This window comes from Cyprinus carpio, unplaced genomic scaffold (genome assembly GCF_018340385.1).
Source record: "Cyprinus carpio isolate SPL01 unplaced genomic scaffold, ASM1834038v1 S000006762, whole genome shotgun sequence".
NCBI classification, from domain to species: Eukaryota; Metazoa; Chordata; class Actinopteri; order Cypriniformes; family Cyprinidae; genus Cyprinus; species Cyprinus carpio.
In genome coordinates, this window is record NW_024879359.1 from 186483 (window position 1) to 257214 (window position 70732).

Here is a 70732-nt window from a genome sequence, read left to right on the forward strand (position 1 = left end):
TATTTATGTCTATATAAACACATAGCTTTTTTCACGTCATAAGACGTTAATCTAAGTGATTGTTAATTATTTTTGGATTATTGTGATGTGTGTCGCAAGTTGTTTGGACTGACGGCACCCATTCACTGAAGTGTAATCCACTGTTTCAGGAAGTGCGGTAATCTGTTTGGATGAGAAACAAACTCGTTTACATCTTGGATAGCCTGAGAGTGAGTTACATTTTCAGATCCAATTTGATTTTTTTCTTTGTGTTGACTAGTCCTGCATAACTTTTGCTCAGAGAGACCAAAATAGATGTTTTGTCAGCAATAAACAAATGTTTGCTGTTCTATTTTTGGCTACACTATTCTTATGAACTGGGAAATTAATTTGTGCTCCTTCACTTTCCTCAAATAAAATTCACATCTTGCCTCACATTATGTTAATACTCATCATGGTCTCATAAACAATTAGAACAATTGTTCAATTTAAAAGATGTAGAGGACTGGCTTGTCAAACCCTAAACTATAGGTTGCCAAAGGATTGCACTTTATAGCCGTCTGCATCAAAATACATATGCATACATTTAAAACAAGTGCATTTTACAAACTAAACATTTTTTTTACCAGAAATCCCAATTACTATAAAAAAAGAGAAAAACACCAATCCAAAATTTCATCAGTTAAAAAATAAAAAGTCCTTTTCACTGCAATTTTGGCCTCAGTTGTTTTTCTGAAAGTATCTCCTCTAAACATTCCATAAGAACAGGATCCACTTTTGGATCCACTTTATTAGCAAACCAATGGCCATAGTTCAGCAGCCATCTGAGCTCAGCAGCACCATAAATACATACAGCTCGTATACTGACTCCAGTGCATGGTGGATAAAGAGTCCTTTCTAGATATGACCACTTCACCAGGCGGGTTTTACTTATCAGTTCTGAGATCTCAGGATCAGATCTTGGCACTTCCCCTGGTACTCCAGGCACACGAATTAGAGTTGCCCAGAAATGTTCATCAGGTGAGTATGTATCCTCACACCAAGCCAAGAAATCCCTGGCTAGCAAACTCTGGTGAACAAAAGCCACAAATTCTCTTGAAAGTGTGAAGTACGCGCTGCCCACAAACATTTCTATGTTGTGAGGAGGTGGAGATTTTATCTCAGAAGTGCTTACAGGAGACTCATAATACTGTGAATTATTATCTTTTAGTAAATAACTCAAAACACTCCAGCGACCTGTCTTTCCTCCAGGCCACTTGCTCTCCACCATGTTCCCGCCTTTCAGCTTTTTTAGATCCGACACCAGCTCAGCATTTGTCCGCAGTGGAAAGTCCTGACCACACAGGTTGATGACATACTTCCATTTGACCTCAGAATCTAGGAGGTCAGACAGGCAATTAAGATCCGCTTTGAGTCGTGAGAATCCTGCGTACTGCACCCTCTCCAGGTTTGAGGCAATGAAGACGTTGGGGATGCAGCGGGCCAGACCTTTCATTGCCGAAATAAAGTCATCTGAGGACTTCAGATCATAATGCTTGCAGTATATGTTATGCGGCATATAAATGGCCCTTAGCAACCTCTCCACAAGAGCCGCATCCTGGTGAACGACCAAAGAAAAAGCAAGAGGAAATTCACGCTCAAAGTCAGAGCCTTGAGTCGCATTATAGCCCCTTGACTTAACAAAGCAATCACAGTCAGAGGTGGCATTAACAACAGCCTCATCGGTTGGCCCTACGTAGCTTTTTTGCTTGCGAATGATTCTTTTGCCCAGTTCCACTGGTTCCATTTCATATATTTCTGTGCAATTAATGCGATATTGTACCGTCAGCCGCGGCCTGTCAGAATGTCCTGTTTCCTGTCCTCCTTCATTTACTATTGAAAAATGTGATCTGAAGCAACATAGAAGAAGTGCCAGGGTTAAAACAATAAATATCAAATTTCTCAGTTTAAGGCGGAACCAAATATTCTCATTCTGTAGTGAGAAATGAAAGTTCATATTAGTAATGGTAATGTATGACTGTAATGTGTACTGTAATGGATCAATGAATGAATTTGATGGTGAGTACTCCATACAGGAAGGGCAACCATACCTTGCAATGCTTTGAGCCTTAAGATGAAACTTTTTCAGTAGCATTGGCACTATCCTCTGAAGGACACGAGCAGGAGTTTGGTTAGCATCTGTCATAAAAAAAAGTAGACAACATGTTAAAACTTTGGACTAAACTGAAGCTTCAGCAAATATTCAGACATGACTGAAGAATTTCGAATGACTGAAGAATATTATGATATCCAAATTATATGGCATTTACATATACGTTGTTCTAAACTGGCTTTTAGTCTGTGCAAAAACATAGTAACTGTAGGCTATTTATTATTCTTAGAATTTGCATTTTTTTTGTGTGTGTCATCAGATTCCACACCAATATTGAAAACACTGGTTAGGCATAGCCTATATTGTTTTCATCAAAAGGAAGTGAAATTTTTTTTTTTTTTTTTTTTTTCTGCATTAAGAACAAAAAACAAGCGATTAAACAAATCGCAATTTGTTACTGTGAACTATAAGCGTAGATAACACATGTACATCTGCAAGATGTCTGTTAAAGATCGCTTCATCTTGAAAGCATCTGCTGTGTACAAACATCAGAAACAAACGCCTGTAAGATATCAGTTACATTCTAAATCATAAACATCATAAAGACATTTTCTAAATGTCTATTTGACATCTAATAGGAAACGTCCTTTAGATGTATTGCAGATGAGCAAACATAAAAAATTGGTCTTGCAGATTTAAAATACAGATGTCAAATATACGTCTCTGTGATGTACATGTGCTATCAGCAAGAGCCCTAATTTATTATAACGAGTATTTCATGATTTAATGGTAAGGTAAGTCGTTTTTAATGTAGACCTACCACAAATTCTTTCATCATTGTAGACAGAGCCTGTGAGAATCCATGCATTTTTGTTCAAGTCCGGTTTTGTCATTTGAAAGTAGTATAAATCCAGGGTGGGTTAGCTTGATCACGTTGCATAGTCCAGAAATGAAACTTGTCATAGTTCTTCAAACTCCGTATGACTTTCTTTCTTCTGTAATATGAAACTAAAAGTAGATGACAGTCATTATTCAATCCATCGTATATAGCCTAGACAGGGTGAATGTCATTCATTAAAATTCTGCCTTATGTGTTGAAAAAAGAAACTCGTACGGGCTTTGAAACGACACGAGGGTTGTGAACAAGCTCCTTTCTGGGTTAATTCTCACTAAACAAGTGACTCGGTTATGTCTCATGTCTAACTTTAGCAGTTTCATGTGGTTTTAATCACCTCGTTGACGTAAAAATCGATCTGTTCTCCCATGACAACCCCAAACCCCTTGAGGTAAAATAAAAGTGCTTCATAAGAAAGAAACCGCTAACTCTTTGCAAGTATATACATGCACTCTAATTTGGAGTCTTGAGTAACATTTAAAAAATGCAATCGAAAGTCAATTTTGATATCATTTTTAAATGATTAAACTAGCTACTTCTGCTTGACTTTAGTGTAAATGGCTATTTTTTTGCACATTAGTGTAGTATGTCATATAAATGTCTTTACAAAAATTCAAACGTCATTATTGGCGTATTTCCCAGTTTCAAGAGTGTGAACAAAATGGATATATAGCCTGACTTAACTTCACCACTTAGTGAAACTTACCAAGTTATGCCGTTTACATCGACGTCAACCGCGCGAACAGAGGAAGTGAACTCTGGTGATTTTACAACTGTTAAAATGCTAATTCCGCTTCGAAAGATGACAAACTTAACAAAGGAGTGACATAAATCCAAAAAAAGACAGTGCAGCCCAGGGAAAAGTATCCAAGTGGACTAAATCTACTCGGTGTGCTGTCTTCTACTCGGTGGTGCGCTTACTATTTTAAAACACAGCTCTAAATGCAGAAACAAATTCTCCAACGATGACATAGCCTACACTTAGTTCAGAATAGCTCTGCGATATGAAAATATTATTTCTGTAAGGCAACAGCAATTATTTGTTTCCCCCAAAGGTAAGCATTTAGAAGTTTTTTTTTTTATCTGTACGCAATATTCAGCAACCTGGAAAATGTGTGGCCAAGAAAATATCTGGCCTTAAAACTCACCTCTTTCGCAAAAGCTATAGCAAGAATGCAAACTATCAAATGACAACTATTCAACATCTGTTTTGGCTCATGATGGCGTTATAGCATGTAGAACAATAAGTGAAAGAAGAGTTTGAGCAGTTAGTTCATGCCATATGGCATTGTTTCAGGTCCCTCCTACTTACTTTACTTGATTAGCCACATATGGTGGGTGTCTGACGTAAATTGTGGGGGAATACAGGCAACACAAGAATCTTATCTGTATTATTTTGATTGTTCTTGATGTATTCTTTTTTACATCAGATAGCTATGGGAAAATGTTTTTTGGATTTGTTAAACCTGGAGGATGTATTAAACCATAACAATATGTGTTGTGGTTCAAGAGGTGAAACTGATATGAGTAAACACATTAAGAAAAAAAATACTATGAAGGAAGATATTTAAAGGAATAATTAAACCAAAAATAAAAAAAATATTGAAAATTGACCTACCCTCAGGCCATCCAAGACTTGGATAGTTTGCTTCTTCATCAGAACAGATTTGGATAAATTTAGCATTCCAGAAAGTAATATTTTTATTTATTTATTTTTGGCTGAGCTATTTCTGTAATTATGCAATAGTGAAACCCCAAACACCCAACACACAAGAAAACAGTCATCTGTGTTATTGCAGTAAATATTCTAGTTACCAGTAGTGAACAAAATGCTCTTTCATTTTTCAAGGTCTGTGCTTGCAGCCAGCAGAAATGAAAGTTGGGTGCTTGCCATATTTAAAGTGAACTCCTTCCTGCTTATTTCCTTTATTCATTCTGTCACATAAGAGTTACATTTGTATTACAAAAATAATGATTGTGATTGTTCAGTTATTTGATGAATCAGAAAATGTACACATTTTGAATTTTGTGCACGTCTTTCTGCTGCATGATCTTTTTTCCTTTGGAATGTCATCAGTTGCTAGAATCATTGACTGGAGAACTGCCTAAACAGACAAAAACATTTATGTATACTTAATATGAAAACTACACATGTGAATGCAATGCTTTTATCCAAGTCATGTTCATTGCTGTTTTCTGGATTAGAAGAGAACATACATTATATTCCATGTAAATGGGGGTCTTGTAGGCTGTCACAAATTACTGTGTGTGTGTGTGTGTGCTTAAGAGAGAGGGCAAGAGAGAGAGAGGACATGATGGTGTCATAACGGTTTCAGTGTGCTCTCACGCTTAGAATAACCTAATTGACTGAGCTGAGGTTTCAGCCATTTGCTTCTCTGAGAGGTACTTGTCTAGATCAGTGGATATTTTTCTTGCAAACCTCTACATAACTTCATTGACTATCTCCTGTAATATCAAAAACCTCAGTACCAGGGTCAGTTGAGAATTAATGGGTTATAGTGATAATTTCTATTGATCATTTCTTTTTACTGGTGATGGCAAGATGGTATTTGAGTGGGATCAGTATGTTCATAATGTACCAAAAGAGCCATAGTGAACATAAAATCCAACTGGACTTGAAAATTAAATTAACAGCGAATGCTTTATTAACCTACAAAAATTGCTTCAGTGTTAAAAACGTACAGGTGCTGCATTGAATTTAAATTAGTTTTTACAATACTTGATCATTCCTGCTGCTAATGAATTTTGATGTATGGCCATTTGCGCCATCTGGTGGCTAAACAAAAATACTGCCGAGTAAAACGAAATGTCTAAGTTTTAATTAGTATAAAATAAAAACAAAATTAATTTTAATATTGAAAAAAAATATTTTATTATACTATAGTAAATTACAGTATATACTATATATATTTTATATATATATATATATATATATATTATATATATATATATATATATATAATTGTATTACTATCTATCTATCTATCTATCGATCTATCTATCTATCTATCTTCTTTCTATCTATCATACATCAAACAATGAAATAAAAAAATATAAAAAAATTTGAACTAAAAATCATTAGTTGTACCTCATGTCTACTTTTATTCACACGGTTGACAACAGTTATTTTTGATGCATAAACTGACATTGTAGTTTAGAAACAGTTTCACCTTTTGTCTTCTGTGTACCTAGAGCTAATTAAAGAAGACACTGAACAATTAAAACAAAATACCAAAATAAAGCCTTTATTGTAGGAACTGCTGCAAATGGTTACATAGTGCTGGCAGTATAGATTTACTCACAATGGGTATGAGAATAGAACAAAAATACGGAACATATACAAAAAATAAATAAAATATCACTGAATAATTTGGATGCAAATGCAGGCCTAATGTGTTTGCTGGAAATGATGGTTCTTTGGACATGGGCTGATGCATCATCTCGGTGTCACTTCCTCTTTTGGAAATCCCGTATGAGGGCGTCCAGCTGTTAAAGCCATTAAGTTAGTCAAGTTTTCGAGAAATACTCACAATATCATGACTATTTACCTACGAGGCTATTAGCCAAAACAACAAAACAACACCTGTACCCACCACTATTGTCTTCAGAATGTTTCTTCCCTGGGGTCTCAGGAAGATGCATTTCCCTGCGTCACAGAGTTTAATTTCTTCTGAAACCTGATTTTAGAATAAAATAGAAAGCAACATGATGGCTTAGCACATCAAAATAGGCCTTTCCATAAACAAAGGCTAATAAACATGGAAAGATAGTAGCCTACGGTGCTACCACACAAACACAAAACCTCGTCAAAGTTAAGACAAATGATGCTAAAATAATGCAATACACATTATTCAAACAGCACAATCAAAAATAAAGTGGCAGTAAATACATTTATAATGTGTTACAAAAAAATTATATTTCAAATAAATGCTGTTGTTTAAGCGTTTAAAAAAAACGTTTTCAACATTGTTCTGATTAAGAAATGATTTTTAATTTTAAAGTAAATTACATGTATTTTCATTTTAAGTCTGACAAAATTTCTTAAAATCTAATAACCAAACCAACTTACCAACCACATGGTTACAGTTAACCATTTTTTATTTTTTATTTTTTTTAATTATGAAAATTTTTACATTGCGTGCCACATTGCAAAAAGACAGTCCTTTTCTGGCAGTATTGTTCTTTCTGACAGACTTATATTTCTTTAGAAATATTCACAGACCTCTGAAGGATCATAAACATCTATCTCTCTCTTTCCTCCAGGATACCAGCCATGAGACCAGTGCTGAGCGCTGGCAAACTGGGCACTTAGAAACATCAACATCCCCATCACCACAAACAGCCTGCAGATGTGCACCATAACTGAGGGAAGAGAACAGATTGATGAGACAAACGGAGAGTAAGTGAGGGGCCAGTAACAACACTGACACGTTTAACAGTCAGGTCTAGGTTTACCAGCCTAACAATTTCAGGAAAAATGTTTGACTGAAAAGTATGTTGGCAATGATGTTTAAGAGACAATAAAGCACAATGGAGACCGTAATGTAAAAAGAATTCTCTCCTAATTACTGTCAATACATCAATAACAACAAAATCAAAATTTCAAAGACAACCTAAAAGCAAAACTAAACATTATTACCACCTTGTATCTATTGGCACGTCTTTTCCTGAAGGATTTTCTGTAGTAGTTCCTCTACTGTGAAGTCCTGGTCTTGGTAATCCTGATATGGTCTCGTTTCCCTCAAGTGAACGGTTCAGTGAGCTTCTGAGCTCATTCTCCGGAATCTTCCTCCTCCTCTTCCTCACAATTTATATTTCACACCAGATCTCCCCTCCCTGTCTAAACACACACACACACACACTGACCTCCTCAGTCCTCAAACACTTTGCCTGGTCATTTCAGTTCCATTGGGAGGAGAGCATGTGGAAGATGAGCTCAATTCCAATTATCATCTCCAAACACTGTTGACCCCCATGGGACAGTGTCCTTTCTCCAACAAAACACTCATGTAAATGTACACATCATGAGTAACACCCAGACACATTTGGCAACAATATGTCACACGTGCGTAAATTTGACGCTATTCAGATTTTTAGCTTCAAAACAATGGCCAAGCATGTGCCAAAGTGCTAATTAAGGAAATGAGAAGAAAATAGCACTAAATAAGTGATTCTATTTATTTATTTAATCACTATATAATTGTATATCTAGAATTTAACTTAGACAGCAGCTTTATTTAAAAGGAACAGATTAAAATATTTAAAAATTATATATATATATATATATATAGATATATATATATATATATATATATATATATATACATAATTATATTATGTATTATTATGTATGTAGTATTATTATATATATATATAATAATTCATTATTAATTTAAATTTAAAATAAAAACCAGGCAAAGAGAGAAAAGAGAATATACACTAACTCTGATGTTGAAAAGTTAGACTTTTGGTTTTAAAAAATGTTTTTAAAAGTCTTTTATGCTCATCAAGGCTGCATTTAGTTAATTAAAAATACAGTAAAAATTGTAATATTGTGAAATATTATTACAATTCAAAACTCACAAAAATGTATTTTCTACTTATTTTAATATATTTTAAAATGTAACTTATTTGTGTGATGGCAAAGCTGAATTTTCACTAGCCATAACTTCAGTCTTTAGTGTCTCATGATCGTTCATAAATCATTCTAAATGCTGATTTCCTGCTTAAGATTTTTAATTTTTTTAATTACTACTCAATGTTGAAAAATTGTGCTGCTGAATATTTTTGTGGAAATCATGATATTTCAGGATGTTTTATGAACAAAGTTCAAAAGAGCAGAATTTATTTGAAATATTAATGAACAGTTAAGTGTAGGCTTTTTGAAATTCTACATTTTTCTACATTTATTGTGCCACCAGCCATCTAAACTGGAACATTGTCGATATTTATCATACATTTTTCCCCAAACATGGCAACTCCAGTGACCCCAATATCACACATTCTTGATGAGCATGTCCTATTACGAAAGCAAATGTCTAACTCATTTCCTCTAAGCTGTAAAAAGTGGCCAGAGTAACCTCACATCCATCAGTTGTGACCCCCTGACCCACATGAAAGGCAAAGTGGCCCAGAGAGAAAAACCACTGTGCAAAACACTCCAGCCTGACTGTGGTCTTAATTACACAGAAGTCTTCCCTCGGGGTGATCAGAGCAAAGAATGTGACTGACGGTGAACGACTGACTCATCACAGAGTTTCAAGTTCTGATTGAGTTCCTGTCAAATGGTATTTAAACACGCACAGGGGTCTCTAGTGATAATCCTTTCACATCTCAGGTCTGACACCGGGTCTAAAGGGCCAGGAAGGATGGGAGACGAGGGGACGTGACTCTCTCCCTGAATTTCCCCTCAGGGGTCAAGCCTTACCAAGACCAAAGCTGCAAAAACACAGTCAAAACAGTAATATTGTCAAATATTATAACAATTTAAAATAAACTGTTATTTTGGCATTTAAAATGTAAATCATCACTACTATGGCAGCTGAATTTTCAGCATCATTACTCCAATCTTCAGTATCACATGATCCTTCAGAAATCATTCTAATATGCCGATTTGGTGCTCAAGAACTTTTATGATGTTTAAAATGGTTGTGCTGCTTAATATTTTTATTTTGTTTCAGGACTGTTTGATGAATTTGTATATTTGTTTTACTGTCACTTTAGATCAAATTAATACATCCTCACCAAATAAAAGTAAAAAAAATACCTTGAACTTGGTAGAGCACATCTTACATATAAATACATATACATATAATATTTCTAATGTTTTAGAGATACACAAAGTCAAATGACTGCAGATAAAATTTCAAGCACTTTTATTAGGTTTGAACAGTATCTTGTTTAGAAAGGCCATTTGGCATTATATAATTATATATAATTTGCATCATATATATAATTATATATACATATATATTCAAATTTGAGTATCTTAAAACACTAGAAAACAAAAACAAAAAACAGATGTAAATGAAAAAAATTAAGATTTTAAGACAATAATACCGAATTAAAAACAGGGGGGAAAAATCTAATACATTTCAAAATGGTCCCAGTACAGTTTAATATACAAGTATCTTAAAAATAAAAATAAAAAAAGGCGAGAGAAGAGAAAGATAAAAATAAAACAAAAAAGCAAGGCAACAGATAGGAATGAATTATAAATAACCTTACATTATGTACAGAAGGGTGCATAAACAGAAATGAAAAACCAGAAAGGGGAACGTTTTTAGGATTTATGGAATGTAAAACAGGCTGTAGTTTGAAATTTAGAAACAATCCAATCGAAGAGATAGGTTTCAGACAAAATCCTCAATTTTCATGGGATTTTTGGAGAGCAAAATCCTTTACTTTTCAGTCTTGTTCTTTGTTTTGCTTATCCAAGCAGGCCATTTCAATGTCACATTCGACAGAAGAATGAAGTGAGCCACCAGACACGTGGCTTCACTTCTTGACCAGAAGAACTAGATTGCTCTCCATACATTAAGAGCATAGATTTTGAGGGACTTGACCTAAAGTCTGGTGCTTCCTCCAGGATGGTTTTATATGGTATGCAAGCAAAGAAGAAGAACCTTAAAACCTTGAACAAAACAACAAAAACAGCAACCAACCAGTAAGCTATTTGGGTTCCATTCCAGATTATCATACGCCATACAGGCCACAATGTCCCAGTGGATCGGGAGAACATGGGCTACAAACGAGCAGGCGGCAATATGCTTGAAGCTACATGAAGAGGCACTTTCCCACCTCTGAAGAAGGATCCTGCCTCTGAGAGGCTGCTATTGGCACAGTGTCTCAAGTGGAAAGGGTTAGCAAATCACAACAGTCGATTCACACAATATTCAAGCAAATCTGTCAGCATTTCATGGAATATTTTAAGATGAAGCCCACGGGAAGCTGTAATAGAAATCCATAATTCATAATTCGGAACAACATGGATCTGTATAAAAAACAGTTTCCATCGAGAACCCTGTTAATATGGAATGACAGATGGGTGACTGTCAATACATTAACCTACATAAAACATTCCCTGCAAAATAACTTGATTTAGATGTTTTCACTAGTAAAAATGACAATACACGTCCTCATTCATACCATCGACCTGTTCTTGCTGCTTGGAGAAGTTGAAAGTACTCAACGCTAAGGGATGAAAGTGTCATTTATCAATCTAACTGGCTCAGTGGAGCTTTAAAGGGCTCGTTGACTTCGGCACAACGGCTGAAGTCCTTTACATGGGCAGGAACAGATGATCAGGCCATCACGTGTCATTTCTACTAGAACTTTCTGGATCAACTTTGCACCAGTACCTTGCAAGTAGACGGGCCGGTGGGATCATTAACCTTCAAATGAAGGAAAAGTAACTGCCTGTACATTGAAACCTTATTGTCAAGCACAGTTGTTAAGGCCAATTATCAGACATCCGGGCATGTAAACATCACTTCCTTGGTTACAATCGAAAATACAGAAGGTGCTTTTAGAGCGATTTTGAAAAGAAAAGATGTTTGTGAAAAAAAGCATGGAATGAAACTTGAAGCAAACCCTCGTGAGATTCAAAAAGGGAACAAAACATCAAAAGAAAAACTGAATTTCTCTCAGGGTTTCCTCTTTTTGTTTTTGTCTTTTTAATCTCATCTTCCTCTACCATTGTCTAGTTTTGATCAAGGCAGAACAAGCTGGGTCTGGCACACTGTCTAACAAAACTGACTTCACATTTTCAAATCTAAGGGATGCCTAGTCACCCCCCCCCCCCCCCCCCCCCCTGTAAAAAAAAAAAAAAAAAAAAAAAAAAAAAAAGGACTCAATGAGAGTGTCAAAACACTTAAAATTATATCTGTCACTCCAGCAAACAATCGAAAAGCACAGTGAAGGGTTTTCCGCGAATACACGTGTTTACAGTCGCTGAAGCACCACGATTGGTTGATTTTGCCGGGTTGTGTGCTATGTAGCTACAGGCAAGTGGGATTAAGCTGCCATTCAAATAGGTTTCAGTCACGCAACTGCAGAGAAAGAAGGAAGTTCTTGTTGAAACACCCAGTGAAAAGCACCCTCATCTTGCTACCTCTCTTTCACGGCTGTGTCTCTATAGCGCTATTCATATATGCATTTATATACCAGTAAACTATATTAAGGTCACACTAAAAAACGGCTTCTAAAACCAAACAAACAAAAAAACAAAAAATACAAGAGCATATTTACACTGAGAGAAAAAACGGGTAAGGGCCTTATTAACAAGAGCAATATTACAAAATATTCAAGAAGGCATCTCTAATGGTGTTTTCTTTGTTTGTTTTCTTTCCATCTTCTGTGTTTTCATGTTCTCGTGCTTGCCGGCCAAAGGGTTTTTCATTCCCTTTTGCTTTGCGCTGGCAGTCGGTCTCATTTAGCGGTGTTTTTGTGAAAGTGTGGACGTGAGTGCATGACTGGGAAAGTCTGTCTGATTTTCTGCAGGTGGGCGTGGCTTTACTTGAAGTTGGCGTAGTCAGAGAAGGCATCAATGTATTCCTGGACCACTTTGTAGCAGAACTCATACTGCTCCTGTGGGGAAAAGCAAGATGTAATGAGCTGAGACGGACTTGAGATATTTGGATTAAAGTATTTGAAGCAAAAACAAGACATGATGATGATTATTTCCCCAAAAAGAGATACTTAAATGTAAAAAAAACTGTCTAAAAAGTGAAAATAACATACCAACCCACTCCTATTCTTCCTGTCCTAATGAAGTTTTACTAGGACTGCACAATTAATCAAAATAAAAGCAGAATCATTAGATGGCTTAACACGATTAGCAAATCGCAAAGGCTACAGTTGAATTAAATAAATTTATGCACTGTGTGTTTCAGAGTGAAAAGACCAGCTTTAAGGGTTTTATGTGTTTTTTTTGCCAAAATAAAAGTTTGATAAAAGAAGACAGCCATAAATATTAGTATTGTAATTGTACAAATGTACTATAAAATTATATTATCATCAACATCATAAATATATGACTTTTTATTTTACAGTGAATATTACAACTGTAATAGTAAATTACAAGAGTGATATTTCTTATTTAGTATAATTAGTAGTAGTAGTAATACTAATCAAAATAATAATGATTTATATTATAGTCTTTACTCATATTGATATATAACAACAACATTTTGGCCAAATTGTGCAGCCCTATATAAACAAGCACAGCAAACCTGAAACTTTTTTTTTTTTCCACTCACATTTTCAATCTCAATTGCAATTTTTAATCACAGTTTCCCTTAGTCTAGTTTTAAGTCTCTGGCAAAAAACAACAGTTGTTCAAAAACAATTAAACTGCACTTTTGTTAAATTCAGTAGGTCAACATTGCATGGTGAATGATGTGTTTGCTCACCAGTGTCTGCACCATGTGCGGTCTCTGTAGTCTTAGACTCTTCACCGTCTGAAAAACGTCCAGAATGCCCTCCGCCTTCACCCGCTCCAGGACGGTGCTCAGAGCACAGAATGTCCCCGTGCGCCCTGCTCCGGCACTGTTAACACACAAACATCAATTACCCACAGCTCTATGGATTGTAATGAGTCTGTTTCTACCTTCCTTAATTGGCTGACCCTGAAATCCCGCTGGACACAGCAACTCTATCCGTTTCATCATTACCGAGTGCTTTGGAGATGTAATTATGGACAGGTTTTGGTTAAGTCAAACCGAGCACCCATGGATGCCTTCCAGAATTACAAAACCACTAAACCTTACTTAAGCTGCCAAACCAGTGAGACCTATTAAAGTTGGCATTCCTGTCTAACCAAAATGTCCTGTATCCAGACTAGAAGATTTATGGTAAGGTTGAATAACTCTGAGTTATTCTAAATAATCTGAGTAGTATACTGGTGTAACAACCATAAAAGAATTAAATAAATTGTTATTTCCCGATTTGTTTTATGGGATCCCTTTAGAGCACAAGAGACAAGCCAAAGCCTTTTCAAGTTAAATACACACTACTTTTCAAAAGGGTCAGTAAGATTTAAGAAATTATCATAATAAATCAATACTTTTCACTATTCAACAAGGGCACATTGAATTGATCGAAGTGACAGTAAAGACATTGGTGTTTCCATTTCGAATAAATACCATTCTACTGAACTTTAAATATTTAATAATATTACTGTTTTTATTGTATTCATGATCAAATGAATGCAGCCTTGGTAAGCATAAGAGACGTCTTTCAAAAACATTTAAAAATTGTACCAACCACAAAATTTCGAATTGCAATTTATTTAATTTTGGATTGCAATTTGGCAGTCCAACATTAACCCACACAAAGCAGCAAATGAGAGTAAAAATAGGTTTTGCATTTGGAATGTAGATTATGCCTCACAAAAAGCCACCAAATTGAACATGAAGAAATAAAAGAATAAAAAAATAATAATCTTTTGTCATAAGAACAAAATATATTACAATATGAATATATATTAATATACAAATATATTAATAAAAATGAAGTTTCAAGTTTCATGCTCCTGATTGGCTAGAGGAGTAGGTGTGGCTTACCTGCAGTGCACAGTGATTGGGTGGTTTCCAGACTGCTGCTGCTGTTTCTGAACTGCAGCGATGATGTTGATCATACCCTTCACGTCAGATGGGATGCCCACCTCTGGCCAGCCGTGGAAATGAAACTGCTGCTCACAGCACGAGACTTATTTTCCTGCAGAGAGAAAAGTAAAATGAGAATGGGAATTACACAATGGCAAACATTAAAATACAGTGATAAAAGACACATAAAGCTCTTTCAGGAGATCCTCTGAAGTGGACTCACTCTGTTATTGGTGACGAGGAGGTCCCTAACAGTGTAGCTTTCACTTTCCTCCTCCCTCTTCAACTCAATAGACATGTCCCCACAAACCATCACACCATCACTAGACCAATACTGAGCACACTTCTCCTGCAGATAGTGGGGAAGAGACAGATTTTTATTAATTTTTTTGGTCACAACAGGTGGGGTGAAATGTTTTTTTTGTCCTAACAATGTTTCTGTCCCAGATCTTTAACTGTCACTCCCCCCACCTGAGACTCGAACCCGCATTAGGCCACGACTGCCCCTCGGCAAGGGGTAAACAACAAATAGACAACTCTAAAAATAGAGTTAGCAAGATCACAGACGCTACAAACAAAAAGACAGAAAGCATGTGAACTTACCTGTCCTCTCTCTTCCAGCTCGGTCAGCATAACAATTAGAGCAGCTTCTCCACTCCCAGATCATTCTCCAGAAGTCCTCAATAGTGTGCTGCAGCGGCCCCTGGCATGCCATGTACGAGTCCTTTTGCCTATAACCCTGCACACGCACACACACACACAACCACACACCAAGAATGTCTAGTTTATACATTTTGTATAAACATTTGTATAAAAACTGGGCAGCTGTAATCGTGGCTATACACTACCATTCAAAAGTTTTAGGGTCAGTAAGATTATAATGTTTTTTTAAAAAAAAGTCTTATTCTCAGCAAGGCTGCATTTATTTGAACATTATGGTTTATGTAGGTTTTACCAAATTAACACAATATATAATCTGAATAGATCATTCCTGTATACACTGCCCTATAACATGCCCCAAACTTCCAACCCATAGTGCCACAAATAAGCCATAAATAAAATTAGTTAGATGATATCTAAGCATTCAGTCAAACAAAATGCAATTTTTTCCAAAGGTACAGAAGATGCCACTTCTTTCTCCACATAGAAGTAGGTGGTGGTTTAGAATCCTTCCATCTCTAAGTAATACATCTTTTGTAAAATTATAAATGTCTTTGATGTCACTTTTGATCAATTTAATGCATCTTTGCTAAATAAAAGTAATAATTTCTCTTTCCCAAAAAAATACTGACCCCATACTTTTGAACAGCAATGCATATGAAGACTATATTAACGTTTTATTAAACGCAATCATAAACCACACTACTGCATATTTTAGATTTCTAGCACTCTTTGGGCACTCCTAAGTGGATTTATTTGTGCCGGTGGGCACGTACAGTAAGAAGGCACAAAAATTACAACAAAACATGCTTTTGATCGTCAGTATATTTATCTTCCAGATAGCAAAGTGACTTTGGTTTCCATTATAGCAGCACTGGAGAAGTTTTCCTCTGTTTGATTAACTTTTGATTATGTTCTTCAGCCACACAAAAAGAAGAGGAAGTGAAACAAAAACAAAAGCTACCCCACTCTCACTGATCTGTGATGGAGGGGATGAAAACATGAGGTCCCAAAACCAATGAGCTGACTCACTGCCTACTGCTTACTTAGGCAGCTGCCTTCTAAGGCAACATGCTAATCGTCATGCAACAATCTAAATGATTGATCTGAACTTTAGACACTCAGCATCAACTGATTTTAAAATAGTTTGTAATACTGACACTTTTAAGTATAGAATTAATAAATATATTTATAATCATCATTTCATTTTCTTTTCTTTTTTTTCCAGTGAGCTTGTGACTACTTTTTGGAACAGAGCAATGGTCACCGTTCCAGGCTCCTAATCTCAGCATGGACATCCGTATAACTTCATGACAGAAAAATGTGTTTAAACCACTCCCAAAAGAACAGAAAAGCACGTTGTGTGGTCTCTCGACAGAGCGTGGAATACTGTTGCATAACCTCCAGGCTTCACTGAGCGATATCACGGTTAGTTGGGAGTAAATGTTGGCCTGAGGTCAGACGGGTTGTACTCACATCTATAAAAGAGGCGTTGATGTAGTCTGTGTTCTCCTCCCCTCGTACACAGGGATGATCACTCTGTTTAAACTCATCTGGAAGAAACAGGGAAGATTCAGAAAAAAACACAGGAATGCACTTGCTGATATAAAAGTCACTTTAGATAAAAGCAGCTGCCAAATAACTTGTAAAAGGATAAAGTTATAAAGATAAAGTGTAATATAATTATATGCTAGAAAAAGTATAAATCATTCAAAAGTTTGGGGTCAGTTACAGTAAGATTTTTAAAATGCTTTTAAAAAAAGGATTCTATGCTCATCAGTAAAACGTAATATTGTGATTTATATATATATATATATATATATACATAATATATATATATATATATATATATATTTTTTTACAATTTTTCTATTTGAATATTTTAAAATGTATTATTTCTGTGATAGCAAAGATGATAATTCAGCATTATTTCTACAGTTTTCATTGTCTCATGATCTTTCAAAAACTCATTCTAATATGCTGATTTGATGCTCAAAACATTTATTATTAATAGCAATGTTGATAATAACAGTTTTGCTGCTTAATATTTTTGTGGAAACATTTCTTTTTTTATTAGGATTTTTTTGATTACTAAAAATAAAAAGAACAGCATCTATATTGAAACAGGAATATGTTTTATAAATCCTGTAGTTTATGTTTTGGATTATTCAAAATATATTCTCACAATTCACAATCTGATTATTAACCATTGATACACAACTCACATGGAATGATTTGCAAAACACGATTTTCTTCATGTTGGCAGGCAATTCCCTGTTCTCATTTTGTCATTTTGGTTTTTAATGGAGGTAAGTTTCTAAAAGAGAGAAAAAGATAATAATTAAAATAGACACCACAAGAAAAAACAACATGGCCCCCAGAACAAATATAATTTCCAAAAATCCAAAAAGCAAGAAAAAAAAATAAAACTAAATAAAAAAATCTGTTTGTGCTACCTTAAACTCTGCCTCCAGGCCTCCACAGCCAGCTCCGGGTAAAGGAGCATACAGCTTATTCAGGTGAGACTCCAGAGACGTCACTTCTAACTCTGTGTCCCCGTACAGGTAGTGCTCTAGCAAAGCTTGGAATATAAACACATACTGCATCTGTAGGAAGAGAGGGAGGGTGGGAGAGATGAGTATTTTGAGACAAAACAAACACCTAATACAGCTGTATTATGACTTTAATGAGAGGTTTTGTTTAAACTCACATCAGTCTGGACCATCTGACAGCGCTGGGCTCTGATCCGTGTGACAAATCCGAAGACGTCGACCTTTCTCTCCTCGCCCCATCATGTCCAGGCATAGCATCAATCACAATGAAGGTCCCAGTCCTGCCGACACCCGCACTGAGATGAACAGATGAAAATCAGGTTTACTAGAAATCACAAACCTTTACATTTTTTATGTTTTTAAATGTTTTAGCAGTCTCTTATGCTCACCAAGGCTGCATTTATTAGATCAAAAATACAGTAAAACAGTAAAATTCAAAATTACTGTTTCTATTTTAGTATATTTTGAAAATGAAATTTATTTCAGTGATGCAAAAGCTGAATTTTCAGCAGCGTTTACTCTATTATTCAGTGTCAAGTAATCCTTTTAATATGAAGTTAACATTTTTGTAGAAATCTTGATTTTTTTTCCCCCTAGGACTATCTGATGAATAGAAAGTTTAAAAGAACAGCATTTATTTGAAACTAAAATTTTGTAACATTATAAATGTCTTTTGATTAATTTAATGCCACCTTGCTGAATAAAAAGTAAAAACCCCTGAACTTTGAATGGTAGTATAGACCGTGCACACACACAGAAGATGATAAAGCTCTTTACCCTGCAGTGAACCCACTATGGGTCCAGCATACTGTGGATTGCAGTTCTTGACCTTCTTAAGGAACTTTAGCATACCAATGGGAGTGAAAGGAACCCCGAAATCAGGCCAGCTGGTGAAGTGAAACTGTGTGACCAGCCTCTGAGGCTTCTTACCAGACACATCACCCACCTAAACACACAAACACACACAACAGAGTTTGTCATTATTCACGAAACAAAATGTCAACAATACTTCTTGTAATAACAGCCTTCTCTGATTTTAGTTTTTTTTTTAAAAACTGGAACTAATTAAAGAAAAACCCAAAACCCCCCATTATCAATAATTAAGACTATTGGTATATTTTAACACAAGAGGGCGCTAGCACTTCTTTTATTTTGGCCAAATGAGTACATTTACAGTATAAATCCAGTTCCAATATAATTCAAAATGCCAAAAAACAAGCATATAATCAACCTGTCAAATATATTGGTCAACCACTAATGATTGTAGAGAGACTTCTGCGCTTCTCACCTGCTGAATGCAGAACTTGCGGATGGTATAGTCAACCAGAACCATCATGTCCTCCACTGACACGCGAATATTTCCGTAGGTCCAGCATCCCTGGTCGGGCCAGTACTGAGCACACTTACACTGCGGATATGAAGCATTATCATAATCATCATCACCTCAGTGATCATACCATTTTTATTAATAGCCATCTTCCTCAAAGTTACACTCCGTTATGTGAGAGACCGTGATAAGAGGCGAGGCTGTAAAATCAAAGATCAGCTTACTTGTCCTTTGAAACTAGCCTACCATTTAATAGATTTCTTGCAGCATTTACCTCTTTCCTCTCTTTCAGATTGGTTACCAGGACGATGGGGGCAGTGTGTTCTGTTCCCAATCCACCTCCGATCATCCTCCAGAAGTCATTGACCGTTTCCTCTTTTGGTCCTGCAATGAAAAATCTTGAGTTTAGCTTTTTGTTTTTTGGTTAATAAATGCGAAAGTATTTATATATTTATGAAAGTCATTAATTAAAGCCATTTTTACCTTGTGCAGCAATAAATTTGTTTTTCTCCTGGTATCCCTGAAGAAAAAGATTTTTAAGAAACTGTGAAAAAGTGGCAAGGTCCTGTTCATTTGAGTTTTAACTATTCTTATAAGGGATTCTTATTAAGATTTTAAGCATACATGTTCATATTTTTTAAATTTAGATGACCTTTCATCTAACACTCAACTTAAAATTAATCTTTAAAAAAAAACAAAAAACACAAAAAAAAAAACTCAAAATTTCAGTTTTTTATGCTGTATTAGTTGTTATTATTAACTAAACTAAAACTAAAATGATCTAAATAATCTTTAGTAATTTTAAATTAAGCTGCAATAAAATAAAATTACATATTATTATAAAATAAAATAAAACTGAAAAACTGAAACTGAAATAGTTTAAGCGGAAGCAGCAAAATTACTAAAACTCATTAAAAAATAAAATAAAACTGAAAAACTGAATGGATAAAAACAAAATTACATTTTAAAATATTATTAAATACTTTAATAGTTTATTTAGTAATACAAAAAGAAACAATTCAAAAATGTACTTTCAGCATTTAAAAAAATGGGATTTATTTTTAATTAATTGAAACAAAATTGTATCAAATTTTAAAATAAAAATTATCAGCCAGAATTTTAGTAACAGGGGTCTTACATTTATGTAGGAAGCGTTGATGTAGTCTGAGTCAGGAACACCCTCCAGAGAAGTCAGATGCACCCTACAATGATCATCTGAGAAAAGGTGTGAAAAATAAAACAAAAAGGGTATTTTTGTAAAGGGAAATTTGACAGAGTAAACAATGAAAAAGATGATAAGGCTCACAACATTATTGTTACATTTATTACAGCCATTTTCACATAATGAACTCCTTTGTACGCCTTGTAGCTCTGGTAAAAGCATGCTCTGGTTTTGGAGAAAAGTTGTGGGAAAGCCTTACAGGGCAGGATGTTGACATATCTGTTCTTCTCCTTATTCTCCTCCTTCGAGGCAGCATCACATGAGGACTGAATAGGACACACAGGCAACGCCTGCAGAGTAAAGAAACAGTCAATCCTACAAGTTCATGAGCCGAGAGCATGACGAGGAGATACACACCAACACCACAAATGTATCTGCCTAAATATGCTCCCTTTGGGAAATGTTTATGTAGTTTAGATGGCATATTTTTTTTGGTCATTCTAAAGATGGTGAAATTTTGAGTCAGGACTCTGATCTGTCCATTCATGATTTAGAGCACTATGTTTATGTGTTTGTTTGTGGACCTACGTTGAATTCTTCCCGGAAGAGTTTATTGTCATCGGCCATTCGACGGTTCATTTCCTCCTCCAGCTTGTCAACAGGAAATATACATGTTAAAGGAGAGCGAGCCAAAAGCGGCACACTCGAAAGCTCTATTAAATAGTGTAAGGAAAGGAAGTGTAAGGAACAGGGAAGAAACAGAGTGAATAAAAAGAAAAATGAACAAATAAAAATAAAAAAATATATACGCTAAAGACAAACTTTCACACAGCTTTTTTTTTGTAAATTAAATATTTTCAGAATGACTTGTAATTTGTTCTTTATCCATGTTGTGTTCAGGATGGCCAGTAGGGGGCAACACAGTTCCAATCAAAGTAAAAAGCTAAAAAGCTCTCATGTTTTTTACAGAGCATGAAATCAACATTAAAAGCTGACACTAGTATTGCATTCAACAATGTCTTTTTCAATTTGAACTTCAATATATTCGCTACTTTTAAAGACAAAAATTCCCAAGAACGGTTACAGAAAGACATACACTATCTCTTAATTCCTACCTGTGTCGTCAGCTCTGCCATTGGTCAGGCGGAAGGAATTGGAGTGGCTCCCTGCCTGCTTGTACTTCTTAAACCTGCCACAATGGAGCGGAACAAAAAGCCAATCATTACCATGGTAACTGGACGATTCAGCCTCGTGGCTCCCTGCTGCAGTTGTAGGGTTTCCTGATGAATGGAGCTTTCTGAACTCTCATCTGTTCTATTACGACTGTGCATGTGTATGCTGGTTCTTCTATGCTTTGCTTGTAACTTATAACTTTGTCTTTATGTAGTTTTATAAGCTGGAATCTATGCAGTGAGCACTTTTTGTACCGAACGAACAGCTGAAAGTTTCTGAAAACTGGGACTCACCTGAGCATATACAGGACAATGATGATGAAGACAATGACCAGCAGAGAGGACAGGGCAACCATCACCGCCATGATCGCAGTGTCATCTGAGTTTGAGGACAAAATGAGCTGTTAAACTGCAGTTACAAATATAGAACAACGTTTAAAAAAAAAAAAAAAAATGAAATATTGATACTAAAGAATCCTTTATAAAATTCATGATTTCCACAAAAAAAAATTAAAGGCAGCACAACTTTTATTTAACACTGATAAAACAAATGTTTCTTGAGCAAAATCAGCATATTAGAATGATTTTCTGTGTCGCTAAAGCCTGGAGTAATGAATGCTGAAAATTCAGCTTTGCCATCACAGGAATTAATTCTATTTTAAAGTATTTTGAATTATAATAATATTTCATAATATTACAGCTTTTACTATATTTTTGAACAAATAAATGCAATCTTGTTGAGCATAAGAGACTTCTTTCAAAAACATTAAAATAACCCCTAACTCATCTATTATTTTTGTTTCCTTCTTTATTTTATATCTTAAAATGTAAGCGTGTGACATCATTGACTGTATATCAGTTTTAAACTGACCATGGGTCTAATATATTTGCAGCAGTCACTTAAAAAATTCCTAACAATTGTGTAATTGATGGCTACTAGTAAACTTAAAAAAAAAAAAAAATCATTCTGCATGAAAATGTTTGTGAAAAGGAAACTCACCTTGCCCATCATCATCTTCATTACAGGAGAAAAACAGAAAGACACAACAGCAATAGAAAGTGTAAGCAGCTCTTTACCAAATAGTTGGAAAGACTAGGATAAAAGAACGGATCAATCTGTTTCGAAATGGTACCTGGAGGCTTGCTGATGTCAGCTGTGGTGGCATCTGTAGGGGCCGATGGAGTGTCCGTCTCAGGCTCTGATGTGGACTGAGTGGGTGTCGGGTCAGGTGTAGCCAAAACTGTAGTCTTGACAGTGTGTGAGGGACGGGGGCGATGGGGTTGGGGGGAGTTGAGTCGGGGTGGTTGGGGCCGGGGGTTGGGGGGTGGGAGGGACGGAGGCAGGTGTTGCCGATCGGTAGGGACGAGCACAGGTGGAGGGGTGACAACAGGAGGGGCTGTGGTGAGCCTCTGGGGTCACCACGCCCACAGAGTCATTGAGTCCCTTTGTTACCCCTGTTACTTACAAGTTCAGGGAGACGGTGGAGCCTCAGATGGGGTGGATGATGGGGGTGCCTGGGTGACTATAGCGGGTGATGTTGGGAGAAGTGGGTGTGTGTTTGGTAGACAGGACTGGACCTGAGAGAGACACATTTTAAAGCTTTCCATCCAAGATCCTAAAAATAAAAATCACGGTTTCCACGAAAATATCAAGCAGCACAACTTTTCAACATTGACAATAATAAGAAATGTCTCTTGAGCAGCAAATCAGCACATGAAAAATGATTTCTGAAGGATCATGTGACAGAAGACTGCTGAAAATTCGGGTGAATACTGGTAAAGTGGGACAATTTTATACTATATTAAAACAGAAAACAGTTCTTTTTAAATTGTAAAAATATACCTGTTTTTTTTTTTTTTTTTTTTACTGTATTTATGATTAAATAAGAGACTTCTTTCAAACTTTTAAAAGGTATTTTATGTTTAAAGGAAGTTTGGGATCTCAACGCTAACAGGTGAACGTTGAGTATCTCACAAAACTAAATTAGGTGTGTGAGGAAATGGCATTTCCTCCAGGCAGTTCCTGGGTAATTTTCTGGGCCTCAAAATATTTCACATTTTTAGTGGGAGAAGATGGATTGCAACGGTACACCTTCACGTACTTTAAAGTAGGCTTGCCTTTAACCTACTGTGTAGGAACATTCCAGGTTAAATACAACTTAATCTCATTTTAATAAGCTGACATAAGTTACTGAAAATTTAAATCACAAGCCAAGACCAATGTGGAATAAAAGTGACTCACCAAAAAACTCACCACCAAAAAATAACTAGGGAATAATTAAATCTTTTTTCTTTAATGGAGGCAAAGCGACTGTATTAACCAAGGCTTTTGGGTTCCATGAAAGTGCCTTACCTGAAGGGTCATGGAGTGTCTGGGCCCCATGCTGAGGGGCCACAAAGGCTACGTGGGATAGCAGGAGCAGGGACACACACCCATACTGCCCTGAAACAAAACATGACCCAAAATCAATCTATGACATGTTTCGGTCTTCACTCTTATAATTTCACAGCACTATTTAATTATAAAGTGTGTAAGATTATTTTTGTGCATCCAACTACATGGTTTTAAACTCAGTTTATTGTTCATTGACTGGCATATAAGTAGCCATTCATGGGTTTATCTCCCCCAATGTAAATAGAGCCTCCCAGAACAAAACATTTAGCGCTCTGCCAAACATCTAGCGATCCATCTCTTTCCAAGTCAACCTATAGCGAGAGTTTGGGGTGTACTGTAGCTACTGTAGCAGGCACAGACTGATCGTTTCACTTCATAAGACCTCAATATATCATCAGGAGCCACAGTATTCTTTTTTTTTTTTGGACTCAAGTGACAGTAGCCAATGACCTGCATTTTATGAATCACTAAGAACCATTTCACAACATACATTTTCATTTTTGGGTGAACTGTCCCTTTAAATATTTAACAGCGCTACCAAAATCCAACTTTTTTTTTTTTAGAAAGGATTGTCCCCACAGGAACTTCTGCACTTGTCAAGGATCAAATTAAGAGACTTACCTGGAGAAACGAAACCTGCATCACTCACTCATCCGCACAATGATCTCCTGTAGATGAAAGAAAGAATAGGAGAATTTATTGTTAAAACTCAGCAACATTAACTTTTAAATCTATAACACCCTACATTAATGATGTTGTCCACATAGGATAGGAATGTCAAAAATGATTTTTTTTTTTTATATTTAAACTAATTGTAACACTTCAGTATAGGGAGTTAGGGACCAATTCTCCCTATTAACTAGTTGCTTATTAGCATGCCTATACTAACTGTTTATTAGTATTTATAAAGCTGCATGACCATATTCTACATCCCTAAACATACCCAATACCTAAACTTAACAACTACCTTACTAACTATTAATAAGCAGCAAATTAGGAGTTTATTTGCTTATTTATAATGTCAAAAATGATACTGAATCTTTAGTATTCTGACAACCCTACTGTCATCCATTCATAAATTAGCGCATTATAGGCCATTCATAATTGTGTGCACAACCTCTAAATTGAGACAGAAAATGAGTCATTGCTTTCACACTAACACATCAAGCAGAGATGTGACGCTCATGTGCTCAGTGTGATACATTCTGATTAGAATGGGTATTAAATTCATGAAAACAAGCACTCTGCAAGAGATTAGACAGAGCAATTTGGAAAATATATACAAGGGAATATCCTCTCTTTTACAGCTCTACACATGATTCAGACATACACAGCCACGTATCAAGACAAGAGCAACAGACAACGTCCAAGTGTCTTTATCATCCAGCAGATTGTCTTGCGGATTTGGTCCCAGGGATTAAGCTCTTAGTTGTGAGATGGTTTGATGTGAGGCGTGAAAATATACACATCACAGCATCTGAAGCCAAGTTCCAGAGGGTAGCAGGTTGACCGCTAACCCGTGCTGTAATCTCAACGGTGTCTCACTAACTAAACCGTGATAATCCTCGTGCCAATCTTGAAGGGTCAGATCCTGAAATAATCCAGTCTGTCTGGCACTCATCAAGCTAGAGCATCTGTGCCACTGCTGCTCTTCAAACCGGCCGATCAGCTTCCAATCGCTTCTTAGCAACGAACCCCCATCATGCAAACATCAGCAGACCATTCCCAATAACCGGCCAAGAGCTTTCAGTGGATCATCAAGAGCTGCTTACACGAGAATTTCAATAATTACACCACAATTCGAAAAATGAAATTGCAATGACTTATATAAAGAAAACCTTTCATATGGGAATAGCTCATCCAAAATATGAAAACTGTGTTATTTGTTCACCCTCTCATGTTGTACCCAAAACTCTGAAAGGGCTCAACAATAAGAGTTTTGTCTGTGGGCCCAGTGGGTCAGTAGTTCAGATTTATGCTTACCCTGCCAACATCGTCACTGGCCCTAGCACAAATAAATTATTCATTATATTTTTATAATAAATATTTTCAATTATCATTATATTTTTATCTTATCATATTATGGTATGTGTCTGGAAACATTTATAATTAAGTCATTAATATATTTATATGCTTTTCATTAACAACAAAGTTTCACTTTACAAGAAATTACATATTAAAAATTATAGTAATTATAATAGAGGAGTTTGCATTTTTTTTTGCAACTAGTGTAACTCCCTAAAAGTCATGATTTTTACACAATAAGCTTCCGGGGTTTGTTTTTCCCATCTAAATAGCATCTATATAATGCTATGTTTCTATTTGTTTATCTGTTTTGCCACGGGATTTACATCCCCCGCGGTAACTAGGGTTTACACAAGCTCCAGTCTGGATCCAGAACACCTGAGAAGAGATGATGCCCAACCCCTCAGAGGACCCAGATGATGCTAACACCAGAGACAACATACAGAACTACCACATTTTGCTATAAGTTTGATTGCATAATTGCTGTTAATAGTGTTAATCGGCTGTTTGTTTACGTCTTTTATTGTGATTTTTTCTGAACATTTCTGCCGTATACACATAAACTGACAGTCACCCACTGATAAGCTACTACTAAATATTGTAGAAACTTAATTTTCTGTAAAGTTGCTTTGCAATGATTTGTATCGTAAAAAGCGCTATACAAAATACCTTGAATTGAAATTTTCTAGGGCACAAGCCATCAAAAACAACCAACATAATCCACAATCACAACCAATTTTTCCACAGCACAATCAAATTAAAAAAAACCAACACAATTTAAAATAACTGATTTCTGTGTGATGCCGAATTTCAAACCATGTATGATCCTTACCATGATATTTTTCCTACTCATTTGTGGTGCTTGCTAAACTATTAGTATCATTGTTACTTGGGGTTAGGGATTTGAACAAATGGCAAAAAAAGTCCATAAACTTTGACTACCGCCAGTCATATGTTTGGGATTAGTACGATTTTTTAATGTTTCGAAGAAAGTCTCAGTAAAGTCAAATTGTGAAATGTTATTACAATTTAAAATAACTGATTTCTATTTAATACATTTAAATGCAATTTATTCTCTGATGGCAAATCTGAATTTTCAGCAGCCATTACTCCAGTTCTGAGAAATGTCACATGAAAAATCATTCTAATATGCAGATTTAGTGCTCTTTAATCATTTCTCATTATCAAAATTGAAAATAGTTCAATTTCTTTTCAGAATTCTATGAGCAACTGAATGTTCAAACTTAAAATGAAATACTTTTGTAACATTGTAATTTACATAATAAACAGTAAAAAACCATACTAATCTGAAACCTTTTAATGGTAGTCTATGTTTAAGGAGGAACCTGAGGCCGTAAGAAATAACCTAGCAACCACTGAACAGTCTTCGTTCATTTCAGTTCATCATGAGCTATGAATGTCTACATGTAAATCTGTGTTCCTCGACATGTCAGGGATTTTTCCCTGTGTCTTCGTTCATTTCAGTTCATCATGAGCTATGAATGTCTACATGTAAATCTGTGTTCCTCGACTCCTCCCGCGATAATTCGGATGGAAATCCGCAGTTAGGTAATGCAAACAGCTGACCATTTCCATACAAAGAAGTTACACTCACAGTCACATCCATCTCTGACAATTTAATCAAATCAGCCTCGCCACAAGCGCCCATTCACAGGCCCGTTATTCTACTGCCAACCACATGAATTCTAGAAGCTCGTTGTCAAATAGAATTTGTTTAAAGGCTGAGCATGCACATGGCTGAGCATTCTTCAGGTGGAGGGCAAATCTGAAACGATTTGAGCCGTTTTTTGGCTGAGCCCGCAGAAATCCTTCAGATGAGAGGGACAGATGGTCACGTCTCTCTTCTACCGCTCCATACATTCATGGTCGGTCTCTATCTGTTCCCATCGCCCTTTCTGGAGTTGGCAGGAAAGCCGTAAACCCAAGAGAGCACATTGCTTCCTTCCTTCCTTCACAGCCTGTCTGATTGCCTGCCAGATCCATCATTCAACCCAAAAGCCGCCACACCCTCACCTAACTAACACATCACGGAAAGCACAAAGAGGTTTTGGGAAAAGTGCCAGGCTGTTGCATAATTTTACTCTTTGTTGAATCAGTCAAATATGCATATGCAAACTGCCCCGTTTACCTGTTTTAAGACCGAGGAGTCAGGCCTGGCTATTATATTAGCGAGTTGCGAGGAAATGGCGTACCTCTAATACATGACACCCATAATAGGGGGTTTTCCTCTGAGATCTGACATCATTTATTTTTAAGTTCCACAATTGGCCTGTCTCCAGCTCCACCAAGAGGCTTATTCCTAAAGGACGAGCCTGCAGAAGTCTTACGTTCTCCAGGCAAATCAAAACACAGACTTGGGCGTGTGCAGAATATCTGCATCCTACAGGGAGAGTTACATCTCAATTGCATTCGATTTCGCACCTCAGAAGGTTTTCATAACATGAAAATGCACTACAGCAGAGGTTGCACGTTCCTCTCTTGCACAAACTGTTCCTGTTAACTGTTGCAACAGATTTGAGTCCAGATAAAGTTTTAATGATGATCTTTACAGTTCTTGTTGTTAAAGGAACAGTTCACACAAAAATGTAAATGGTAATCATTCTCATAGCATAATGATGTGTCTTGCATGAGGAACGGAGCAGACTCAGAACAGTCACACTGGTTTGGAACGACACTGCTTTAAAAATAAAAGCTCAATAGCTGTGATTCATGCATATGTCATGTTTTCACAAGAAGCAACTCACACTCCCATTGAAAACTTTGGGAAGACGTTTTTAACGTTTAGTGTGATATTACTTTTCTAAACAATAAGGATTCTAAAAACCATGCCATAAAGTCGAATGAATGAGGGACCAGAGGTACATCTTGAGACAAGAAAAAACACTTCTGATTCTTCTACTTGGAAGAAACTGATGACTGTGATTAATTGTTCAGTCTTAAACACATAAACACATAGCAGAGGAGTCATGCTTTTATAAACGGCTCACTTCTTCTCTCTTTATCTGTCTAGCTCTCAAGCCTGAGAAAATAAACCAGCCATTTTCCACTTTTCTACTACAGTACCGTACAGCAAAACTATCTCAATAAACAGTACAGCTATTAAATGAACTACAAACGTGTTAGGTATAGTGAACAGGTGTATTGTACTTTCTGTATGTCTTCAGAAACCACAGTTTTTAGAAAATAAAGAGATTGCAAAACAAAGTCAAAACACACTTTATACACTGTAATGATTTTTTGAAGTTGAAAATACTGGAGTATGTTTTCTCAAGAATCTCAGTCTTTCTACTTGTGAAATTATTTATTTTATTTTTTTTCAGTGTACACTGCAGTTGAGTCCGGGTCAGGGAAACTGGTCCTGCATCAATGCAATGGAGGCCCTTTCTGTAGCCAGAGAACATTTCCTAAGGAGAGATAATGGGTATCTGTCTGTCCCCATTCAGAGTTTATTAATACGCTGTTCTGCACCCTGGAGGAGCGTGCAGTGTGACAGGAATAATCTCAATGGCCCTCTTCATCTCCCTGAAACTGGGACAGCCCAGCGGACACGCAGGATGACACTGCATCTGCCGCCATCACAAGAAGAACCCTGATGGTGTTTCACAACACACACAACCTACCATTCCTGCAAAACTTTCCATGCACGGCTTCCCAGCAACTCATTCAGAAGAGGGATTGAATGATTACTCAAGTTCCCTGATTACAAAATAGCTAAGGGAGGTTTTTCATTCTCTAGTAAATTCACACCAAAAAAAGCTGATCTCATGAAACACAAAACCAACAAACACAAAGATGGCATTGGACATTATGAAAGTAAATAAGTTTGATGATAAACAAAAGCTTTTCATTTAAATGTAGACAACCTTTCAAAAGTTTATGGTTACATGATGTTATTGTTTTTAACTTATTTTGATCAAATAAATGCAGTCTTTGTGAGCAAAAGAGACTTCTTTCAAAAACATAAAAAAATCTTTCTGATCCCAAAATTGTGAACAGAAGTGTACAGTTTCTGTATCACTGAAGATTTTATTAGCAGTCAGAATTAATCCAGTTCCGTTTACCAACAAAGCCATTAGCAGTGATTTTAATTTAGACATGCAAAATAGAAAAGGCAGGCTTAAATAAAAAAAAAATCAGAAAAAAAAACAAACAGGAATGTTGGTTAACCTGAGAGTCACAAACAATGGCTAGAGATAGACATCTTTAACCACTCCCACAGTATGACTTGAGAAATGATGTGCAAAGTACTGAAATCACAGTAAGCGAATAACTTTAACCCATCTAGGGGAAACGGGGTGGTGTATTGCTGGCAGTCTTATGTCAGGGTTTCCCAGAGAATGCTCTGGTCTAGCCACATCACACACAGAGGGCAGGAAGTGGCAAAGATGAGGTCAGTATTTTAGCACACAGTCAGACTGAGCCACACAGTGGGACATCCGAAAGAGCTCTTTCTCACAACTCTGTGAGAACACAGAATCTGAGGGGAAAAAAACATATGCGAAAACAACAACAACATAAAAAATCTGTCATGATTTACTCCCCCTTGTGTCACTTCAAACCTGTATGACATTCTTTCTTAAACAAAAGGTACAATATCCTGGCTCAGTTTTCAGCAATTAAAGTGAATGAGAACAAGGGCTGTCAAGCTTCAAAAAGGACACAAAATCACCATATAAGTATATTTAAAGTCTTCTGAAGCCTGAAACAACAGTTTTTTTTTTTTGTGACAAACAGAAGTCATTCATTGCTATTCTTCACTTCCAGTGATCTGTTAAATTTTCTGTCTGATTTTGTAAATTCTTTTTTTTTTCAGAGAAGCTTCGTAAAACAGATCATCTGATTTAAACTCATTCATTTCATTCTTCAAAAATTCCAAAAACTTTTTGTTACACAAAAGAAAGTCAGTCATACATGCTTAAAATGTCATGATGGTAAGTTATTTTTTTTTTTAGTTTTTGGGTGAACTGTCCCTTTTGGGAAGATAAACCTCATTGACTCCATTACTCAAAGCAACAGAATTCACTTCATATCAAGTCATCAAAACCCCGATGAGCCTCAGTGAGATGACTCCCAGGATCCTTTTGCTAATATAAACTGGCATGCATTCTGCCTTGACCCTTGCGCTTACTAAAGGTTAGGAGGAAAAACAACGCCCAAGACGCCACCCTCTCCTCTGATCCAATGGCTTATCCTCTCTGTCATCTGTAATTGGCTAAATTGCTTCTGAGGACAGGAATTCAGAAGTCTCACTACAAAAAGTCAATAAAACAAAAAAATTACTAGAAACTGGATCAGAAGTTCATCCTGTCAAAAAGAGCCTTCGGGCCCGTTAAGAGTACGTTATTATGCTACAAACAAATTTAACATCATTTGCAATGCTAATAATAAATCTAAAAAAACTAAATAGCAAAAATTTTAAACAAAAAAAAATAAGAAAAACATCACATTACAACAAATAATCATCACATCAGATCATCATAAAATATTCATAAAAATTACACAATAAATCCACAAAATCATCACAACAATTGCTCCCCAATTCATCCTCTGCTGCAGTGAGTGAATGGGTGCCGTCAGAGTCCAAAATCACCACAATAATTCACAAGTAATCCACACAACTCCAACCCATCAATTAACATGTGAAGTGAAAAGCTAAATTTCTCCAAATCTGTTATGATGAGGAAACAAACTCATCTACATCTTGGATGACCTGATGGTGAGTAAATCTTTAACAAATTTTCCTTTTTGAGCAAACTATTCCTTTAAGACTCTGTGACCGGATTATTACACAACAGAAAATCTTTGCAATCAGTGCAATCAAAATTTAACGCACGTGCATTCATGTCTATTTTGCCTTACTTGACAGTGCATGTCTGATGGACATACCATGATTGGAAATGATAATGACACCACACACAGAGTACATACCAAAAATGGGCATGTTCATACTACTACTACAAAATAATCTCTCTGGAATTAACACAACATGTCTATTTTTCTGGCTTTGATTTTTAAAAGCCCTGAGAAATGCACTTTGTTGGAACTGTGTCAGAATGTACTCAAAATATTACCCGATGCCTGTGATAATTACACTACAAAAACCCACACAGATATTGCAGATGCTGTCATGCCATCTCACTAATCACTTAGACGGTTGGATCATCGCAAAAGTTAAGCTGCGGGAGAACTACAGGGCGTCATCACTAGTTGCTCCGGTTGCCAAAGGTGCAGGTCTATTTCATAACCTCATTGCTTGCAAGGAGAAGTAATAACAGGTCCAAACAGGACGAGTCAATAGAGAAACCCAAGCAGGGTGAGACTAGACCGATGACATCATCGATGATGGCGATGCTGAATAGTTAAGAATGCAGAGAACAAAATGTACAAAATATATTTTCCTGATATGGAGCAAATTGAGAACATTGCAGGATTTCAGATGGGCTTTTTTACATCTGCATGCATGTCCAAGCACTGCATACTACACATTATGGATACATATTTCTGTAGAGCTGCTTCACAGCTAAATTTCAAGCTGTTTCTGTAAAATTGAAACGGATTAATTCTGCTGTATTAACACTGTTATTTTTTTTTCTTTCTGTTTATAAAGCTGCTGCTACAAAGCACTATATAAATAAATGTGACTTGACTTGACTTGACTTTGGTGTCAACATTAATGCATCAATATTCATCTTTTAATTCAACCATGTACAATTCATTCTCCATGGTTCAACAATAACCAACGAATACCCCTTATGTATAATAAAATCTGAGATGCACTGCATCAGCTAACCAAACGTTCTTTTTCACACCTTTAAAAATGCAATATAGAGAATCTGTTTATATAGACATACAATTCCTTAATTTAACTGACATATGTGACCAATCATACAAGGGACATATCCAGTGAAAGAGACTAAAGCTAGTGTGGTGAGTGACTAGATTTTTAATCCAGTATTCTCTAGACATGCTAGCACTGCAGTGGCAGGCAAACTAAGACTGAGTGGAAGCAAAACTCAGATTCATAAAGCAGAAAGCGGGCAAATTAGCACGGCAACTTTTACCTAAGTGCAGACGATGGATAGCACACTTGACTAGACGTCTGAGCGACTTAATTCCTGTGTTTGTGTCCACATCCACAAAAGCTCCCTATCTACCAGCTCCCTCGCATACCCCCTTCACACTCACACACACACACACACACACACACACACACAGACTACCCTTTAAAAACATGTAGCAACAAGGCACCGATCAATATGTTGACTTTCAGCACCCACAGCGCGTGACGCGAACGCACTGGACTCCCATTGTCTTCCCATCCGTTATTGTTACAATGTTTAGAATGTTTTCCAGACTGGGTTGATTAATATTGCTACAACGTATCCAGACAGAAAGAATATGCATACCTACAGTGTATCTAGTTTGGAACCATTAATAGTTACAGTTTATCCAGTCAGAAATCATTCAAATTGTTACAATACAAACAGTCAGTTACTCATTCTTAACATTTCAATGCATCCAGTTAGACAGCATTGACATAGCTTACCAGTCTGGAACCAATAATAGTTGCAATTTATCCAATCAGAAAACATTCATATTATTACTAGTAAGAAATTATTCACGTTGCTACAATATATCTTGTCTGAGACTATTATATTATTAGAATATTGCAACAATATGTCCACTCCAGAACCATTCAAAAAGCTACAATATATCCACTCAGAAATTAATCATTTTGCTACAATGTATCCAGTCTTTTTAATAATATTAGAATACATCAAAACAATGTATCCAGTCTGGAACAATTAATAGTTACAATTTATGCAGCCAGAAATATATACAGTCAGAATTTATTTCACAAACTATTTAAATTGCTACAATGTTCCAGTTTGAGAAAATAAACATTATTAGAATGTATCCAATAAAAACTATTAAAATTTAAACAATGTACTGCAGCCAGAAATAATTTATATTCCTACAGTATATCCACTCTGTGAACACTGATATTGCCAGGTGTCCAGAAATTCTTGATATATCCCGTCAGAAATAAATATTGATACAGTATCCAGTCTAGAACCATTCGATATTGTTACCATTGGCCGAGTCCAAAATCATTTATCCTGCTACATTGTATCCAGTTATAGTTTTTTTTCAGTCACACATCACTTATATTTTAACAACGTATGCAGTCTGGGACCACTGACACTGACTCGGTGTATCAAGTGAAGTATCTTTCATAATGTCTCATTGTGTCCAGTCAGAAATCACGCCTGCGTTCTGGCGCACAATCTGCCTGACTTCCACTAAAAGCTATGCGTGTCTCTCTTCCTCTCCCCTCCCTTTTCTCGGCAGACCCCCCAACCCCTCATTTTCCCTCCTTGCCTCCCAGCTAGTTCGGCAAATGTTCGCGTTGCTTCAAACATTATTGGATGCGCTCCCAGGACACCCTTGCGCGGTGCGTAAACGTTACATAAACCTGCGCCTGGGTCTCGGTTGTGCCACAAAGGGCTTTGCTTTCTTTGGCTAGACGAGCCACTAACGTGACAAAACCTGAGTGAAAAGACATAGGTATCAGACAAACTGAGGCGATGAACAGAAGTTTGCACTGTTAATATACTCAGAGGAGCAGCGATGTAACTCACCTTGACAGCCCTGTCCCGCGCTACGGAGCCTGATGTTCCAGATAAAGTGCGATTGTTTTCCACCTTCCCCGGCCCCTGTCTCCACACCCCAGGAACCAAGAGTGTGTTCGGGGTGGGGGGCCTGGGTGATAGGAATGATCTCGGACAGACAGCCAATTTTGGAGTGGGGCAAAGCAACAAGGGCGCTTACTTGTATCCAAAATGCATGTCTCGGGATGTCTTAAAGGTGTGCGCTAGCTTTCCTAAAAGCCTATATTCCTGCCTTCTCCGCGACACGGGGAATCAGTATCCCACGATTTGTTGGTTGTATCCGGGCGCGTCGCTCGCCTCTTAATCCGCCATGTTGTGCCCCTGCGCCTGGAATGGGAAGCAGCGGATTCCCAGGCCAGGCCCCTCCTCTCCTCTTCCCACGCAGAGACGCCGCGACATCTGGCGGACGGCTTGCTTCCAGGAAAGAGGAATGTACAGTAGGCACTTAAGTGCAATGCGCCACCCTGCGGCCGGTTGCGGTTTTGCGTGTTGCAGAGCAGTCTGAGAGAGGAGCTCTACTGAAGCGTGAATGTAGATCAACTGCAGGGATTTCCTTCAGGTCTTCAGTATTCGGGAATTTGGGGTGAATTTTGAACAGCTGATAAATTGTGTCAAAATGTCAGTCAGTGTCTGTTTCACCTAAAATATTTTTATGTCATTTATCCCATAAAATTTAGTGGATCATTCTTGGAAAAAAGAAACTAATCTTAATCAAGTCTAAGATGTTTTGCTGGTTTAAGTTGCTCTCCCAACTTAAATATAATACAGTTCTATCATAATAATAATGATTTTCTTTTATTTTTTATTCTATAAAATGAACAATGCCATTTGGTAACTAAATGAGTTAACATGAACATGAATATATATATATATATATATATATATATATATATATAAACAATTCCAAAACATTAATTTTAATGTTTAATTTCAACAATTACTAATACAATATTAAAATCAAAAGTTGTATGTTAACATTATTTAATGGACCTAAGCTGTCATAAACAATTTTTATGTCTTTTTATTAACATCATAAATATGTAAAAAAATAAAATAAAAAAAAAAGTATATGCTCAATGTTAATTTTAGTTAATGCATTACCTAAAAATTACCTTTCGATATTACTAATATTTTTTCTGGGTTGGAAACTTTAATGAGTTAATAACAATGAGGACCTTCAGCATTTAATAAAATAAATAGTCTGACTCCAAACAATTTTTTTATTGCATAAAAATTTTATGAATAAGTGATATTCTCATTCTTTTGTTTTTATTATATTCTGGCATAATATTTGTTATTTTTTATATAAAATACTTGTACATATTTAAATAATATTTATATTTCAACCATGTAATATTATATAATATTTTATAAATGGTAATGATTAAACAAATAACAGTTGCAAGTAATAAATAGCTGAATAAATACATCTTTTTTTAAGCAGCATCATAAAGCAGTACAGTCTGTTACATCAGTGGTTCTGGACAGAGACAACATATGAATCTTGTGCTCTATTGTACACTGTGTAATAATCTAAAAGTTGGGCCAATAGCAAGGCTTGAAATGTGAAATGTTGGACCAAAAGAGTTGACACTGGACAACAAGTGCTGCAGATTGTGTTTAAAATGATATTTGTGGAGCGCTGAGATTGGTTTAGATGGCCAGATTAGAGATGACAGCCCTGGTGAACTCATCACTTGACGCGTAGCCTCCCAGGTCTGAGGTTCGAACCTACACCAAAAAGAGCAATAAAATATTTTACATTTTATGGTGCAGCTAAAAAAAAAATAACACAAAATCTGTAACTAACAGTTTGTCCTCACACACTTCTTGAACATTCAGCACATTTAGGGTATGATGTTTATTTTGATTTCCAGTTTGTGAATGTTAAACTGAGGATGAAGGTCTTCAAATAATGCAAGCCATCCACATACAACCAGTGACTACAAACTGACACTTTTCAATACTTTAGGTTTTACATACTTATTCTTTGGCACTGAAAAGAAAAAAATTCACATTCCGACAAAACATTGCTCAGTTCATCTAAAGCACCTGTTCCCAAACAAGGTAAGAGTGGAAATATTAACACTGAAGGTGCTGCTGAGCTTAGAAAAATATAAAGACAACATGTCAGATCAGTACCGCAATGACTGAGGTAAGTTTGAAAATGCCTGAGAGGCAGAGAGATATCATTTGTCTTTGATATCAATCAGTCATCATTTCCACAGTTGGTCATCAATGGCACGAAGCAGACTTCCTGCTCAGAACATTTGCATCATCAAATGAATCCAATAATTGCCCATCTGACTTATGACAGGAGCAGATTTGATTAGTTATGTTTACATGAGTAACAATAAAAAGGGCAAAAACATCAAGCATCACTGCTGGCACTTCAGTCTCAATATGCCAAATAGTTTTTGAAAACTTGCTGATAATCAAATTGACTGTGGTCCTGGAATCACAAAGGCAATTTGACAAGGACCAGCCCCAAACTGAGATTATATGGAAACAGGAATAAGACTGAGTCAAACAGAAACTAAAGTTAACTATCTAACAAAAACTTACATTTTAACTTAAAACTGGATTGAACAAAGTAGTGCAGTAAAGCAATGTCAGACATACACTACCATTCAAAAGTTTGGGGCGACTTTTTCAAATAATTGATTCTCAGTTTCCACAAAAATAACAAGCAGCACAACATTTTTCAACACTGATAATAAGAAATGTTTCTTAAGCACCAAATCAGCATATTAGAGTGATTTCTAAAGGATCATGACTTGCCATCATTCAAAATAGAAAAGTAATGTTTAACTGTAATAGTATTTCACAATTTTACTGTATTTTTGATCAAATAAATCCAGCCTTGGTGAGTATAAGAAACTCTTTTTCAAAAATCGTACCGACCCCAAACTTTTAAACAGAAGTGTAATTCAGATTAAAGATGCATACTGTGACAAACAGAAATGAAAATAAATGTACATGGATGCATTAAAAGAAACAAAAAAACAAACAGAAATCAGTAACCAGCCAGAAAAAGGAGAGAAAAAGAAAGCAAGAAATGGGAAAGGGGAAAGAAAATATAATATGACAGGGCTGCTGTAAAATTGTCTTTGAACATATTCAGATCAGAAGTGGCATGTATAGGGTGATCCGTGATAGAGACTGGCAAGCATCTTCAAACAGTCCGATGGCGCAGGTTGGCCACAACCGCACGGACAAAGTCACCAGTGGTGCTGTAACCCCCTAGATCTTGCGTCCTCACCTGGGACACACAGGCAAATACACACAGACAGTCAAGTACACCCAGAAAGGGATGTGACGACAGAGGAAGAAAGGTGAAGAAAGCGAAGGTGAAGACCACATCAGAATTTATGGACAAGCACAAACTTGAAGCCTAGAGTTTGACTGCATGACAGTATTTCCATTAGGAATAATTTTTATTAGAAATGCCAAAGCTGAAGTTAAATGTATACACTGAGGGACACCCGTGTCAGTGAACTGAATGTATGATAATAATTATTAGGAGGCTATGATTGACAAGGGCCAAGTGGAGAGAATTTGGCCAGGACACCGGGGATACACCCCTACTCTTTACGAGAAGTGCCATGGGATTTTTAATGACCACAGAGAGTCAGGACCTCGGTTTAATGTCTCATCCGAAGGATGCTGCTTTTTACAGTATAGTGTCCCCGTCACTATACTGGGGTGCTAGGACCCACACAGCCCACAGGGTGAGCACCCCCTGCTGGTCTCACTAACACCTCTTCCAGCAGCAACCTAGTTTTCCCAGGAGGTCTCCCATCCAGGTACTGACCAGGCTTAACCCTGCTTAACTTCAGTGGGCAACCAGTCTTGGGCTACAGGGTGATATGTCTGTGTCAAAAAACGTGTCAGGATGAAAAAGAAAAAGGCCCTTGTCAGACTATTACATGAGGTCTTTAAATAAGATGACAGTCATAAAATGTACGAAAAGACTATGTCTGATAGTTAGCAGAACTTCAACCCACAAAACTAACCAAAAAGCCCAAGCTGTCCACATAAAACAGAAGGCTTCAACCAAAGCATAATGCAGAAACAAAACCAGAAAACTATTCATTTATTGAAAGTGTTTCAGGGTTAAAGATATAGTGCTGTGTTGTGGTTAGGGTCATTCATCCAAAGCCAATTGCAAAGGGAAACCAACCAATTAGGATGAAACCCAGTGCCACCAGGACTCAGGGCTCTAGAGTGCGACCAATTTGGTCGCACATGCGTCCTAACTTCTCAATGGTGCGACTGAAAAAAATCAGAGGTTGCACTGGTGCGACCAGCCTTTCGAGGAAAAAAAAAAGGTCTCTGTGACTCTGAAAGTCTCCCTGTGGTTCAACAACAGACACTAGAGCCCTGCATTTCAGCCCGAGCCCAACAGACCCTGACTTTTTTACGCCCCTCGAGCCGAGCTTTGGGATAATTTTCACACGCTGGTGGAAACAACACGAGACCGTGCTTCCGCAACTGTCAAGAGCGGCTCGATGGTGTTTAGTGTCCCGCCGCAGCAGCGCAGCTGAACAGTTCTGTGTTCAAATGTACGCAATAGACTCAAGCTTGCCAAGAGCACCGGCAAAAGTAATTACCATAAATGTGACAGGGGAAAAATAGTAAGGAGATATTTGAATTATTTACTAATAAACTAGTATTTTCTGAGTCTGTGTCACAAGGATGAAGTTGCTGATCCTGACTCGCCATCTCATTAGACGCGCCTTTAGAGAGAAGTGCATCTTTACGGATTATGATTATAATGAAAGAGTTTTTGTTTTCAATTTGTTTAATTTCATTAAGTAATCATTTAAAGCTTTCTATAGATATATTTATCATGTCTGCGAGGCATGTTTTTACTGAGTTTTGGTTCATTTTTGTACTCCTGTTAAAGACGAGACGCAGAAAGCGCATCGTGTTTGTTTTCTTTATTTTAAAAAAGCACAATGTTTTGTTGATATTGTGAGGACACACATATAAAAGACCCTTTGCAGTTACGAATGATGTATTATTCTTACCTTTAAGAATTGTACCTAACCCTAATTGAACTTTTATATTTATAGACTTTATTTTGGTCGTTACTTTAAAAAAAAAACCTAAAACTTATATTTAATAAACAAAAAAAATGCTCCAAACGTTTTTTCTAAATTAACTCAAAAAAAAAATTAAACGAAATATAATCACTTTGCTATTACATACAAAACTGAACTATTTTAATAGCGGAGACAGTTGTACAAGCTGTTTAGGGAGTGTTTAGCTGTTCAAATCAGACGCTAGAGCATCGTTTCAATCATACACAGTGGAAAATCTGATAAGAATCAGTGTAGAGGGGCCAAGCCTGGAAGATTTTGATGCTAGAGAGAGTGTGGCCAGCTTGTTAGCCATGGCCAAAGATCAAGAAGGCCAAACTACAGGAGTTGGCCATCCGAGGGGCATGTGACTGCAATGGAGGATAGTCCATAAGTCATTGAGCCATGAGATGTTCAGTTTGAAGCCCTTAAAACACTTAATTTAGATTTTCTTTTTATTTCATTTATCTTGAGATGTTTTAAGTTTACATTTCAGCTCAGTGAAGCACTTTAAGCACCACACTTTTTCAGTAAGTTACCTTTCTTGTAGAATTGTGCTTCAAATAAATAACTTTATGTTGACCAGATTGTTATTTAATCATTTACAAGTGAGGACTATACAGATTTACATGCTTAAACGTCCATCAATAATAAACTTTGCATCTTGAACTCATAGAAAATCATTGAAACACACTTGCACGTACACTCGTGTTCTCTACATGGTATGTAAAGTGCATATAGTTCTAACAGCCACACAATACACCTTTCTCTCCCATTCAGACATGATCACACAAACAAACACGATCATCTCTTACCTTGCCCTGCTTGATGACTTTCTTGACAGCCTCAGACACCATGTTTGAGTGATACTCAAGACTGAAAGAAGAAACCCACTGGCATGAATACAATTACCAAGACTGGTCAAAAGTTTAGAACAATTAACACCATTTTAAATGTCTTTGAAAGTCTTTTATGCTCACTAAAGTTGCTTTTATTTGATCAAAAAGACAGTAATATTGTGAAATATTGCAATTTTAGTTTTCTATTTGAATAGAATTTAAAATTTAAAATAGAGACTGGAATAAGGTATGCAAAAAATTCAGCGTTGTATCACAGGAATAATTTATATTTTAAAACATATGCAAATAGTTATTTTAAACGGCAATGATATTTCAGAATATCACATTTTTTAAATACATACAGCCTTGCTGTGCACAAGAGACATTCAAAAACATTAAAAAATATATTTTTTAAAATCCTAATTATTCCAAACGCAGGACCACAAAACATGTAAATGGCTAATTCAGATGACAAACTGCCTGAATTAAGAGATGAAAACCATGTTGAATGTGAATATGTAATCAACACCGAGATTAAAGGTAAAATTTAAAAGAGTTAAAAAAAAAGATATGATTGTGAAATGGACAACAGAGGGAGACTCACTTGAGGTGTCTCAACATGTTGGATGCAGTGAGGAGCATAGCAGTAGGGTTTGCGATATTCCTGCCGACAGCCTGAGCGAAGGGATGTCTGGCTCCCTGATTGTAAAAACAAGAAGACAGGAATCACTGTGAAGTTGTCATACACACTGCAAAGCAGTTTATTCTGAGTCTGAAACTGTTACAGAAGATGTATAATGAATGAAGGAATAAAAACAAGATTTAGTCACCAACCGTTTCAAACACAGCATATTCTGCACTGTAACTCTCGCCTGGAACTACACCGGCTCCGCCCACCAGCCCTGCTGCCAGGTTATCAATGATGTTGCCGTAGAGATTTGGCATCACTAGCACATCAAACTGATAAGGATTCTGGACTAGCTGTGGGCCACAGAAGAATATAGCAATTATTTCTAAGTTAACTTAATAAGAATATAGCAATTATTTCTATTATAGAAATAATAATTCTCTCTCTCTCTATATATATATATATATATATAGAGGCCATTCTCATTGCTGGACATTCATTAACAATAAAAGACAAGACACTATACCTGCATGCAGCAGTTATCAATGATGATGTTTTCATATTTAATCTTGGGGTAAAGTTCAGCCACTTCCGCACAGCTCTGCAGGAAGAGACCATCACCGAGTTTCCTGCAAAGATAATCCGAGGTGAGCGTGTCTAAGTGTTTAGCTTTAAAACTCCATGTCAGGATAATCCTGCCCCACTTACATAATGTTTGCTTTGTGGACAGCAGTCACTTTGCTGCGGCCTTTCTTGGTGGCATAGTCGAATGCAAATTTTGCGATGCGGCGAGATTTCTCCCTGGTGATGATCTTCAGGCACTCAACCACTCCTGAAACACTCTATAAACACAGAGGTGCTCATAATGCAGATGGACACTACAGTTTAAATGATTTGAGCACAACAAATACCTCATGCTCCAGAGAGCTGTATTCTCCTTCTGTCTGCTCCCGTATGATGACCAGATCCAGGTTATTGTGGCGGGTGCTATATCCAGGCAGGCTGTTCACATGGACCACATTGGCAAACAGGTCCAGCTTTCTTCTGTGCATCATAAAACAAGAAATAATCAATCAAGCAACCAATAAATTAAAAAATAGCAGTACCATGAGCAGTACAAGCATTGTAAGTACCATTACAGCAATGGTAATCTGTTAAAGAAGTACCTCAGTCTCATCTCATATGATGCCAGTTCACCCTTGTACTCCATAGGAGTGTGTATCTTTCCTAAGCACAGAAAGAACTGAATCAACGTTTCTTTTAATTGTCAGTACATCAAAATATAAATAAGCTTGCACTAATTTAACATTTTAAACTAACAGCCAAAATATTATGACATGATCAGCAGTTAGAAATGTCACCCTTGATGGCGACTCTGTTGTTCTTCATGGAGGACAACACCTCTTCCAGTTTCTCCTCACTGGCCATGTTCTGCACCTCACTCAAGTGAAACTCCTCAAACTCCACAGGAACATCAGCTGCCTAGAGGATGAGGTGAAGAAGGCATTAGGAACAAGTGAGATGCAAGTATAAGGCATGAGAGAGGGCTGAGCTGGAACACAGGATCAATGTGGTTAGATGTAACCCTATACACTAAAACCTATTATATCATATTCAGTGTTAAAGTTTACTTGTATCAAAAAAAAAAAAAAAACATGACTGAGAAAGTGCATCAGTACCTTGAAAACCTCTTTGACAGCAGTCATCAGCTCAGGTCCAACTCCATCTCCAGGGACCATGGTGACCTTAAAGGTGCTGTCAGCCCGCGCCGGTGGAGACTCCGAAACATTCTGACTGGAGGTCAAACTCAGAGAGCGAGCACAAAACGGCTGCAACCGGGCACCACTCAGACCCTGAGTGGTCAAAAATGTCACAGGTCAAGTACTGTTATGGGCGGACATCACAGAGATGATCAACAAACAGTAGAGGTTTTTGGCATGGGCGAACTGGGCAGCCACCCGGGGCGGCATTTTTTTCAAGATACATGGGGGCGGGACGAGTACTTAAAAAAAAAAAAAGTTTTCTATTATCTATCATTTCACTGTGTGGGGAATTGGCAAATTGAGATGTAATTTCACCATAATATTGTGCTTTGCAACAAAACTCTTACAAGTTCAGTTATTATTTATTTCTATCAGTTGAGTTAACGTTAGGCCCTGTAATTAGCCAACAGAATTTCTAAATCTGTGTAATTATAATTTAAATTGGACTACTTTTCAAATTGTATTTCATAAACCATCATCTCAGACGTTATGTGAAAACGTCATGGGGTTTCAAATCAAAAAATTATTTTCTGTTACAGAACAGGGCATTGATTTCCTACATGTCCACTGTAGAGGACATCACAACAAGTGAATATGGAAATAAATTAAACATCAATATTCCTATGAAATATTAGATATTATTATTAAAATGTTGCCAATTATTACTCCAATCATTACACTTCTTTTTTCATTAAATGTTGCTCCAAGAACACATTAATATGCAAATTAGATACAGCATATAGATTGTATTGAATGGGAATATTAATTTATGGCCATTTTACCCACATATTGCATAAAGTAAAAATGGTGTATCAATTCATTCCATTATATCTTTCATAACATATTTGAGAAAAAACATATTTTTTTTTTTTAGTAAAAAGTTATTGGTGATAGAAAAAAAAAAATTCACATTGTTTTTGTCTATACATATTATTTCATGTCATTTAATTTTTTAAACAACTGAGTCCTAGTGTCCACTACAGAGAACATAGCATAACATATGAATAAAATATAATTTTTCACAATTTTTTTTTTTTTTTTACCATTTGTTTCTTATTCTCTAAACAATGTGATGACATGGAAAAAAAAACTCTCTGCTGTTGTTACATTTTTTTATATATCTGATTGTATATATTTTTGGCACATTTATGTATACAGATAACTTATACTGTCATATTTTGTGCGGAATAAGTTTCATTGTCTTTTGGCAATGTTGGAGGTGAAGATTGTGCACCTTAAAAAGTGTTTCCTTCTGCAATTGCAATAGTTAAATATGGATGCTCTTTTGTTTTTTTTTTTTTTTTTTCAAATTATAATAAAATATAACTATTTATTGCGAATTTGGGAGGGGGGGTTCTTCATGTCATTAAAACATAAAAACAGAGTATAAATTAACATATTACCATATACCATCAGTTTACCATAGTACCACCGCTGTGTAAATGGATGTAATAGAGGTTCAGGTAAATTGTTTAAGTCTCTACATCCAGACAGTTTCTAAGGGACCTCTCCTGTGAGCTGTCATCATGTTTTTATTATGTATCAAATGTTAAACCCAATGTGTTCCAGTCCAGACTTGTCTTATAAGTTACATCTAAATAACGCGGTTCGTTTCCAAGTTAATTTTTTGTATTTTCCGTGTGATCCAGACAAACAAATGAGGAATATTTCATTGTAAACTGACAATGTCGTTTTTCAAGACTCACCTTGGCCAATGTTACGAGACTCCCCCTCAACGCGGACGCCATCATGGTAACGGGAGGAAAAAGGTCGCTGCGATCTTCCTCCTGAACTAGGAATCGTGAGGTATGCGTTTCTCTACTGACCCCTACTGGATGCAAGCGTTACCGCAGTGCTTCTCGACTCCCACTAGGGGTCCTCGGTAAACTTCCTAAGGTGACCAAACTACGTAATATTAAATAGCATACTATAGGCTAAATAAGACTTTTATTATTATTATTTGTCCCTTCAACAACTCACAGTCAATGGATCTAAACATTTTTATTTTTCCCTTTAAATAAATATGTAAATATTATATATAAACAAAAAAACGATTTTAAACAATAATTAATAAAAACACCAAACACTTTTATTAACAATGTTAGTTTCTTAATAACAAGACAACGATTTTAACTAAGATGGTGTTAAAACACCAAATACGTTTATTAAGAAGTGTAGCAAGCATTTGTATGTTCAGTGAGGACATAAATACTCACAAGTGCAAAGTCATCAACATATGTATACTTCTGCTCTTTGTAATATTGTTTTCTTTTCATAAATGTCAGGACAATCCAATCACAGATAACATTCACCTGAAATGGGCCACAAGTCTGTTATACTAAGCAAAGCTGCATTTATTCGATCAAGAATACAGTAAAAATTGTTAAATATTATTAGAATTTAAAATAAATATTATCTATTTGAATATATTTTACAATGTAATATATTCCTGATGGCGAAGTTGAATTTTCAGCAGTCATTACTCCAGGCTTCAGTGTCACATGACTCTTCAAAAATCATTCTTATATGCAGCATTGTTTAAAATGACACTGAAAAATGCACAGAAAAGTCCTTACACTGTTTTTTCATTAGCTGTTGTTTCCCATGTCAGCTGTAATTTTTACAATAATTGTATTCCAATGTGTAAAAAAAAAAAACACAGGGATGTTAACTCTTAGTGTTAAGACCATTTTAATTCAGCAATGTCTGATAAACATAAATTAAGTCTCTGACATGGACTGCCATGGTCTGAAAATCTTCTTCAGCCTCTTCAACAATATCTTTGAGTCTGAATATTGGGCAGTCAGGATCCGTCTCACAGTGTCAAGGAGCTATTTATATTTGGTAAGATATTTCTTCTGTAAGGACATAAGGAGCATGTTTCATTCAGTTAAAACATCAACAGACAATTCCCTGACTTTTTTTCAGCCATCTAAGTAAAATAAAACAATGCATTCAAAAGCTTACTTGTTGAAATAAAAAATTGGGATAAAAAACAAAAACACAAACAATAACAATAAATTTATCAGCAAAAACAAAAACATTATGAATAAAAAAAAAAAAAAAAAAAAAAAAACATAATTATCAACATTACACAGTTCCAAATCTAAAAGAAAACACACACACACATAAAATTTATATATATATATAAAATTTATGAGACAAAGAGATTAGGATTTTCTTAACATTATTTAAAATTAGAACATTTAAATTAGATTTTTCAAATAATTCAGTAATTAAAATGCTAAATCTCCTAAAAATCAGAAGAAACAGCACCACTGAGTTCTCACCTGACATTATTTAATTCAGCATACAACCGTTAGCAAATTTGTATAGGCAAATTTTGTGGTTTCTGTACTTTTCAAAACAACCTGAAATTTACTCATGTTACGTTTCTTTTGAAATGTTAAATGCTAGTTGACCAGTGTGACCTGTTTTGAATACAAGTTTTAAAAAAACGCAACGCATATGCACTGCAGACGGTGTGTGTGTGTAACAGGTGTAACGCATATAGACCGCATACACACTGCAGACGGAGTGTGTGTGTGTGAAACAATCATCAGAGGAAAAATCATAGCCTATATTAGCGAGGGCCCTTGAATATTGACTAAGTCTGAAAGTTAAAGCTAACTTGTTACACCCAACACTGATTGCTCAAATGACATTATTCAAATCTGTGAATATTAATGCCAAAAGGTTGCACACAGCCATTGAGTAAACAGGTAAACACAATACAAGGTACTGCTTCCAGTGTACAACCGTGAGCAGCAAGCTAGATTAAAGTGATTATTATGTTTTGAATATGGATATTTTTCTTACAAAAACGCTTCGATTCGCTACAGGAGGCCTTTGTTCACCTTCCGGAGCCATGTAAAGGGGTCATATGATGCGATTTCAATTATTCCTTTCTCTTTGGAGTGTTACAAGCTCTTGGTGCATAAAGAAGATCTGTAACGTTGCAAAGACTAAAGTCTCAAATCCAAAGAGATATTCTTTATAAAAGTTAAGAGCCATCCACTTCATACCTAAAACGGCTCGTTCTAACACGCCCCCACATGTCTACGTCACGATGTGGGAAGATACACATAATCCCGCCCTAACCTCCACCCAAATAAAGAATATACAACTTTTATTCTTGCTGTTGCCACCGGTGCCATGTCATGGAGATGCTGTGTTTCTTGTGAAAGCAAAGCTACTTTGTTTGGGCTTCCAAAAGAGGACACGACTAGAAATCAGAGGTTAAATTGTATTTACAACACTGTTCCAGAACAGTCCAACCCAAATATTAAAACGTGTGCAGCGAATTTTGGAGGAGGACAAGGACTGTTTCCTGTGAGAGTAGCCTACAATGCCTGTTTCTATAAAGTGGGGTAATTCCAACTTTGCAAGGACAGTCTGGCACTTCTGACACACAGCCTGTAAGTACGTTTTCATGTAAAGGATTTGCCCCTGATGATTCAAACACGAGTTTTGAGCAGTGTAGAGTAGAGCTTGTTGTTTGTCGTTTCTCCGATCACAAATGCAGACATGGTTTTATGTTTCTGCAGCGCGATACGCAACGCAACGCATAAAAAGACAGTGTAAGTCATTATAATCAGTAATTATGTCCCCACTGGATGCAACAAAAAACATGCATATTTTTGTTACAAATGCAATCTCTTTAGGGCTCTCCCTGCTGAAGAAAAAAAAAAAACAGATAAAACCAGCATAAGCTGGTTTTAGAGCGGTTTTTGCTTCATCACCATGTCTCCTCTCCACCAATAAGCTACCATATTTTGTTACAAATGCAGTCTCTCAAACTCAATTAAATATGTATTTTAAAACAAAAAATTAACCGTGCACAAATTGTGTTTACCCTACAGATTACAAACATGCAACCATTGTATGTTTATTGGTATTTAAAGCAGTCGGTGGGTGTGCTCTGAAACTCCACCTTCTTTGACGTGGTATTTTTCCCCCGGTTCGTTTCTCATTCAACAGAGGTCAGGCAAGAGAGAACAATGTCCGGCCTAGTCACTAGCAACATGAATACACTGGAGTATCGAATAGCTGAGACGGCACAAATATATGCACCTGTACGATCGCTCGCGGAGAGACTAAAGATTCAGAGAAAGCATTAATTCATAGAAAGAAATTGCAATGAAGCTTGGTGTCGACGAGCCGGAGTTATGCAAAAAGCAACGCAGAGAAACAACCGAGACAAGTTTTCCAAAGCCATGAAAAGAATTAAAGGAAAGAGTAAACATATTAGGTAGCAAGTAGGCTACAGGTTTCAAAAGAATGTTACACCATACTGCTGTTGTTGTTCTTTCAATAAGCGAATGTAAAGGGTATACAATAAATGAAATGCCAAATGAACATACAATAATAAACCTTTGTTTTTATCAAAAGTAATTCATGACATCACATAAAATATAAAAAGGTGTAACAATTTATCCAATTTAATATAATGAACACTAATAAAATAAAGTTTTCCACATCATGCTAAAGTTTTACAAACTTGGCTACACTTCATCATTTCATCGTTGTTGTGTTTAGAGGATATGCGCGAGAGTCGCGAGTCATGTTTACTTTAATCTACGGAATGTTCGAAAATAGTATCCCTCAGCCTTTTCGAACTTCTTTTTGCCCCCAAACGAAGAATGAAAACGAACTTCGTTTGAAGTATACCGGGGCCTTAAAGCTTGAGTGAACCGATCCAGCGTTCCCACTTTCTTGCTTCTGATCATAAATTTTTTGACGTGTAGTAGTCAAAAAAACACTCACCTACTTAATCACAGCAACCCTTTCGCTCATTATAATCGCCTGAATGAAAAAGTAGAAACAACAACAAACAAAACATCCTCCATTCTGTCGTTTTATTTTTCCTTCCTGTTCACTCAGTCACGACGCTGCAGAGCAGTTACCGCTGAATGTTTTACTTTCTGAGATTGGAGATCATGTACTACTCATGAACAGATTAAAAGGAATAGTCGACTCTCAAATAACGATTAATAAACTGTTTTTTCTATATTATTTCAAATAATTTAATTTTACAATTACATTAAAATCAGTTAACTATTTGGTATTTGATTACAGCGAGTAACATTTGTTTTAATCACATACTTTTTATTAAGTGACAAAAGAGCACTATACCTCCCATAATGACTCACCTCTGCACATTTTGACTGTGTTTGATTTGGGGTGATGATCGTGTTGGTCAGCACAAAGAATGATCTATCCTCCTTGAACATTTAAAAGCATGTGATTTCAAGCAATACCTAAAAATAGCTATACTTCCTCATAACTGAATAATAATAAAGGCATGAACACTTTTAATTTCCTTAAAGACAGTGTAAACTTATAAATCACATTTACTGCTGTTAGTAAACAGTATGGTCAAATGTTTATTGTGTAGTTTTATAAAATAAAATAAAAAAAAGTGTACAAGACATTTTTCAAACAAATGTCTTATTATTTCAAATTAGAACATTTAAATTAGATTTTTCAAATAATTCAGTAATTAAAATGCTAAATATCCTAAAAATCAGAAGAAACAAACAGCACCAGTGAGTTCTCACTTAACATTATTTAATGCAGCATACAACCATTAGCAAATTTGTATATGCAAATTTTGTGGTTTCTGTACTTTTCAAAAGAACCTGATATTTACTCATGTTACGTTTCTTTTGAAATGTTAAATGCTAGTTGACCAGTGTGACCTGTTTTGAATACAAGTTTTTAAAAAACACAACCCATATGCACTGCAGACGGTGTGTGTGTGAAACAGGTGTAACGCACATGGACCACATACACACTGCAGACGGAGTGTGTGTGAAACAATCATCAGAGGAAAAATCAGCCTATATTAGCGAGGGCCCTTGAATATTGACTATGACAAGTCTGAATGACTTTGAACCTAAAGGTTGAAAACCACTGGTTTAAAATCATTAAAGCTAACTTGTTACACCCAACACTGATTGCTCAAATGACATTGTTCAAATCTGTGAATATTAATGCCAAAGGTTTGCACACAGCGGTTGAGTAAACAGGTAAACACAATACAAGGTACTGCTTCCAGTGTACAACTGTGAGCAAAAGTCAAGACTGCTTAGCTTCATCACTCTGTCTCCTCTCCACCAACAAAAAATATTTTTCTTACAAAAACACATCTATTCGCTACAGGAGGCCTTTGTTTAGAGGGGTTTTTGCTTCATCACTCTGTCTCCTCTCCACCAATAAACTAGCATATTTTGTTACAAATGCAATCTCTCAAACTCAATTAAATATGTATTTTAAAACAAAAAATTAACCGTGCACAAATTGTGTTTATCCTACAGATTACAAACATGGAACCATTGTATGTTTATTGGTATTTAAAGTTTATTTCAACTGTTGTAAAGCAGTCACTTGCCACCACAACTGAAGAATGACTAGCTACTTCCAGCTAAGACCAGCCAACCCGCTTAGGCTGGTTTGGTTTTTTGTTTGTTTTTCAGCAGGGATGGCCCTTCAGGAATTGAGTTTGACACCCCTGGTCTATCCTGTACCTCTTCTTTGTCCAATAGACAGACTACCTGAGGAGGGATGATGTAGTCAGCCGCATCCCAGATACATTCACCCAACTCATTGGTGTTTGTTAGAGCAATGCCTTTCACTTTGTTCGTGACAGAGCTGAGGACGGTATCCGTGTCCTGGTAGCCTTTCTTGAGAACACACACATACCTCCATTCAAATAAGTAAATACAATTTCATTATACTGGAATGTAAATTGTGCTCATTATGTATTTATTATACAGACAACTTACCCGATGACATAGGCTACGACTAAAGGCCCCGATATACTTCAAACGAAATCGAATAATGAACTTATATGACGTCATTTCGAACAAAATCAGGCCGAAACGAAGTTTGTTTTGAGTTTGTTCCGGCAGTTCGAAACAGCTGACCATAGCGAACTTTCTGGGGGAGATCTTTTCGGCTCCTAAACACCTTTGAGTTTCTATTGGTCCGTGGCGGTTACGCAGCCGGTGGGTGTGTTCGGAAACTCCACCTTCTTTGACGTGCTATTTTTTCACCCCCGGTTCGTTTCTCATTTAACAGAGGTCAGGCAAGAGAGAACAGTTTAATATAATAAATGAACACTAATAAAATAAAGTAACAAACTGACTCCAATATTTTTTTCCACATCATACTAAAGTTTTACAGACTATGAGACATTCACACTTCCCATAAAGGACTGATTATGTTTCTTTTGTATTGCAAACATGATACTTGATTCTGAACTGCTGCTAATCATTATTCTTTTGTCTATAATATTCTGACCACTGGTGCCCGTTTCACACCTAGATTGCCTACACTTCATCATTTCATCGTTGATATGCGCGAGAGCCGCGACAGAATACAGTCGCTCAGCCTTTTCGAACTTCTTTTTGCCCCCAAACGAATAACGAAAACCATGATAGTTTTGTTTGAGAAATTGAGTAAATTTTTAGTTATTGTTGCAGTTTTTGCTATCTGTTCCTCTTAATAGAAAACCACAAAGCCCAACAAGTTTTAATTTTAAAGCAGTACTATACAAACATGAAAAAGGTAAAATTAAATACAAATAAATAAGAGAAACAAACAACAACAAAAATAACTCTTGTAAAGAGGGTAAAGACACCACTGAGACTGATGACAAAAGATATTTATTGAGAATATTAGAGAGAGTTAATGTAAATGCTTCTGACTGAATGTACAACTTTTCTCTACAAGAAATTAACAAAACATGCATATGGAGTATTCTGCAGGAAACCATATAATATCTGATTACATTCCATAAACCCAGAGGGAGGAAACATTCCTCCCAGCTCCTTCCCATGTGTGTCAAGTGATTTTCTAAAACAATGCTGTATTGAGTGTCTGTGTGTTATTGCCTAGGTCACAGTGAATACAGCAATTCAGAATTTGAGAGCAAACACAGCTGGAAACATGCTATTTCACAGTTTGCTTTTTTATGAGGTCAAGTTAACACAGAAACATTAATTATTACATTCATTCTCTGAAATATGACAAAGGCTATATGTCATATTCAATTTAAGCTGATTTCATTCTTAGTGACAAAATGTAAAGTGTTTTAGAAAATTATAAAGTATTTTTTTTTTTTCATTAATAAATGGCTGTTTTAACCAACAACATCTACCAGTTTGTTTACGAGAGGAAATATCTCACAATTTTGGGTTTTAAGTGCTCCATCTTTTTGGGGTCCATGGTTTTCATTGCATCCTGGGCATAGAGGATTTCCTGGTGGGCCTCATCAAACAGCTCAACACCAATTTCGTCTCTGACTCGGTCCTTCCATGCCTTGAGCTTGGGTCTGTTCTCAAACACATCCATACCAGCACCTACAGGCTGGGAAAAAAAAGACCTTATCAAGTATAAATCAAGTGTCAGATATGATCTGCCTTAAATTCTCAGGTTATAATATTGCTTTATCTGAAACTGAATAATCTGCATTCATACCTGCATGATTTCCACAATAGCAACCAGGTCAGCCAATGAAATCTGATCACCAACAATGAACGGTCTGTCTTGCAGAAACTTCTCCTCAAAAAGGTTCAGTGATTCATTAAGATCCTCTACTGCATTGTCTATCTTTTCCTTAGGGATCTCAACTCCTACAGCTTTTGGAATCAAGAGCTACAGCAATACATGAAAACTATTTAAGTACATTTATAAATAATTACACTAAAAAAAGGTAGCAGTTAACTGTGTAGCAATTCTAAAGACTAGGCAGGCTTCAGTCCCAAGGTCACAAAGCAAGAGGAGTGAACCATCAGCTTGGGAGTTGCTGAAATCTAAATGCTGTTCTGTTCACCACAGTAACTTTGAATGAAAATTTATAAACTTCCCTCACCTTGAACCAGAGCATCTTGGATCCATGTATCCGTATGGCAGAGTGTTGCCATGAGAGATATTCATTAACTCTAGAACGCTTCTGCAAGTCAGCAGGGTACCAGTGTTCCGGAGTGTGGAACTTCTCAGCCAGGTAGAGCATAATCGCAACACTACAGGAAATAACAGTTTCACAAGAGGCACAAAACAAACAACAGGTTTCTCTGAAACTCGACTCTTACATTCACATTTATCTAGAACAGTGGGTTTTCAACCGGCTTCAGCGAATTTCCAAGGGGCCTCAATATGACTTCAAATGATTTAAACGCAAAAAATAAGCTAAACCACCTTAAAAAAAAAAGTTTTTAAATAAACAACAAAAATCTAATAATTATTTTATTTTTTATTATTTTAGTTACTTTTTTTGTTGTTGTTGTGGACAGTTGAGTGCCTTGGAGTAACGTTAAAAGGAAAATATTTTTAAAACTACTTTGAATTCATTCGAAAACAAGGAATAACTTGCTATCCATAGACCACATACCTTTCAGCCAAGCAAAAGTCTCCATCTTTGATTGCTGGTGCTTTTCTTAGCAGGTTGATTTTCCCATACTCTTCACTATATTGATAACCTGAGGGACAGATGTCATATTTACTTTTTGGAAAAATGTAAAAACTCAAAAGACGTGTAGAAACGACATAACTGTCTGACAGATTAGCGTGACACAGCATTAAATCCTGTAGTTAATACCTGAAGCCACACCTGTGTATATAAAAAAAGATTACATGCTGTAATCTAACCACAACTTCTTCACGCATAACAAAAAGTTAGCAAAAAAAAAAAAAAAAAAAAAAAAAGGCTGCATTTCATTATAAAACGAAGAACTTCCAATATAAAGTCAGTAAACTTGTCCTTCCTGTGAAGAAGTTGTAATTACACTTTAAAAAAACAACAGCAGTTTTACACGATACTGTACCTTCAAAAAGAGAAATCTTCTTGTAATCGAACTGGATGTCGTTTTTCTTGGCAAACATGTAAACAGAGCGACATGGCTGCGAAAACAAATCCAAGTAAATTTCCAAAGACATTTTCTGACAAGTATCTTGACTTCGCTACCCCTGTTTGCCTCACACACACGTCCTGAAGAGTGAAGCTGCGGGCTCTTTGATCGCCCCCTGGTGGCTGGCTGCGGAACAGGTCATAAACCCCGCCCTCTCCATGTAAACGAACGGAAACGGTTTTAATAATGAGGAGACATATATATTTGCAACAACTGGTGGAGTGCTGAATGCTGCACGCACGCGTAGCGTTGTCAAGGTGACTTTGGTCAGTCATTCCCTTCACCAAGGGAGTTCCAAACGCTTATACGAGACAGTAATTCCCTACACCCTTCAAAGAACACACTTCAAGGGCTCTGCCATTCGAAGGGAGTAGGGCCTAGGGATGCTCACTTCCGGTTGGAATTCGCCTTCTGGCTCCAAACGAATCTCTACTGCGCAGACGTCATTAACTCAAGATGGCAGCCGCCGTACTTTATTTTTATTTTTTTATTAATGCCAAGGTACCAACGATAAAAGTACAGAGAATATCAACAGTGCGTACAAAGAGGTGACACTGCACGCAAAGCACCATTTATACACGTATGTAACAATAAATAAATAATACAAAAGGAAAGCTTTAACAAAACAAATTAAAACAATTAAATAAATTAACTGTTTTAAAAGCCTTAAGATTTTTGGAAGATAAAATAGTTTGGATATAATGTTGAAACAAAACTAAAAAACAGATTTTCTCATATATACAATGTATTGATTAGTCAACGTTATATTGTTAACGATGTGTCTTTTGTTCAAAAAACCAGATTGTGTCTCATCTATAACAGAACCCAATACAGCTGTTAGTCTTTTAGCAAACATAACCTACATAACATAAGTCATGGCCTAGTGGTTAGAGAGTTTGACTCCTAACCCTAAGGTTGTGGGTACGAGTCTCGGGCCGGCAATACCACGACTGAGGTCCCCTTGAGCAAGGCACCGAACCCCCAACTGCTCCCCTGGCGCTGCAGCATAAATGGGTGTGTGTTCAAGGTGTGTGTGTGTGCGCACTTTGGATGGGTTAAATGCAAATACTTGGCCATATGTCACTTCACTCACTTCCCTTCACACTAATAGCTAAAATTTTGTAATCCTTGTTAAGCAGAGAAATAGGGCACCAATTGTCAATTAAAAGTAAATCTTTTTTAGGTTTCAGAATTAATTAAGCCTTGAGTGAAAGTCGGGGGAGAGCATCTTTCTGTATACTTTCTTCAAAAACTTTAAGTAAAAAAGAAGACAATTCTTTAGAGAACTGTTTATAAAACTCTGCGGTAAGCCCATCTGTGCTGGGAGATTTATTATTTTTAAGTTCTAAAACTGAGTTACTAACTTCAGATAAAGTAATTTCACCATCACACAGATTTCTGTAATCTCTTGAGATAGTCTTACAATCTTTAACAGACTCCAGAAAAGTACGGGCTGCCTCTTCAGATATTTTTGTTTTCATATAGATTACTGTAAAATTTAGCACAATCATCTCTTCAAAGTCATATTTTAATTTGAAGAACTGCAATCAAAGCATAGTTTTTTCTCTAAAACTAAGATATTGACGATACCCCTACATAAGCTTAAATTGTATACTAATAAACTACTTTTATGACTAAAAACTTGCTTGGCAGTAAAATTGTCTACACAGAAAAAATTGTGTAGGATTTTCAGAATTGATAAATTTCACAAATAATTACAAAGTACCATCAAGTAACACTGAATTGAATGGAAATTTTAAGTAGAAATACTGAAATTGTATTATCTTGTAAAACATAATCCAGTAAATTTTGAAGAATCAGTTTTTAAAGTATACACTAATGAATTGTATATACAATTACAATATTTTACATGTTTATTTATGTGCAAAAAAAGTGTTCTTCTTGAGCCATGAAACAGATCTAAACTGTTTATCTACTGCACCCGGAAGCAAATGCTACCCACATCATCCCAAAACCCCTGAAAGAATTACACAGATGTTTTATTCAGGGGCAATTTTTAATTGTTTTTCCATTTTAATTTTAGCACTTTTCTGAATCAATGTACTTGACAAACACAGTTGATGATAAACAGAATTAGTGAGAAAAGACATTTTGTTTGTGTGCAGTTATGCTCTGTGCTATACAAACAACATCTCAAAAAAAAAAAAACCACTAATAAAACATTATTAATAATATATTTTCATGGTCTGATTTGACCCGTATATGTGGTTGACACATAAACTGATTGATTGAAGATGGTACTTTCTAAGGAAAAGTGACAAACACTGAGCTAACATAATACATAATTCAATTCATACAATTAACTCCCTTACAAGTTTATCAAATTATTTTCCTTATTGTCTAAAAATAGACACAGCCAACCCACCATATGATCTGCTATCAAAATGCTAAATGCATTTGATATTTATTTTAGTAAAGTGATTATTTTCAAATCACAGGCTACTATTTAAGAAAATTAGGAAATATTCTTAATCCTATAAGAACAATTGGTCCTATCACCCAGGAACAATGCATGTCCAGCTAGTTGAATCCCAAACAGGAATCACATAAGAAGAATTCACTTAAAAAAAAGAAAAGAATGTGAAGTCTCATAAGAAGCTCATCACAGTTCCTTTTTTTCCAATCTGATGTGGCTCCAGAGGGTAGAACAGTATCAAAATACTGCAACAGAAGACAGAAGTGAAAGAAAATCAGGACATTATATTTTAACACAAAATTTGGCTTCATCATAGGTCTCATTTAAGCAAACTAGACCATTAATGAGGCAATGTCCCTATGAAAAATGAATGCTTATTTGCTATAATGGCAGGTGGGATTTAGGTGGGCCAAATATCGTGGACGGTAAGTAACAAGTGTGTTTCAACCCTGTGTAGTTTTTATTAATTTACCGGTCATCGCTAAGCCCAAGCTCTCCTTTCAGAAACTGGAAGATTTTGGCGCTGTGCTCCTTATTTTTCTCCGCAGTGTCAGTCACTCCAATGGCAGACAAGGACATCAACAAACACGGGGAGCAAGACCCCGCGATCATCATCGGCAGGTCAGTCTTCACCACCAGATTCATCCTCTGAAGACATGAACCATTACATCAACGTTACATGACGGCGGAACTTTAAGATCTATCATCTAACTTAACGTGGAGAGAGAACCATTGCATTGCTAATGCTACAATACTCACGTCTTCCGGTTTCCCCAAAGCTGCAGCCAAGGTTGTACATAGTTTTTTCAGTAAGTCTTCTGGAAACTTGCTTGCAGGTAAATTGGTTTCTACATTTATAAACGGCATCGTTTCACGCTTACTGCTGCTGACTAATGGACTAGTGTGAGAATGACCCGTTGTGGCTCTGCTTCCTTGTGATAAACCGCTCTCTCTGATTGGTTGAAAGACAGAGACGCCTGTTCACCGAGCTCTGTGATTGGTCAGCGTCCTGAATTCCTTTCACGCCTCTTGAGCGGTCGGCAATAACCCCTCAACTGTCACCGTTCCACCTGTGGGACGCTTGGTGCTCTTTTTTGTTGTCCTTTTTCTCAATAAAATCTTTTAGTAATCATCATAAATTACATATCATTTGAAAGCTTAGAAGCCCAAGATTCATCCTGTGTAAACCATGGAAATGGTACTTTAAAATCTTATGGCGGTCTCCTCCCCCTTAGTGGGCAGTGTCAAGTGTCATATTACAAAATGCATTACGGTCTTTTAGAATCAAAACTTTTTATAATCTTGGCAACAAACATATCATTGGAAAGGTCTGAGTATTTTGAGATAGAAGTAAAATTGACAGAGAAATCTAGAGAAAAATTCATTAAACAAAATTCAAAGGAGTTTTGATGGCTCCCAGTGGCTGTTTGTGGTATGACGCCCTAAATAAAAACCTCAATTTTTTTCACATCAACTTCAAAAAATTTAAAACAAAACATATATACACAAAACTCTTATATATATATATTTTTACCAACCAAATATAGAAAAAAACCTTATATAAAAAATTAATAATAATAAATAAAATAAAATTAATATAGCACATTTTATTTACAGTACATTTAAACTTCTATAATTTTTGATACTTTAATTTCTTGAAAAAAATCCACTTTTGCCAAAATCTGCTTATTTTCTTCTTTAAAAAGAGACCAACCTTAGGTATATATTCCAAAGTGTTCATAAATTAATGCCTATTTTTAAAAAATGGGGGGTGACAGTTAAAGGGTTTAACAGGTTTAATTAATGATTGTTTATCAAAATTAATGTTACTATAATAGCAATTTTAGAATAATATTTCTATGCTGCATATTAAATCAAAACCTGTGTTCTTTCTTGTTTGTGTAAAGTAAAAAAAAAAATATATGAGACCTGCTATGCAAATTTAGTTTGGAAAGAGTGTGATATAGCTAGTTATTTGTTTTGTAACTCTATTAGATACTTGTAAATCATAAACAAGACTTTATCAAAATGGACACACTGTTCCACATGCACATAAAACAGTGTAATGTGCCTATAAGATACATGACAACAGAGCAGGATGATGACATATGAATGACACAAATAACAAAGAAAAAAGACAAATAGCAGCTCTTTAATTGTACAACTTAATTTTCATTTATCAGACATTCCAATGTGTATTTAACAGCTATAAACATAAGTAATTCACATTAACCGCTGGAAATATTGAGAATCTGAACCAACAGTTTATTTGTCTACATTTAGTGTTTAGATCTTCCACGTTCTCCATTACACCAGAGATGTTACACCTAAAGGGACAAAATATCAGAAGGTCATTCCAAGAACAGGTTTTATTAGTAATAGTACATAATGCATGTGTATCTCCCACTTCATTCTTGAGTATTTCTTCTAAAACTATTTTTTTGGCAATTTAAAGGGATTTGAAACAAAATTACTCTTCAATTTGTAATTTCTTTGTGTAGTCTGTGAGATTCACATAACCGGTTACATGTTAGTACAGTCCTAGATGAGGATCATTTCTAATGTCTGTGTTGACGGGAGGCTTACCATGTGAGAGTTTGCACTGCTTAAGAGCTTCATTGAAGCCTTCGCACAAGCTCAGATCAGCCTGAGTCGTTGCACAGTCCAGAAACTGCCTCACCTCAAAGAGACATGGGCCAGACTGAGAGGGAGGAAGTCGTGAGGGCTCCTGCAAGCCATTAATAAACAGATAAATACAAAATTCTTCATGAATAAAAAAGTACATAAAAATGAATCTTATCACCACCATATATATGCATGCAAGAGTTGTATTTTATGCAAAACTGCAACTTTTTTTAATTATGAAAAGAAATAAGGTATCACCTGATATGAGGGTGCTGGTTTGGGTGCCTCTAATATATATATATTATGTGGTTTCTATAATTTTTAAATGGCAATGGCTGCAGAAAAAAAGAAATAAGGTATCACCTGATATGAGGGTGCTGGTTTGGGTGCCTCTGAGCTGCTGCTGCTGCCTCCACTGAAAGCAGGTATCACCTGATATGAGGGTGCTGGTTTGGGTGCCTCTGAGCTGCTGCTGCTGCCTCCACTGAAAGCACCTGTGATGGCACTGCCCATCACGTGCCCTACGGCCGAGCCGACTGCCACTCCAGCAGCTGTGGTGGCCATCTGGGCCATGAGACCTGGCTGCTTGGGCTGGGCCATGGCAGGGGCCATTGCCATCGGAGGAGGTGGTGGTGCAGTGGCTGGAGCATAAGATGGGGCCGGAGCACTGAGAAGAAAACAAAGTGAAATATGTTCTAGAATAAACAAGTATAAAACCACTCATGTCACTATAAAATCCCATAAAAGTAGCACAACTCATCTTGGCATATGCCTTGTAAAGGATATAGCCTACATAGAAAATAGGATATAAAGAATAAACATTTACATTATCCAGAATCAGTATCACGTGATGCAGATGTCTTTGAGCTGCTTCAGATGGAAAGAAGGTAAAGTCTTAAACCTGGTTTGCGTCATAGGTTCCCAAATGACAGATATGATGCATATATAAATACATTTAAATAAATAAATACTAAGCAGATATTAAGGGTTTTCCACTCCTGGTTAGTAAGAATAACATGTTTTTGGTTTGACCTTTCACCTACTGCTCTGGATATATTTGGGATAAGGTTACGAAAAAGGAATAAACTCACAAACAAACATTCAGTCTAATGTTTTTATGAGCAGTTCGGTGTTTTTCCTGAATGCTGCTCTTCTACATTTTGTCAAAGTTAGCTTGCAGCTCGCCAATTAGTGTGCCTTACAAAACTATCAGCTGAAGTGTCTGAGATACCTCGCTGGTGCCGGTGAAGGACGACTGCGACTTCCTCTTGCCATTCCAAAAGTCGATCGTAACCGCAATCAATACCTAATTATTCTTATAACGTCGCAAACGAGCGCGAAGGTAGTTAAATCCACTCTATCCACGGACAGACTACTGAATGACAGCCGGTAGACGCACGTGCCTTTGACCTTTACACTCATACACCATTCGCGCATCAGCGCTCCAGAAAACAACAAAAAATCATCTATTTTTTTGGACGTATGCGATTAGTTATGTTTATGTAAATGTATTATATGTAACCATTCCATTTAGCCTTAAGTGTTTGTTAAATTTTCTAAAATAGAATTGTGGAAAATTCGCTTTACTTATAAGATGTGTGAGGTTCAACATGTGAGATGATCGATTGATTTAATGGTATAATGATGATTTAAGTTTTATTTTTTTTCGTTTTTTAAGTTCATCTGTTTGCAAATCCAAAAACATTTTTTAGCCTATATGTTAATAAACAAACTTTTGGTAACACTTTAGTATAGGGACCAATTCTCACTATAACACGTTGCTTATTAGCATGCCTATTATTAACACATCCAGGTAGAGATGAGGAGAGACCCCCTCATGATTGTAAAGCGCTTTGGATGTAGGCCTACAGCAATACACAATAAAGTGCTATATAAATGCCTCATTCATACATTCATATTAGTAGCCTACTTCTACATACCTAATCAATCCTTCCCAAATAACTAAACTTAGCAAACTATATTTTACTAACTATTTATTGGCAGCAAATTTAGGAGTTTATTGATGTAAAGTCTTAGTATGGTTTGTTAATAGCTAGAATTGGACCTAAAAAAACGTGTGACCAAACGTTTTTACTAAACATAAACAGATTTGAAGGCGTTATGTCACAAACATTCCCACTAGATGGCACTAAAATATTGGTATTGGAACCATCACCGTGAACCCAGAGCCTTTTGAACTGTCAAAATTGGGCTATTTCAGTTCTGCACAAACTAGAGAGAGGGGAAGGTTTTTTTTTAAACAACTTTAGAGGCTATTTTAAATCTGTTATGTTTTATGACAACATCTGCTTTCATAGAGATTTTATATGTGATTCTTTTATTTTTTTTCTTAAAAAATATGGTGCATTTTTTTTTTAAATAGAATAGGCCTAGCTATTTGTCCTTTTTTGGAAAATAGAAGTTTTCTTATAGAATTAACCATTCTGTCAACATTTAGGCTCATGTCATGCTATTTCAAACCTGTATGACATTATTTCTTGTGTAGCAAAATGTCCAAGCTATAATTTTCATTTTTGTGTAGGAGGTTGTCTTTAGGTGCCGATCTGCCATCTGATCTGGATATGGACTGGATCCGTGTGGCTATGGTGACCTCCAGGAATGGGCAGTATTTCAGATACATGTATTTAAAATACGTATTTGAAATACAAAATATTTTTTCTAATTTTAAATTCTTTAAAAAAAAAAAGTAATTTTAACCAAAACACATTACCACAAACATTAACCTTTTTTAAAGAAAGTATGGGCCCTATATTTTCCAAACAATATTTTGTATTTGTATTTTAAATACATTTTCATGTATTTGTGCCCATCTTCTCTGCTGATAGATAACTTCTTCTAGGCAAGAAAATCATGTTTTTGAATAACATAAGGGTGAGTAAATGATAACAGAATTGTAATTTTTAGGTGAACTATCCCTTTAAATTCCTTAATCACACATGGCATCTTCTATTATTTTGTTTTTATCTGAGAAGAAATTGTAATCTGAAATCTAAAAAGTGTATTTTGACTAAATGCTTTGCAGGCACATAAACATGTTGATAAAACCTGCACAAATAATTCCCCAAAATGTGCTGTGGTTACAGCTGGCCTGATAATTTCTGTTTAGTGAGTGGTGTGGGGGAGCTCATATTTACTTAAATTGGCATGATTCACATCCCAATCTCAAATGGCAGGCAGTGATTCACCATGCATTAGTTTTTGTAACTTTCTGCCTTATTTCACCATGATAGGTGGTCTGTTGCATCTTTATATTAGTGAATTTATATACAATTGAACTTAAAGAGCCATTAAGGCTCAACAGGAATACTGTGTCCATATGGTCTGTGATGAGATTGTGTGCATCTGATCTCCTCAGGCATCCCTGGTGAATTCCGGAATGATTCACAAGGTCTAAAAAGCAGTTAAAATTAAAAGATCCCAGACCTGAGAAACCAAAGGGAACTGGGAATTACCTGGCCACAGTGATTTTTGATTGTGTCAGCATTTATTCTTTGTAAATAGTGCAATGTAATTTGTGTGGACAGAAGTTTTAAATACTTTGAAATATTCTAACAGAAGCTTATTCTAATATAAGCTTACATTGCTTAACGAAATCTGAACTGAATTTAAAACACTATAGGTATCATACACTTGCCAACTTTTTAGATGGTTACAGAGGAAAAAATGGGGTAGCATACACTAAACAAAAGAGGGTCACACACTACCAAGCTTTCAAGTTGTTCTGAAAATAACAAATTCACTCAGTAACACATACGTCTCATTTTTAAGAGATGCTTGCCAAATGAAAAATGTACAAATGACAAATGTTGTCAAAATGATCCCCATTCATACAGATCTGGGAAAATGACTTAAAGCACTGTATTATGCATACAAGGCTAGTAGTTGGCGATATCACTTTATAAAGAAACACTATGCGAATATGTCATGTACATGACATGACAGTTTTCACAAATTCGTGTTTTTTGTAGTTTACACAGAGATGATATAATGGTATTGTTCTCAAAAACCCTGCACTTTGAAACCTGCAAAATATGTGATTTTCTGTCAAATTTGTCAAGTCAGATTTGCAGACTGTCTCTGATATTTGGCAAGAAGTGTTTGACACCTCAAGACTGTAAATCAGGGCAAAAAATCAGTGCAGAATTCTTGTGTATTTGCAACCAGATAAATCTGTTTGATACACACACTCTGGAATACATAATTCTGATTAGTTCCAATGCAACATTCAGCGGTTCGATATTCTTCATCATCCTAGCAGTATTTCAAAGCTCTCTCATTTTATACAAACACATCTGGTGAATATTGCATCACAGTTATCGGTTACAGTGAAAATTACCTCATGTGAGTTCAGTATTAATATTACTGTAATACTGAATTGTTGCTAGTTCTAATATTAAGTATGTTGTTGTGGACATTTTTATTCATTTAAAGGGATACTCCACCCCAAAATGAAAATTTTGTCATTAATCACTTACCCCCATGTTGTTCCAAACCCGTAAAAGCTCCGTTCGTCTTTGGAACACAATTTAAGATATTTGGATTAAAAAACGGGAGGCTTGTGACTGTCCTGTCCCATAGACTGCCAAGTAAATAGCAGTTGTCAAGGTCCATAAAAGGTATGAGAGTCGTCGTCAGAATACTCCATCTGCCATCAGACGTGCAATCTGGGTATATGAAGTGATGGGAACACTTTTGTAAGCGAAAAAAAACAAAAATAACGACTTTATTCAACAATTCCTTTGTCAACAGTCTCCTCTGTCTCTTCGTGGGAAGTCGTGGCCTAATGGTTAGAAAGTCGGACTCCCAATCGAAGGGTTGTGAGTTCGAGTCTTGGGCCGGCAGGAATTGTGGGGGGGGGGGAGTGCATGTACAGTTCTCTCTCCACCTTCAGTACCATGACTTAGGTGCCCTTGAGCAAGGCATCGAACCCCCAACTGCTCCCCGGGCGCTGCAGCATAAAAATGGCTGCCCACTGCTCCGGGTGTGTGTGTTCATAGTGTGTGTGTGTGCACTTCGGATGGGTTAAATGCAGAGCACAAATTCTGAGTATGGGTCACCATACTCTTCTGAGAAATCCTCACCAAAATGATGCGCTGTTTCTACATGTATTTAGTGTATGCTCTTCTGTGTCATCCGCACTACAATGATGCGCTGTTTCTACATGTATTTAGCTTTGATTTGAAGTAAACACTGTGGCACAGATGACACAGAAGAGCATATGCAGCATACAGTGATATGGAGAGACACAGAGGAGACCGTTGACAAAGTAATTTTCATTTTGGGGTGGAGTATCCCTTTAATGGTAGTTAATCGCAAAATAGCAACTATTGTCAGCAGTCAAGTTATACTTGCATAATGTCTTTATAGATAAAGCTTTTACTAAAGAGGCTTATTTTATGCATTTGAAACAAAAAGTTGATCTAAATACAAAGACTGATGTATTCACAATTTGTATCACAAAGAAATATTATTGTGCCAACATTTGCATATCTTGCATCACTGCTAAATACAACAAGCTGCACGAAGTGTGTGTTTTATAACCTTGTCCACTCCTTCTCCACCACACACTCTTTTGTGGTCACGGGCGCATGGGATGGAGGGATCAGGGTGAGGAGGGGAAGAGGCTATGATTCATTTCCATGGGGCTTTCTTTCATGTGTCCACTGAGTGACGTTTAATAGAGCCTCAGGGGGTCTGGTTGAAGCTGCTTCCATGGTGGAGTGTTTGAGGAGTCTGGCTTGGATTTTTATCAGACTGAGGGGCCCCCGCATTTTTTTTCTTTTATTTTTTTAGCAGTGTCAAGGTTTTTATATGTTTATGGAAAGTCGTTGTCAGAATCTCCATCTACCATCGACGTGCAAATCTGGGTATGATACGTGATGGTTAACAATTTTTGTAAACAATGAAAACAAAAAATAATGGACTTTATCAACAATTCCTTTGTCAACAGTCGCCTTTGTCTCTTCATATCACGTAGTACTGTTTATGCCTTCCTGTCGTCCATCTGCACCACAAGGAAGGCCGCTGACTTCTACATGTATTCATCTTATATTAAAAAAAAAACTGCACACTCCTTGCACAAAAGACAACAGAAGAGCATATGCAGCATACAGTGATATGGAGAGACAAAGAGGAGACCGTTGACAACGTAATTTTCATCATTTTGGGGTGGAGTATCCCTTTAATGGTAGTTAATCGCCAAAATAGCAACTATTGTCAGCAGTCAAGTTATACTTGCATAATGTCTTTATAGATAAAGCTTTTACTAAAGAGGCTTATTTTATGCATTTGAAACAAAAAGTTGATCTAAATACAAAGACTGATGTATTCCACAATTTGTATCACAAAGAAATATTATTGTGCCAACATTTGCATCTTGCATCACTGCTAAATAACAAGCTGCACGAAGTGTGTGTTTTATAACCTCCACTCCTTCTCCACCACACTCTTTCTTGTGGTCACGGGCGCAAGGATGGAGGGATCAGGGTGAGGAGGGAAAGAGGCTATGATTCATTTCCATGGGGCTTTCTTTCATGTGTCCACTGAGTGACGTTTAATAGAGCCTCAGGGGTCTGGTTGAAGCTGCTTCCATGGTGGAGTGTTTGAGGAGTCTGGCTTGCATTTTTATCAGACTGAGGGGGCCCCGCACCCGAGAAAGAGGCTGACAACAGCACAAAAGAAGCTTGTTTTGAACTTCCTTATCCCTTGTGATCGAAATCTTAGCTTTATTGTTCTTAATCAACATAGTTTTCACAAATAAACACAATTAACGGCTGCATGCTGCTATGGACCCCTGTAGTTCAGCTGATAAAGAATGGCACACATACTGATCAAATACATACCTTGAAGACTCTTTAAGTTGAATGCATAAATGTAAAGCAAAATCTTTGGTGATAAGCATAAAGAGCGCTAGATTATTATTTGCTGACATGCACAACAAATATGAACTAACACACACACTTATGTATTCACTCGGAGAGTCTTTTGTTGTTCATTAGAGGCTTCTGAATGCTATTCTTTCCCCAAAGGTTCATGATCCTGGTGAGATGTGAGGGTTCCAGCATTGTAATTTTCTTCACAGGATTTCTTATTATTGAGAAGTCCCATGGGGCACAGGGGAAGAAAAGGGAGGCTTGTGGTTGTATGATCTTTTACCACTGTTAACTTTCTCTCTGTAAGCGTTGTTAGTGATACCCAACTGATACAAACCACTGAATCTTAAAGAGCTGCACTTCTAAATAGATAAATGCTTTAAACATTTGGCACTGAACAAAGAACTTGTCTCAATCAGTAACACACGTTTAACCCACCTTAAACCACAGACACAAGTTCATTCTACTCTGAATTTCACAATGCTGTGGATGTTTTTTTTTTTTTTTTTTTTTTGGAGATAAAATACTAATTTAGCAGCAAATCTACATCGAGTCATTGAGCCAGACTATCTTTCTGCTTTGAACCTTGTCTAAGGGATAATTACTTAAATAAGCTCAAACTCTCTATGGATTTCACCCTAGGAAATCTAGATTGAATGCACATAGACTAAGCTGAGAGAATTTATGCACTTTATCTCAGCATGCCTCAAGGGGCTTGTTGTCACATTATGTAGGGTAAGTTGTCACAATGGAACCTGTTAAACAATATATAACAGCTTTTTTCAGCCAAATGTAAACTGTAAATACGAATCATGCACTTCCGTTTAAAAGTTTGGGGTCTGTATTTATTTATTTATTTAAGAATATTGAAGAAGATTTCAATTATTTGACAAATAAAGGTAAAAACAGTAATAAAATTGAAAAATATTATTACCCTTTAAAATAACTGTTTTCTATTTGAATATATTTAAAAATGTAATTCATTCCAGTGATGGCAAAGATGAAATTTCAGCAGCCATTACTCCAGTCTTCAGTGTCACATGATCCTTCAGAAATCATTCTAATATGCTGATTTGCTGCTCAAGAAACATTTGTTATTGTCAGTGTTGAAAACAGTTGTTCTGCTTATTATATATATAATATATATATATGTGTGTGTTTGTATATATACATATATATGTGTGTATATATATATATATATATATATATATATATATATATATATATATATATATATATATATATAATATATATATATATATATATATATATATATATATATATATATATATGTAAACCTTGATATTTTATTTATTTATTTATTTGTATTCTGATGAAGAGAGAGTTCAATAGAACAGCATTTATTTGAAATAGTATTTTGCATCAAAGTAAACATATTATTTACTGTCACTTTTGATCAGTTTAATGAATTTTTGCTGAATAAAAGCAATAATTTCACAAAAAATTACTACTATACACACACCAAAAACTTTAGAACAACAGTTAAACGCACAAAAAACATACCCACATATTTAATAATATCTTCAGTATCATCACATCACTTCTACTACACACACACCATAATCACTTGTGGAGGAGAACCAGCTGGAGAAGGTATGAATTCAGATCATGTGCTTTGCGATACATGAATCATTTGCAGGACACAGCAGACTTCACATCAGACCTCTTCAAATCTGTCTTTTACCACAAAAAACATGCATTTCCCTCCTGGCAAGATCCCAGTGCTGTCTCAATTTATTCAATTTGACTCGACTCAACTATTTTTGGAGAAATAAAAAAAGGACTATAATTCATGGCAGGGCGAAACAATAAGTGTTACCAGACACCTTGTAAAATGGAGTTCAAGTGTTGTATGTCAAAAGGCACATTTGTATTCCATTTACTTTGAAACATTACAGGCTCGGGTTACATTATGAGCTAGTGGTTGATATTGGAAATGTCCTTGACTTTGGGAATGCTGTTGGAGTGTGCGTACAATGGCATGATTTGTATCATTAGATAATCACTCTCTTAAATGGATCAATGTGGCTGGGTGTCAGTGATTATGTGATTCAGCCACATCTTATTCCAGTGATGGGAAGCCTGAGGATCTCCTCCCTAATGACCCCTTGCAGATGCTGACTTTGATTTTTGCAGGTGTGCAGATGAGAGAGAGAGGGGAGACATACCTATGTTTACGGCCAAAACATCAAGTAATGGCGTAAAAAGGAAAAAAAGCAAATCTGAAAAGCATCTCTAGAGATTTTCCTGTTTGCTTACTTTGATACACCCCGCCATAAATGTGCTTTGAATGTTCAGTAGCAGAGACTTTACAGCAAGGAGGCCCTTAACTTTACAACTCTTGGTATTACAGTTAAGCTTACAAAAGGGCCGTCACAGCAAAGTGTGAGTAATCTGAAGTAAATATTAGGTGCTGTTAAGCTGGACGTACCTTTAGTAGATGTGGTAGTCTCTATTGACATGGTATATTGCGTTCACACTGAGATGACAGTGCAAACAGAAATGAATTCACTATCTGTACTTCTGCTTTTTTCTGATCTCTTTAGCTTTGCACACCCACACTCTAAAAATTTTCCTCTAAAAAATTGAACCTTTCCATTGCACAAAGTGTTCTTTATACTAAAAATGTTTCTTTATAAAAATAAAGTTTACAAAAGGGCCCACAGCGATGCCCCAGAGGAACCATTTTTTGGCTCCCTGATGAACCTTAGTGAACAATTTTTAAAAGAACCATTTTTCATCATTTAAAAAAATCTAAAGAACCTTTTTCCACTATAAAGGTCTTTATGTGCAGTGAATGTTAAAGGTTCTTCATGCAACCATCAGTGCCAATACAGAGCCTTGATTTTTAGTGTATGTTCTTCCGACCAAAAAATAAAAAAAAAAATAAAAATAAAATACTTTTGAGAACTTTTCATTGAAAGGTTCTTTGGAGAACCCAAAATGTTCTTCTATGGCATTGCTGTGAAACCCCCCTTTTGAAACCTTTATTTTTAAAAGTGTGTGGTGCCTAGCCGAAAAACAAGATAAATAAAATGTGTTTTTTCCTCCTACCCCCATCTACTGGGGGTTTACAACTAACCCTGTTATTTGGGATGAGTCTGCCTCATTGTGGTTCTCTCCACTATAGTGAGGGGGATTGATGGTTTTTAAAGGAAGTCTGGACAGTCTTCCTTTGTTTTCCAACAGATATCTGAAGACATAATTGATTATACATATGTCTCATTGGCTTTGTTGTGGTTGGTCCCTCTGGTGGTGTCAAAGGGTTAACAAACTCTGATGTTTATTTTGAGAAATGTGGCTAAACTCAAAAAAGAGGAATAAAGATTTCAAAAGGGCAGTGATGCCATATAGAACCATTTGGTGAAAAGTTCTTAAACGTATCTAGAGAAACTTTGTCCAATATTAAGAGTCTTTTAAGGTTCCTGTTAAAAGTTCTTCACTGAACCAAAGATGCCAATAAAGAACCTTTATAAAGGTGAAATCCACTCACACAGAGAGTTGGGTTCAGAAGATGAGTTCTGAGTGAAGGGATGGATGTTTGGTTGTTTATACACTGGATGGTACTAAAATATTTAGAAGAATTGTACGGTTCAAGTTGTATGTAATATTGAACTTGACAGTGCTGAAGCAATCTTAAAAAAATAGATGAATGCCTCTCATCGATTTGGAGATCGCTGAGGGAAAATACAGCTGCAGTAGGAGATGATGGGAAAACAATGTTTTAGGAATAAAAGTAACATCTAAGCATCAAGTGCTCTGAAATTCCTTGAAATACTCAATGGATAAATTTTAATTTAAATGAAACCTTTTGTGATTAGTTTCAATGAAGTTTAGAAGTTTATTAACTGCCTTTAAATCTCTAATGCATCCCTTCAAGGGCAGCTATTGAAAACCACCATCAGCCCACACTTACAAAAACTGCTGCGTATAGCACTTTTTTTTCTTGGTTTCCATCCGAATGCGTAGAGCTAAATTAAACAAGGTCCTTTGTTGCAGTGACAGAGACAAAGAAAGATCTGACTCATTTGGCAGGAGTTCTAATATGGGATATAAATATAATTTCAGCATTTTCCCCATCCTACTCAGCTGTGATATAGTGATTATATCAAAACAAAATGAAAAACTGCCAAAAGTTTGAGAAGAAAAATCAAGCTCAATAATTTTCAGTGGTGTTGGTACACAGCAAACAAGTGCAAAGATAAAGAATGCTGTTTGAGTGAGTCCAAATGGGTTAGTCAAGTGCTGTCTAGACATTAAAGACTCAATAAATCAGAATTACTATATGTATATGCACACACAAAGTCCTTTTTGAGACTGAAATGTTAAATCAAACACTTATATGAGGTTCTTCAAACTAATAATGTGAAAATTAACTTTACAGGATAATACAAAGTTGTTCCTAAGGTCAATACTTGGCACTGCATGGCACATCAGATGCAGTGTTTAAAAAAAAAAATCATTATCCATTAATTTTACAGAAATTTCCATTAATGCTTAAACACAACACAATGCAGTGGAAAATTCAAAATACAAGTAAAATAAAACTTAAAAAATTATTACAGTACAGTTTTTTTTTTTTTTAGAGTGTGTAGATCTTGGATGTAGGCTACTGTAAGACCTCTCCTCAAAACTACAACTTCCTTAGTTGACACCCCAGTCTGATGCTGTTCAGAAGATATCAGCAAAGGCCCTTTAATTTACAGATGCTTCCCAAACAGGTAATTTCCTCAACAATGGACTCAACACTAATGACACTGTTCATGCGCTTTAACCAGGCATCTGAGAAATGTGTCTTCTCATTGTCAAGTGCTTTTATGTCAGGTGGATAAATCAAGCATGCCACTTGAGCGGTGCCAAATCCAGAAGACAGCCTTTGTTTCAACCTCAAAGAAGTCAGTCTGTATTTGACTGCAGGAAAACCTTGCATTGTGCATCTCCAGTAGTGTT

The 70732-nt window shown here is 36.2% G+C and overlaps 7 protein-coding genes, 2 long non-coding RNA genes and 1 pseudogene across 12 annotated transcripts; 1 reads left to right on the plus strand and 9 right to left on the minus strand.

Annotated features, from left to right (window-relative positions):
• Nucleotides 1-602: 602 nt before the first annotated feature.
• Nucleotides 603-1975, minus strand: LOC122144812 (beta-1,3-galactosyl-O-glycosyl-glycoprotein beta-1,6-N-acetylglucosaminyltransferase 4-like). Its single transcript, XM_042755980.1, has one exon. It carries the CDS (start codon nt 1973-1975, stop codon nt 683-685), a length of 1293 nt encoding a protein of 430 aa, XP_042611914.1. The 3' UTR covers nt 603-682.
• A 1730-nt stretch (nt 1976-3705) lies between these two features.
• Nucleotides 3706-7530, plus strand: LOC122144805. Its single transcript, XR_006159844.1, has 2 exons — nt 3706-4021; nt 7251-7530. It is a non-coding gene; the product is annotated as an uncharacterized LOC122144805 (long non-coding RNA).
• LOC109078159 (progonadoliberin IIB) lies at nt 6212-8049 on the minus strand. The gene is made up of 4 exons (XM_042755967.1): nt 7630-8049; nt 7210-7349; nt 6581-6664; nt 6212-6473 (listed from the first exon to the last, which is right to left on the minus strand). Exons 2-4 carry the CDS (start codon nt 7345-7347, stop codon nt 6435-6437), a joined length of 261 nt encoding a protein of 86 aa, XP_042611901.1. The 5' UTR covers nt 7348-7349; nt 7630-8049; the 3' UTR covers nt 6212-6434.
• Nucleotides 8050-12359: 4310 nt separating this feature from the next.
• Nucleotides 12360-21183, minus strand: LOC122144813 (annotated as a pseudogene).
• Nucleotides 21170-22789, minus strand: LOC122144814 (receptor-type tyrosine-protein phosphatase alpha-like; the record flags this gene model as incomplete). The annotated part of the gene is made up of 4 exons (XM_042755981.1): nt 21170-21483; nt 21761-21845; nt 22467-22481; nt 22600-22789. Coding segments are annotated over 4 exons (375 nt in total), but the record flags the coding sequence as incomplete, so codon positions are not given.
• Nucleotides 22790-22928: 139 nt separating this feature from the next.
• On the minus strand, nt 22929-35056 carry LOC122144804. Its single transcript, XR_006159843.1, has 4 exons — nt 34550-35056; nt 24483-24529; nt 23820-23909; nt 22929-23044 (listed from the first exon to the last, which is right to left on the minus strand). It is a non-coding gene; the product is annotated as an uncharacterized LOC122144804 (long non-coding RNA).
• A 786-nt stretch (nt 35057-35842) lies between these two features.
• Nucleotides 35843-44755, minus strand: LOC109046286 (isocitrate dehydrogenase [NAD] subunit beta, mitochondrial-like). Of its 2 annotated transcripts, none has more exons than XM_042755969.1 (11): nt 44600-44755; nt 42810-42983; nt 42492-42612; nt 42297-42357; nt 42042-42174; nt 41839-41972; nt 41657-41759; nt 41337-41483; nt 41107-41201; nt 40479-40539; nt 35843-36310 (listed from the first exon to the last, which is right to left on the minus strand). In XM_042755969.1, exons 1-11 carry the CDS (start codon nt 44642-44644, stop codon nt 36233-36235), a joined length of 1152 nt encoding a protein of 383 aa, XP_042611903.1. In that variant the 5' UTR covers nt 44645-44755; the 3' UTR covers nt 35843-36232. The 2 variants fall into 2 exon arrangements, with proteins under 2 accessions (XP_042611903.1, XP_042611902.1); XM_042755968.1 differs by lacking the exon at nt 35843-36310 and adding an exon at nt 36426-37841.
• A 6791-nt stretch (nt 44756-51546) lies between these two features.
• Nucleotides 51547-53936, minus strand: LOC109046037 (glutathione S-transferase theta-3). The gene is made up of 5 exons (XM_019063834.2): nt 53723-53936; nt 53290-53377; nt 52771-52921; nt 52377-52553; nt 51547-52265 (listed from the first exon to the last, which is right to left on the minus strand). Exons 1-5 carry the CDS (start codon nt 53832-53834, stop codon nt 52065-52067), a joined length of 729 nt encoding a protein of 242 aa, XP_018919379.1. The 5' UTR covers nt 53835-53936; the 3' UTR covers nt 51547-52064.
• Nucleotides 53937-55804: 1868 nt separating this feature from the next.
• LOC109046036 (D-dopachrome decarboxylase-A-like) lies at nt 55805-57206 on the minus strand. The gene is made up of 3 exons (XM_019063832.2): nt 57003-57206; nt 56716-56891; nt 55805-56488 (listed from the first exon to the last, which is right to left on the minus strand). Exons 1-3 carry the CDS (start codon nt 57108-57110, stop codon nt 56416-56418), a joined length of 357 nt encoding a protein of 118 aa, XP_018919377.1. The 5' UTR covers nt 57111-57206; the 3' UTR covers nt 55805-56415.
• A 1170-nt stretch (nt 57207-58376) lies between these two features.
• Nucleotides 58377-60288, minus strand: LOC109046035 (coiled-coil-helix-coiled-coil-helix domain-containing protein 10, mitochondrial-like). 3 transcript variants are annotated; one of them, XM_042755990.1, is made up of 5 exons: nt 60100-60275; nt 59348-59535; nt 59232-59272; nt 58830-58971; nt 58377-58570 (listed from the first exon to the last, which is right to left on the minus strand). In XM_042755990.1, exons 1-5 carry the CDS (start codon nt 60141-60143, stop codon nt 58551-58553), a joined length of 435 nt encoding a protein of 144 aa, XP_042611924.1. In that variant the 5' UTR covers nt 60144-60275; the 3' UTR covers nt 58377-58550. The 3 variants fall into 3 exon arrangements, with proteins under 3 accessions (XP_042611924.1, XP_042611923.1, XP_042611922.1); XM_042755989.1 differs by having other exon boundaries at nt 59232-59278; XM_042755988.1 differs by lacking the exon at nt 59232-59272 and having other exon boundaries at nt 59301-59535; nt 60100-60288.
• Between the last annotated feature and the right edge of the window lie 10444 nt (nt 60289-70732).

What these genes read in the sequence shown, in the direction of transcription:
- LOC122144812 (XM_042755980.1), bottom strand. Translation starts at nt 1,975, where the DNA reads ATGAACTTTCATTTCTCACTACAGAATGAGAATATTTGGTTCCGCCTT.
- LOC109078159 (XM_042755967.1), bottom strand. Translation starts at nt 7,347, where the DNA reads ATGGTGCACATCTGCAGGCTGTTTGTGGTGATGGGGATGTTGATGTTT. An exon ending in ATGTTTATGATCCTTCAGAG is followed by an intron (nt 6,665 to 7,209) that starts GTCTGTGAATAT and finishes TTCTAAAATCAG; the next exon opens with GTTTCAGAAGAAATTAAACT. An exon ending in ACATTCTGAAGACAATAGTG is followed by an intron (nt 6,474 to 6,580) that starts GTGGGTACAGGT and finishes TGGCTTTAACAG; the next exon opens with CTGGACGCCCTCATACGGGA.
- LOC109046286 (XM_042755968.1), bottom strand. Translation starts at nt 44,644, where the DNA reads ATGATGGCGTCCGCGTTGAGGGGGAGTCTCGTAACATTGGCCAAG. An exon ending in TCATATGAGATGAGACTGAG is followed by an intron (nt 42,175 to 42,296) that starts GTACTTCTTTAA and finishes TATGATGCACAG; the next exon opens with AAGAAAGCTGGACCTGTTTG. An exon ending in AACATGTTGAGACACCTCAA is followed by an intron (nt 40,540 to 41,106) that starts GTGAGTCTCCCT and finishes TTCTTCTTTCAG; the next exon opens with TCTTGAGTATCACTCAAACA.
- LOC109046037 (XM_019063834.2), bottom strand. Translation starts at nt 53,834, where the DNA reads ATGTCTTTGGAAATTTACTTGGATTTGTTTTCGCAGCCATGTCGCTCT. An exon ending in GAAGATTTCTCTTTTTGAAG is followed by an intron (nt 53,378 to 53,722) that starts GTACAGTATCGT and finishes TCTGTCCCTCAG; the next exon opens with GTTATCAATATAGTGAAGAG. An exon ending in CTATTGTGGAAATCATGCAG is followed by an intron (nt 52,266 to 52,376) that starts GTATGAATGCAG and finishes TTTTTTTCCCAG; the next exon opens with CCTGTAGGTGCTGGTATGGA.
- LOC109046036 (XM_019063832.2), bottom strand. Translation starts at nt 57,110, where the DNA reads ATGCCGTTTATAAATGTAGAAACCAATTTACCTGCAAGCAAGTTTCCA. An exon ending in CTTTGGGGAAACCGGAAGAC is followed by an intron (nt 56,892 to 57,002) that starts GTGAGTATTGTA and finishes TCATGTCTTCAG; the next exon opens with AGGATGAATCTGGTGGTGAA. An exon ending in CTTGGGCTTAGCGATGACCG is followed by an intron (nt 56,489 to 56,715) that starts GTAAATTAATAA and finishes CTTCTGTTGCAG; the next exon opens with TATTTTGATACTGTTCTACC.
- LOC109046035 (XM_042755988.1), bottom strand. Translation starts at nt 60,143, where the DNA reads ATGGCAAGAGGAAGTCGCAGTCGTCCTTCACCGGCACCAGCGAG. An exon ending in CCTTCACCGGCACCAGCGAG is followed by an intron (nt 59,536 to 60,099) that starts GTATCTCAGACA and finishes TTTTCTTCTCAG; the next exon opens with TGCTCCGGCCCCATCTTATG. An exon ending in AACCAGCACCCTCATATCAG is followed by an intron (nt 58,972 to 59,300) that starts GTGATACCTGCT and finishes AATGGCTTGCAG; the next exon opens with GAGCCCTCACGACTTCCTCC.